The sequence below is a fragment of the Chinchilla lanigera genome, unplaced genomic scaffold, assembly GCF_000276665.1.
Source record: "Chinchilla lanigera isolate Chin_1 unplaced genomic scaffold, ChiLan1.0 scaffold00056, whole genome shotgun sequence".
NCBI lineage: Eukaryota > Metazoa > Chordata > Mammalia > Rodentia > Chinchillidae > Chinchilla > Chinchilla lanigera.
The window spans coordinates 13,234,274-13,306,362 of record NW_004955457.1 but is presented as its reverse complement, the minus strand read 5'-3'; the positions used below and the strand labels follow the sequence as shown (position 1 = coordinate 13,306,362).

General features: G+C 39.2%; 3 protein-coding genes across 6 annotated transcripts in view; all 3 read right to left on the bottom strand.

The window, feature by feature from the left end:
- The window catches only part of Pomk (protein-O-mannose kinase), a 19,360-nt gene extending 12,173 nt beyond the window's left edge, over positions 1-7,187 (bottom strand). For 2 of the 3 annotated variants that reach the window (XM_005397077.2, XM_005397078.2), the window contains exon 1: positions 6,734-7,187. The gene's annotated coding sequence lies outside the window, so the exon portion shown is untranslated. Of the gene's footprint in view, positions 1-5,728; positions 5,811-6,733 lie in introns of those variants that run through there. The other variant, XM_013520675.1, reaches the window with a different exon arrangement.
- Positions 7,188-12,337: 5,150 nt separating this feature from the next.
- Positions 12,338-45,538, bottom strand: Fnta (farnesyltransferase, CAAX box, alpha). Its single transcript, XM_005397076.2, has 9 exons — positions 45,259-45,538; positions 41,900-41,985; positions 38,873-38,987; positions 31,149-31,253; positions 27,647-27,773; positions 17,150-17,298; positions 14,452-14,514; positions 13,170-13,341; positions 12,338-12,925 (listed from the first exon to the last, which is right to left on the bottom strand). The coding sequence occupies exons 1-9, from the start codon at positions 45,456-45,458 to the stop codon at positions 12,806-12,808; spliced, it is 1,137 nt and encodes a 378-aa protein (XP_005397133.1). The 5' UTR covers positions 45,459-45,538; the 3' UTR covers positions 12,338-12,805.
- Positions 45,539-56,838: 11,300 nt separating this feature from the next.
- Positions 56,839-72,089, bottom strand: part of Hook3 (hook microtubule-tethering protein 3) — a gene marked incomplete at its 5' end in the record, with an annotated part of 100,512 nt that continues 85,261 nt past the window's right edge. Inside the window, 2 exon segments of one of the 2 annotated variants that reach the window (XM_005397072.2) lie at positions 56,839-57,045; positions 69,435-69,571. In XM_005397072.2, the coding sequence (XP_005397129.1) occupies positions 57,042-57,045; positions 69,435-69,571 (141 nt within the window). In that variant the 3' untranslated portion in view covers positions 56,839-57,041. 2 annotated transcript variants of the gene reach the window in all.

The window sequence follows — 72,089 nt, the reverse complement described above, 5'->3', positions numbered from 1 at the left end:
CTTTTTTTGTAACTTTCTTTCCCTTTGTGACACCCAAGTCTCACTGACATACAGTCTCCCTCATTGCAATGGGTTTATAACCCTGAAAGATTTGTCCCCAGAGGTCTTAGGTCCGTAAGACTAGGTCACCCCCTCCTTAAATTTCTTTCACTTCTTCCCCCACCTTTGCTCTCACTTCATGATCTTGTTTCCTGTTTTCCGAACCACCACAGAAGCAATCAGGGAGTCCATCCCCAAGTTCCCCGGGCCCTGGCCCAAATTCTTCAATCCTCTTTCTTCTGTCAGGCTACCGGTTAAGAAACCCCCTCACTGTGGCTCCTGCTGAGGAAACCAGCCCAGCATGCATAAGGCCCTGCCCTTCGCACCTGCTCCTGGCCTGGTCTCTCCTTACGAATCATGACTGCGTCAACTTCTCCCACTGCCCAGAACACTGTCTCCATCCTACTTGCCCTTTAGCTGAAGCCCTGCACTTTTCTTCCCTTTCCTACCAACTCTGCCTGAGTGCCCACACTGTGCTCTCCACTGCTGTCCTCTTCCTCCCAAACCCAGCCAACCAAGGTCAGCACGGTGACCTCTGCTGCACACGGTCGCAGTCACACGGAAGCCCTTGGCAGCAGTCCATGAGGCTGCCACTTCCTCCAATCAGGAAATTTTAGAAATAACTGACTCTTTTATAATATAGTGTAGCTTCTAATCATCAAAAGAACATGCTTCTTGCCTGTCTGTGCTGTCATGAGGAGGGGACCAGGAGGCCCTGGCAATGGGAGACAGGACTACTTCGGCTCGGCTACACGTCCTCCCTGGCCTCCCATGGGCCCCTGCTAGCCACCCACTGTCAGCTGCAGATGCGCAGGGCTCAGAATGGCCACGGCCTCTGCTGGTGTCTCTCGTACGGATCCAGGCCCACACCTTCTCTGCAGCCCATTTGCTCAGGTCACCTTCAAGGACTGCAAACGAGGCTATCACAACTTTCACCGCTGACCCCTCAGAGTTTCTCCCAGCTGCCCCTTATTCTTAGAACATTCCTCTGTTTTTGCTATCCCAGACACAGAGCCTTTGCACTGAGCTATGAGTCCAGACCCTCTTCTACTTTTTATTTCGAGACAGGGTCTGAACTAAGTTGCCCAGGCTGGGCTCAAATTTGATAACCTCCAGCTTCCTCCCAGAGTGCTGGGATGACAGGCTGCGCCACCCTGACCAGCTAGAAAATATTCTTAAAGAAACAGAATGACAGCCTTCTCTCTTTTCCAACATGCAAAGGAACCAAGGGTGTCTCAAGCTAAACCCCCAGGGAGCAGGGAAGTATTTTGTACAAAGTTTAAAATGGTAAACATTTAGGTTCAGGGGCTAGAAGTCAAAATTGCATGGTAACTAGACCACTATGATTTGTGGCACCCAAAGCTATGACAGGCCTCACACCATCGCTGTGTGAGACACTGAGCTCTGTCACCAGGGTGGCAGCAGCCCAGTGTGTACACTGAATACGAGCTGTGTTCCAATGAAGACTCACTTATGGACACTGGAATTGAATTCATGCAATTTTCATGTATCACAAATATTGTCCTTTGTTAGCCTCTTCCTCCTCAAAAACCTACATTTAAAAAATCAAAAAACATCCTTAGCTGTCAGGCTATATAGCCAGTCAGTGAGCCACAGCTGACCAAGCCTGGTGTTAAGTGATGGCATTCTTTTGATCTATCACACGCCGAGGTAATCACATCCACACAGGCGGCCATCTAAGTGCTCATTTCTAAATCTACCCTGTATCCCAGATCTCCTAAATGTTCGGCTCAGCAGGCCCTTCAAGATCTGAGGTGTCTGCAGCTGAACTCACGGTACCTCCGTTGCAGCATGCCCCATCTCTGGGGCTCCTACTCCCTAACTGGTATACAACCTCCTACTCACCAAAGCCACAAACCAGAGGACTTGGGTCCCTACCACCACCAACAACCGATTACCACATATAGCCAATAGTTTTTGTTTTTTTCCAGTACTAAGGGTTGAATCCAGGGTCTCCATCCCACTGTTACCTTCTCAGGTTTTTTACATTTACTTTATTTTCAGACATGGTCTCACTAAATTGCCCAGGCAGGACTTGAACTTGTGATCCTCCTGCCTCAGCCTCCCAGAGTACTGGGATTATAGGCATGCCCAGCTACTTACAGCCAATTCTGTCAGCCAAGTCTCTCTCATCTGTCCTTCCCTTCTGCCTCCATCCTGGCACCAACATATCACTTACTCTGTCTCTCTCCCGCCTTCTCTCCACCCCTTTTATTTGGCTTTTTGAGACAGGGTCTCAGTATGTATTCCAGGCTGGCTTTAAATTCACTATGTAGCCCAGGATGGCCTTGAACTCAAAATCCCACTGGGTGCTGAGATTACAAGTATGCACCACTACCCCCAGCAACCAGCAACTCTGACCTGGGTTCTGTAATAGTTTCCTATGTGGGCTCCCCATTTTTTCTCTTTTCCAATTCATGCTCCACACAGTAAATAGGATCTTTCTCCTTTAATGAAATGTTTTAAGAGAAACATAAAAAATCACGCACATCCATTTGGCTTTGTCAATGAACACTGCCTATTTCCAGTCTTGTTGTTTGCTGCACTGAGGATTGAAGCCAGGGCCTCACACAGGCTAAGTGTACACTAGCAAGGGGCTGTACCTGAGCCCAGTCTGTATAAAAGAAATATTATACATAGATAGTAGTTCAAACTCTTTGGATCACTCTCAGCTCAAGTCTTCTCTGCTTAAGGAGCTGTCACTACCCCAACACTGGTACGCGTCAGTTGTTTCCAAACTACAGGCCGTGGCCCTGTAGTGTGGCCTCCCAAGGGAGCCCAGACAAATTCTTGGGTACTCACCTAGATCTACTAATCAGAAACAATCTGTTTTAATAAGTTCTCCAGGCACTCTGGATGCATGCTAAAATTCGAGAACCACTGGCATATACAATTTTCCTACATGTTACTTTCACAAGCACGTGCCCATTAGTAACAGCACATTTTCAAACTTTATATAAGTGATGATGTACTGCTATTCTTTTGCAACTAGATTTTTTTTTAAAGCTCAACATTAGTGTTTTTGTTGTTTTTTACAGAATTGGGCATTAAATCTAGGGTCCCACGCATGCTAGCAAGTGATCTCTCACTGAGCTACACCCCCCAGGCTTTTAAAGTTTTTGGTTTTAGGGTATGTTTTGCTTTGTTTGTTTGCAATATAAGGGATTGAACCCAGCACCTTCACACTGAGCTACATCCCCAGCTTTTTTTTTTAAATCTTGAGTGTCACTCTCACTAAACTGCTAAGTTGTCCAGGGTGGCCTTGAACTTGCTGCCTTCCCTCCTTAGCTCCCGAGTAGCTGGCATTGCAGAGCTGTACCACGGCTCTCGACTCCACATAATGTTTCTCAGTTTTACCCATGGAGATACATGAAAGTTTAGGTCACCATTTTCAACTGTTTGACCTTACCACATTTGGCAAACCAAGTTTGTGCCCACCTCTCTCTGGGTATGTGGAAGAGTAGCTCTGATACACACAAGTGACCCTTCTAAACCAGAGATCTAATCTCCCCTGGAGTAGAAACATTCAACAGCCCCCTCACGAACTTGAGAAAAAAGTCCAAGCTGTTAGCGCCCCTCCAAGCGGGAGTGGTGGAGTTGAGCTCAGCAAGCCCTGCGAAGCACCAGCACTGACAGAGGGGTGTCTGACATCTACCCTGGCTGCCTCTTCGGCCCTGTAGCCCACACTCCAGCCTCTGAGCTTTCCTCAGCGCTCTGAGCACCCTCAGGGGCTGCCCAGGTTCCAGCTCCTTCTTCCTCTAGAACGTGTACTCCGAGAGGTCTGCCTTCCGGTTGTCCCCCACTGGTCCACACTAGCAGGAGTGCAGAGTGCCGATCATACACCTTCTCAGCGCACTCCTGCTCTCATGTTCACGGTCCTCGGCTCTGCGTGCTACTTTCTCTCCCGGGCTCTCACACCACTGAATCTGCTGTCTCCGCCCTCTCATCCACCACCTCCTTCTCCCACTGGAGTTCATCAGCCCAAGTTCACTGTTAATTCTTCCAGCCCTCAAACTCTCTTTACTCCCAATCTTTCACTGACCTTATCTTGCCAACAGGAGTAGATTCGTTTTATGGGGCCTGAAGCTTATACAATTTGGAGAGGAAAACAGTGCTTTTTATGAAATGAACACACACAAATGTGACTCACAGGACCTTGCCAGGGTTTGACAAGAGTCTGGAAGCTACGTTATAAACCCACACCTGTTTGCCTTCTCAAGCTCAGCACACGGGCACTCTATACTGCCTTCATTTTCCCTCTGCTAGGGTTGGGAGCATGTGCTCCCCAAAGCTCACATGCTCGAGGCTTGGTCTCCAGCCCCTTGCAATATGGGGGAGGTGGTAGGCTCTTTAAGGGGTGAGGCCTAGCCTGGCCCAGGCTTGTAATCCTATACCCCACAGGCAGGAGGTACAATCCTCTACAGTACTCTGGGAGACCAAGGCAGGTAGTTCTCTAGCTTGGCCCTGTCACACACACACAAAAAAAACATAGGATGGGAATGTGGCTCACTGTGGTGGTGGGTTCAAGTCCCAATACCACCAAAAAATAACTTTTTGCAAAGAGGCTGGGGCTAACAGAAGGAAGGCAGGTCATGAAGAGTGTGCCCAGGAAAAGATATTGGGACTCTAGCCCCTTCTCATGTCTCTGTTTCCAGCATGCCATGCAGTGAGTAGCTTCTTCTGCCCCTGCTTGCCTCCATGCTAGACTGCTTCCCCACATCAGAGTAAATGGCCAGGGACTAAACCCTTCAAAACAGCTAACCAAAACAAACCTTCTCCTCCTTTTGTTGTCTTTTTTTTTTTTTTTTTTTTCAAATACAGTCTCACAATATAGTCCAGGCTGGACTCGAACTCAGGACAACCCTCCTGCCTCAGCCTCCCCAGTACTGGGATTCCAAGCATTCATCACCACACCCAGCACCTTTCCTCTTTTTATTGATCTCAGGCATTTGTCACAGTGATGAAAAATTATCACACTCAAAAGCTACCTGTCTTGGTTACTTTTCTGTCGTTGCTGAGACAAAATACCCAACGCCCAAAATTAAGGAAGGAAAGGTTTATTTAGCTTCCACTGTTTGTGGAAGCTTCAGTCCATACTTGGCTGGCTCCGAGGCAGAAGATAGCAAAGCAACAAGAGCAAAGCGGGGAATGGCAACGGAACAGCAAACAGCCAGAGCAAAAGGGAGGAATGGCGGCCAGCATCTTCTTTCCCTCCCTTACTTTGTAAACAGGCTACCCCCACCTGAGGGGCGTGTCGCTCTCACATAATCTCCATGCTCCTCTTCCACAGGCTCAGGATGTGTACAAAGTAAGCACCCTGGCTTCCTGCTGAGTCACTTAGCCAAACCTCTAGACTCCCCAAGTTGACACAATGTATCAACCATAACACTACCATCAAGTACAAAATTCTGTAAGACTTCAGAAACTGGTATTTTCCAACCTATGCTGGAACCTCAGCATTACTCAGCAATCCATTTTTTGTAGACTGTACACTTAATGCCTTGACAGCCTAAATTATCCCTAAGTCCTGAAATTCTGATTCTCTTTTCAGCAAAGAATATCCAAACATTCACCTTTTACAGAGTCAACTTCATACCACTTCTTTGAGATAGAGATAACTGTCATTACTCTCATTTAAAAGAACTGAGTCAAACATAAACTGACTTACTCAAGGACAGTAAACTATATATGGAAGAGCCAAGTTTCCCGGCCTCAAACTCATTCTCCTCAGGCGTTGGACGGAATTGAACCCTGATGAGGGATGACACAGGACTCTAGCATTCTTAAAAATTGCATTTGCCCACCTCAATAATGGGTTGATTTTTTTTTTTTTTTTTTATGAGGCATATTTCTGGAGCAGGATGCCCTGAGGTCAGGATAAGCCTGTGTGGCTGAAGAATTTTCTGGCCCAGAAATAACAAAAAGAAAAACACTAGTTCTGAAAAATAGCCAGCTGAGAAAGTCAGGCACTGTTTAAACACAGGATTTCTGACATAAATAGGAAAAGCGTCCATAATTAGGAAAAACAATGAGGTGCACGGCTCTATACTCGTAGATGGTTTTAAAAAAAGTGGAACAAAATGAGTTACTAATTTACAGAATAGTTTACGAGAATAGAGATTAGCGTCACTAAATACAATCTACAAAATACAATCTACATTACAACCCCACTTTTTCCAATAAAGTGTACGTTAGACAACTACTCTGCGTGCTTACTCAGCTTTTAGGGTCTATAGTAAGGGCAAAGGGTGGGGACAAAACACTAAATAAACGGCTACATCTCTGGGTTCCTTCGGGTTGTTGTTTTTAAAGGGGGGAAGGTTTCCTTGGCTCCCAGTTCGTGGAGGTTTCATCCATACTCGGCTGGCTCCAGGCAGGGTGGCACATGGCACAGGGCAGCAGTTCAAGGCCGCAGAAGACAGCAAAGGCCGAAGAGGACTCAAACAGCTGCGTTTTGCTTTGTAAATAAGAGCAGCACAGGTCTCGCTGCACGCTGCCGGCCAGCAGCCCGAGAGAGCGGAACGAGGCCCGCCAGGAACCCGCGGTGACGGCCGCGCAGGGTCGTCGGTCCCGCGGGTGCGGGAAGCCACGGGGCAGGCGGATGGGATCCTCCGCGTCCCCCGGCGCCCCGCCGCGTCCCTCCCTCACCCCGCCCAGGTCAAATACACCTCACCTGCCGGCCAGCCCGCGCATGCGCCACGCAGCCGGAAGGGGCCGGGGCGAGAGGGGGCGAGTGCAGCGCGCGGCGCGTGCGCCGTGGCGTCCTAGCCTTTGCGTGCCCTCGCGTGGCGACCCGGTATTGTGGCTGATGCCGGGCACCTGGAGAGCAGCACTGAGAGCTCCGTTCCTTGTGGAGCGGAGGCTTCCTGAGCTTTGCGCGTGGGCCTGGCCCGCCCCGCCCAGCCTCGCCCGGCAGCCGAGCTCGAGGCGGCACTGAGGGAGGCGTGGGCGCGAAGCAGCTTCTACGCTGACACGTTTCCAAACTTGAATTGGAGAATAGTGGCACACAGCTTGGAGCTGACTCTACTAAACACCCAAACAACAGGATGTATGTGCATCCGTGTTTATAGCGGCACAATTTGTAATAGCTAGGTCTTGGAAACCTCCCAAACGCCCATCAACCGAGGAATAGATAAAAAAAGATGTGGTCTTTTTATACAATGGAGTACTACTCAGCTCTAAAGGATAAACTGGTCACTTTTATAGGTAAGTGGATGCAACTTGAGATCATACTCATAAGTGAAGTAAATCAGACTCACGTGTGTAAACACTGTATTGTCTCCCTTGTGCGAGAAACTGAAAGAGTAAATAAGATCCAAAATGTACAAAAGATATTGTGAACGGGGAACTGTTCAAAAGATAAGAGAAACTGTGATGGGGGAAGGAAGAAAGGGGGAAAAATATATTTATGCCAAGTTTCTCACAGTTCACTGAAAAAGTTCGTGCTAATACTGTTTGAACAAGATATCATGCCTAAATCCTGCACTCTCAGTTACTATGAAGACAATATACAATGTATGAATTATTGTAACTCTCCTACTAACCTGTTCTGAAACTTTCATTTGGGTGTTTTCCCCTCTTTAAAATAAAAATAAAATAAAAAACAGTAAAACAAGGGCAAGCATGTGCCAGGCTCGAGGTTTCATTCCAGGGCCACACAAGGGAAACAAAACCTAGGAGCCCCGAGAGCTGTCAGACCGGCAGGCACGAGGACTGGAGACCCGACACGGATATCCGGAACCTTTCTCACCGCACCTGGTTAAACTCCAAGAATTTATAGGAACTCCTCCTCTGGGCCCAAGCTAATCCCATTTCTAAGAACTGTGCAGAGATAATACATGCGGTATAAAGAGTATGTATAGTAGAAACCCAAAGAATCCTAATGTGCTGTAACAGGGATGGCCTAAGATAGGAAGCCAAATACAAAGAAAACAGTACACATGCCAGTGAAAAGCGAACTCAAGGTGTAATAGTTCAGTTTAGAAATACAATGGTACCATACTATAGAAATGTGAAATGACAGGAAACCACTGAAGAGTAAAGGACAACTGGGATGTGGGAAAAGAGAAGGGAAAGGAGGAGAAATTTTGTATGTATGTATATACAGGATAGTTAACATGGTTGTTCTTCTGTCTTCTATTTCTGTGCAGAAAGAAACTGTCAATGAGTCTTTGGTTGATCAGCATTGCATGTCTCTGTTTTCATGAGAAGCCACTTTGAAGATATCAATATGTAATACAAGCATTGTTAATTCCCTACCACTTTGTTTGTAACTCCGAATTGTCTGTACTGTACTTTTGCTATGTTGTAAAATGTTGTCTGTTGGTTAATGTTTTCCTCCTTTTATTTTTAAAATTAAAAAAAAAAAATACAATGGTACAAGCTGGGCATGGTGGCGCACGCCTGTAATCCCAGCACTAAGGAGGCTGAGGCAGGTGGATCACTGTGAGTTCAAGACCAGCCTGAGCTACAAAGTGAGCTCACAGATGGCCTGAACTGCACGGTGAGACCCTGTCTCAAAAAGACAAGAAAGAAAAGAAAAGAAAAGAAAAGAAAAGAAAAGAAAGAAAGAAAGAAAGAAAGAAAGAAAGAAAGAAAAGAAAGAAAAGAAAGAAAGAAAAGAAAGAAAAGAAAGAAAGAAAGAAAAGAAAGAAAGAAAGAAAGAAAGAAAAGAAAGAAAAGAAAGAAAAAGAAAGGAAAGAAAGAAAAGAAAGAAAAGAAAGAAAGAAAGAAAAGAAAGAAAAAGAAAGGAAAGAAAGAAAAAGAAAGAAAGAAAGAAAGAAAGAAAAAGAAAGAAATACAATGGTAAATACTTGGGAAAACTTGGAAATTCAAAGTAACCTTGCTGTCTTTCCTTTGAACCAGCTAATTTTCTTCCGAGCAAAACTACAAAGCCTCTCACAGCTGCTTATCTACACATGAGGCCGGAACACAGAAGACGGCTGGGCATTCCCATTTGCACGAACCCCTCACGGTGGGCCTCCATGAACAGGCTTCTCCTCGTTTCCAATAAACACTCTCCTCTTTTTGTCTGCGACTTTATTCAGTTTCATGAGTCAAAGAACTCTGGTTTATAAAACATTAACTTTTCATGTGACAAGAGATTTCTCAAAAGAAATCCTATTACAACACCACCATCATTAAAAAATGATGCTATTTATTGAGTACAGAATCTCAGTCTGAGAAGTTAGAAAGCTGTGGAAACGGATGGCAGTGATTGCACATGACTAGCTAATGCTACTAACCTGTACACTCAAAAATGGCTTAAAAAGTTGTTTTGCCTGTTTTACAATTAAAAATGGTGTAGACTTTTATGTATTGACATGAAAGGATACTTGTAATATATCTTAGAGGAACCAATCCCATTTTTAAAATGTATGTATAACCACACATATATAAAGTGTTTAATAAACAGAATTGGAACAATTTCAATTTTTTGTTTGTATGTATTTAATCTATGTAATTAACATAGATGGGCCTGATAGCAGTATGAGACATATATAGCAAAAACTCTATTAAAACATATCTACTCCAATTTATTAAATACTTTTTAAAAACAAAAGGAAAATGGGTCAGATGTGAAAACTTTGAATATCAGAACTTTGAAGAAAACAAGAGTTGAAAATTTACTAGATACAGGAGATTGAAGAAATGAATAGGTGCTGTCAGGTCTGTGACACATTTCAAAGATGCAAATTTAGGGCTCCCGGAGGGAGGGCCCCCAGCACACGGGGAGCCTCGGGCGGGGACCGCCGGTCTTTGGACCAGCGGCTCACTCCCGGCCTTGTAGGCTCCCGGAAGGAGGGCTTCCAGCGCACAGGGAGCCACGGGTGGGGAGCACCGGTCTTCCGGCTGGCTAGCTTCCTGCCTCATAGGCCCCTGGAGGGAGGGCCTCCAGCGCATGGGGAGCCATGTGGCAGCGAGCGCTATTGCGCGCCAGCCCTTAGGCCGGCTGCCACTGCTCAGCTGAGATCTATCATGACACAGAAACAGTGACACAATTGGCCCACCATGCACCAACTGCAGTTGCCCACCCACGGGTATGTGTGAATCATTCAAACTTTGAACAACCCCGGGGAATACATGCCATACAACGGGCCACTCTTGCTCCTGCCATTGGGAACCAGAAGGGTCCAGAGCCAGCGGAGGAGCAGCTGCTGAACAAGGACTCAGAGAACATGAGAATGCAGACTAAGCCCGGGGAGTCAGAGGTCCTGTGGACTGGGGTCACAAGAGCCGCTCCAAAGCTGTAAACTAGGAGGACCTTGCACAATACCTGCAGAGACTCATTGGAAGCCATTCTTCCCCTGACAGTACAGGCTGTGGTGGAGCTCCGGAGAAGACTGCAGCAGGATTCCTGCTGCCTGTGCTGACAGTTGGGGAGAGGACACTAAGTGGTTGTGGGGTCCCAATGCAATGGGAGGCTGGAGAGAAAACACTACAAAAAATGGCTTTCGCCTCAGACGACTCACTTGATTTTTGACAACCCTTAGGCTGTAACTACTTGTTAGATCCTTGTGTATCTCTGTCTTCCTAAGAAACCACTTTGAAGATATCACCATGTATTACAGCAACCATTGATATTTTCCTACTAATCTATCCATAACTCTGCAATGTTTGTATTGTTCCTATCCTATTTCGTAAATGATGCATGTCTATCATTATGTTTCCTACAACTACCACTGAGAAAAGTTAATGATTATTCAATAGGTCACTCATGTATAGCTCTATTTATTTTCTTTAGAAGCCACTTTGAAGATATCAAAGTACAGTACAACACTTATTTGATAAATCTTCTACCTCTTTTGTCTGTAACTCACTATTATGTCTATTTGTGTTCCTGAGAAACTATCTTGTAGATAACAATATGTAAAACAATAACCATTGATAATTTCCTACCACTTTGTAATTTGGTAAGCCCCTCCTATTATGATGTTATCCTTCTTTTACTCTTTAAAATAAAAAAACTGATTGAAACCCTCTCATTTGACAGAACAATGAATGCGTTACAAGTCTGTCTGAAAAACATGAATTTTTTAAAAATAACATGACTTCCAAAAGAAAATATTGTGAACTTCACCGCTAGTTCAAATATTTGCGATACTACCAATTATAGAACTGAGTTTAAGGCCCCACTAAGGACTAAAACTAGTCGTACTCGTCCTCCTTTGTGAACTCCACTCATCAAGCAGATCAGAGCTACTTCTGTGTTTTCAAATGTGCCTTTAAACAGCCGAAACACCGAGTTATCCTGAGGCAGTGGGCAAAAGTGCAAAGTGTTCTGTTAGTTTCAAGTGAGTTGTCGGAGGGTAAAGAGGCAGTGAAGCAATAAACCCACTATGTGTGATCAAAAATAATCTTTTATGAAAGTTACATTTTAAAAAATGGCATTGTTGCCAGGTGTGGCAGTACACACCTGCAATCCCAGCAACTCCGGAAGCTAAGGCAAGAGGATCTCAAGTGTGAAGCCAGCCTGGGCAATTTAGTAAGATATTGCCTCAAAATAAGGGCTAGAATATAACTCAGTGGTCGAGTGCTTGCATAGTATGCTCAAGGCCCTGAGTCAATCCCCCCATACCACCAAAACGAAACAAGCAGGTGAGATGCCACACACCTGAAATCCCAGCATTTGGGAGGCTGAAGCAGAAGGATCGATCACTCTTGAGTTTGAGGCCAGCCTGAGCTACACAAGACCTTGCCTCAAAAAAACAAAAACAAAAAATGCTTTAGTGTGATTTAACAGAAAAGGATAAAAAGCTGCATGTCACAGGTTTCTCTGCAGCTAAGTTGTATACACCTCATAAGTTCTTTACTATCAGGTACACTATATTGAGTCTTTCTTTCCTTTGAACCATATCACATAGGAGGGACAAGGGTGCTTGTGGGAAGGTGGCAGAGGTGGCACAGCCCCGGAGCTGGCAGCCAGACTGTGGCTTCCTCACTCTTTATCCAGTTTTCTGACTCTGGCATAGCACCGGCCATGTAACAGCCCAGTTCTATACCATGGTTTAGGGGAGCACTTCTAGAAGGTGAAACAAGTTATTCTGTGAGCTATCTACAGACCTGAATAAATGCATTGAGCTTACAAGATCTTGAGTGGATTCTTTTGCTTGCAGCCAAGAACAACTCACATTTTCATAGTTAACATTTCTTTTAATTATGTTTGTGGTTTTTCAGTTTTACAGAAGTATTTTCTTCTTCAACTGTTTTCCTACACTGAGGCAGTGTCCCTCATATATAACTAAATGCTACTAAAAAAATCAAACTACCACGGCAGTTGCTTTTAGATATACCTGTGATTTTATTACAAAACCATTCTTTTGGCATTAGTTGGTTACAGTGATAGCTACATACTGTGAGTGTGGCACGGGACAACCAGTCTCCCAACTTACTGAGGCCAACTTCAGTTACCCCAACTCTACTACAGCCAAGGACCCTGCACTCATTACAGATGCAAAGCGAGTAGATTAAATGTTGGTAAGACTACAAAAGTAGTGGTTCCTTTATGGGACTTTTTAATTCCCCCTCCCTCCTATTACTTCGCTTTAGAAGAATCGAATTTCTCAGAGCGAGTCTGAATAGCAGCAGCACCCAAGGAACATCACACTTAGTTCTTGTTAAAAAGCAACACCTGTGTGATTCATCTTTTACACCACAGGTAAGGGAATGCTCACTTTAGCTTTAAACTCCTGTTCAGAGTCCCTTGAAAAAATAAAAGCATTCCATCAAGTTCTTCCAGATGGCGTTATTGCTGTGCATTTGTTGGTAGGTCACTTTCTCTGTGTTTGCTTTGAAGAGATCTTCCAATATATCTCCAATATTCCTTTCTTATGGTGTCCTTTTCTTTAGCTAGGATCTCACATAACTGAAAACAGAACAAATTTATTGAAGTAAATGTGTGATTCAATCTCAAGGGCACAGGCCTTTGCAACAACATAGTTTAGCTCAGATCATGTTCATAGGGACACACTGGTAGCTAACCACTGTGTTCTCCAGATGATGGGAAGAGCCCACAGCAAGCAAACTGAAAGGGGGTGTGAACCCCAGTGGCACTGGGCAGACCAACTCTGAGGTGCTCAAAAGCAAAGCTCTAAGTCCTACCAGCTTACCTCTAATGCTTTATTAAGAATGTCTTCCTTGTTGTCACACTGGTTTTCTAGCATGTCTTCATAGACATCCACAAGAAAGGCAATTAGGTAGGGAGAACTATGACTTGGTTGTAAATCAAGTAATTGACTTAGTAAGTTGGGGTATTTGGAAAGACCACGATCCTGCAAAATCCTAAAAATAAAATTCAATTTTGAGAGAAAGAACAGTAAAAAGAACAAGAGAAGTACACCTTGAAACACAAAGCAGAAAAGACTAATTTTGAATGAATGAGTATGAAACAAAATGAAACTTAAATTATGTGCGCTTTATCATGGATCATTAAAAAATGAGTAAAATTAGTTTAAAAAAATCATGAAGGTTAAAAGTAATAATTTGTAACAAACTGTGTAACACAAAATTACAGCAGAAAATAAATCAGATTCTCTCTCCCTCTCTCTCTCTCTGCCCCCTCCCTCTTCCTTTCTGAACCCAGGTTTTTTGCATTGAGCTACATCCCCAAGCCTTTTATAACTTTTTTTTTTTTTTTAATTTGAGACGAAGTCTTGCCAAATTGCCTGGGCTGGGCTCAAACTTGTGATCACTGGTGCCCCTGCCTCTCAGAGTGCTGGGATTGTGGGCAGGCACCACCAGGATCAGCGTAAATCATCTTCTTTTTATTTATTTTTTTTTTTGAGACAGGGTCTTGCTATGCAGTTCAGGCTGGCCTTGAACTCACTTTGTAGCCCAGACTGGTCTTGAACTCACAACCATCCTCCTGCCTCAGCCTCCCAAGTGCTGCGATTACAGGCGTGTGCCACCATGCCCAGCAAATCATCCTCTTTTTAAACCTGTTTCTTTAAAGGCCTAAGTTCAACAAGGGGAGCCTGACTATGTCAGTGGCCAGGCAATCACAACTTTGTGTTTAAGCTCTAAGACTTGTAACTAAAGTCTCTCTCGACAGCCTGCTTCATTGTATTGCTGAGCTGGGCAGAACCTGAATGTGTATATTCCATTCTCTGGCATACACACCAGAGGGTTCACAAATACAATTAAGAATGTATTATTGTTCACTCATATGCTGTTCTAAAAACTGTGCTGGTATGTGCTTGGCAAGTGGAAAGTGGTAGACACAGGGCACAGTTCTTGGGAACTATCATAATAACCCTGTTACGGCCTTGCTTAGATCCGGAAACATGAAAATTCTTTAGTATCCTTTTAAATCTGACTATGGAACACATTCCATGATGCATGTATTAGCAGCTTATTTGTTTTTTGTTATAAAACCACAAAACAACCTCTTACCCTTTCAAGTAATTCCATGCACTTTCATTATGTGGTACAAGTTTTATCATTTCCAGAGTGTACCTGTAAGAAAAAAATCCCCAGATAAGTATGTGTATAATCTTCAAGGTCCAATGCAATGACTAGATATAGTTTTAAAAAGACTGTAGCACAGCCTGGACACCTGTTTCCCCTTTTATCTGTCTCCACGTTCTCTTCTCAGCAGATTACGGTACCTCTCCAGCTCATATCCAAACTAGAGAACCCTTAAGTCTGCAGCTGGTCGTGCCTTATTTACATACTTCTGCGCTCTTCTACTTCTTGGGTGAATTCTCGGGAAGGATACTTAACTAACCTAATGCTTCAATGCACCCAAGTGTGGTGGCCCACGCCTGTAATCCCAGGACTCAGGAGGCTGAGGCAGAAGGATCATTGTAATTTCTAGGCCAGCCTGAGCTACATACTGAGTTCAAGGCCAGCTTGAGACACACAGTAAGACCCTGCTTAAAAAAATAAAGTAACGTAAAATAAAATAAAATAAAATAAAAAACAAGCTCTAATTCACAATAAGAAGTGAGTATGGAATATTTTTCCTTCTGTAGAAATGTCAGCTAAAACAGGGAGCCTTTCCTTTTTCTGTAAAGGAAACTTGGAGAACAAGTCAACCATGCATGATAAAGCCTTAGTCACTGAAAAAAAGCCGTAATAAAAATCAGACTGGAAATCATACAAAAATAAAAATAAAAAAAACACTAGTATATATTAAAAAAACCACTAGTGTGTATTTCTTATATTCTAAAACAACATTACTAGTAAACTATAATGTGATTCCCAGTCAAAGTGGACCCTCCTCTGTATTTTCTCTTTTCCTTCACCCAATTAGTAAATATAATTGAGAGCCCATTGCAATAAATTCTAAGTAAATTACAGAACTCTGCTCCACTCTATACTTGCCTAGCTGAGTAAACTGCTGACTAAAGTTAACAGTCCTGGTCTCATAGGACTGTTAAAATCAGATTTTTTTTCATACAGAGTAATAATAAGCTCATCAATATTATGAAGAGATTTTGCCAACTTGTTTCACATGACTGAATGTTTTGAGTTCTTCATAAAACTACATTTAGTTGCTGGTCTAGCTAGCCTCTGTAGATTATTAACTCCTTTTTGCCAGTACCTAAAACTGTATTTACATTCATGTGCACTGAAGTATCAACCATTTTCATGGATAAAACATAGACTTCAATGTCAGACTACCTGGTTGCAAATCCTAAATGCACCAATTATCTAAGTGCTCTGAAACCAACTACAGAATTACCTGAAATCTCAAGTTCTTTGAGTATCTCTGAGCGTTACAAGAATTAAATTGGAATTCCTGGTATATAGTAAATATTATTAATCCAGATTGAGTATCTTTTATCTGAAAATGTAAAATGCTCCAAAATCTGAAACTTTTACTCTGACACGATGCCCCAAATGGAAAACTCCACACTTGACCCATCATGGGACAAAAACTATCACCAGAGCCACACATGCAAGACAGGTGCCTCGACACTAGCAAAGTTACAGCAGGGTGACGACAACAATGCACCCTAAAATCAGCTCTTCCAACAGCAGTAAAACAACTGTACCTAATCAGGCCTCTAAAACAATATACATATTTAAATTCTGAAACAGACATTGAGACAAAATAGCTAAGGTCAGAAAAAAAATGAATATTGCTAAGCATGGTGGGACATGCCTGTAATCCTAGCACTCTAGGAGGCTGAGGCAGAAAACTCAGAAGTTAAACCCCAGCCTGGGCAACTTAGTGAGACCCTGTCTCAAAGAAAAACCAAAAAACAATTTTTAATATTATGCATACCATACAGAAATTCACACCAGTTCAAAAATTTCTAGTTCCTAGAACAGCTTTTGTTGGTGTCTCTCAACCAGGGGTGATTCTGTTCCAAAAGGGACATTTAGCAAGGTATAGAAAATTTTTAGCAGTACTGGGAACCTAGCCCTTTTCTTTTTTCCACTTCTGTTCTCTTCTATTTTGTTCTATTTTGAGACAGGATCTCATTAAATTGTTGCCAAGGGCAGTGCTTGAAATTGTGATCCTCCTGCCTCAGCCTCCCAGGGTCCTAGAAGTAGAGGTGTGTGCCACCATGCTGGCTTTCTAAGATTTCTTTTTAAACGCACAAATGCTGTTAAACACTCTACAGGACACACAACAGTTCCCACAACAACTTCCCCAACCCAATTCTACACTACAGACACTGGCACTTGGGAACTATTACCTAAAATGCAACAGGATTTAATGAGACAAATTTAAAATAAGACTTCCTAGACACTAAGAAATCTGTTTTGTTTTTAATTTTGTTTTTTGAAAAAGGGTCTCCCTTTGTAGTTCAGGCTGGCCTTGAACTCATGGTGATGCTCCTACCTCAGCCTCACGAGTGTTGAGATTACAGGGGTGCACCACCACACCCAGCATGAAATCTACTTTCTTTTGAACCCCTGGTAGCAACAATATTTTAAGAAACTTTGACAGCACAATGTAAGGGTATGCCCTATTATTTGTAAATTTATCATTCTATGTTTCATCTCTGTAATCTGTCCTATTTTAGTTCAACTGGGAGGATCTGGGTTAGTCTTGATCTCTGCTATAGCCCCAATGCCCGAGGGATGGTAGGCATGAAAATTTTTAATGAGTGGGCAACAGAAGGACAATACTAACTGGACTTCTCTCTCTAATACAGCATGACCATTGTAGCCAGTAGTGTTAGAAATGACGAAGTATCTTTGGTTCCACGCAGAGTTATTTCTCACATCCTCTTTGAGAAGTTGGTCTACATACTGCAATTCATTATCCCAAAGTCTAAATTCCTAAAAGAAAGTTTAAAAGAAAAATTCAGTCAGAAATGTCTTATTTAAGAGCAATAATAATAAATAAAACATCAGCAAAGCTAAGAAGGTTCAACTGAAGACAAAAGAATTATCACTTATTTGGAAAGAAGAGATAGCTGTAGGTTAGGAAAAAAAGAGGATAAGACACACACAGAAGATATATATGGAAAGCAGGAACGTCATCAAAGAAAATTTAAAGTAAATGCAATTCAAAAAATACAACAGATATTATAAAATGGGAAGAAACTTCAAAAGAAAAGAGAAACTGGTTTAGGGGAACCGGAAAAAAGAAGGAAGCAAAGAGCAAAAGAAAAATATATATATAAGTGATATTTAAGGTAGTTATACTACTAATTTCTCTCAGTTCATTGAAAAGATAGATCTATGCTAATATTGTTTGGACAATTAAATGCTGATATCTCATACTAACTAATTAAAAATAACAATATGCAATGTATTAACCATTGTTACTCTATCATATTGTTTTGGAATTTGTTTTTTGTTTCTTTTTCTTTAAAATAAAATAAAATGTTCTGTGTACCCTTCACTTAGTTTTCCCCAATGGAATTATCTTACTAATGGAAGCCCAACCCCCAAATGGAAAATTACACTGGTATATTATTCTTAACAAAACACAGACCTCATTCAGATTTTATGTGTATTCATTTGAGTGATGTGGTGGGAGGCTGAGGTGGTGGTATGGGTGAATTCAGTTCCAGGAATTCTCCCCCATACATAGTATAAGCACCACTACAATCAAGATATAGAACTGTTGCCTTGCACACAGAAGCTGCCCCATGCTATCCTTTTGTAGTTATCCCTCCCCATTCCCTAATTCTATTAGTCACTGTTCCCCGTATAATTTTAATACTTCTAAAATATTTAAATGAACGACACAAGGGTGAGACACTTGTAGATGATCTTTTCTCATTATTATGTATAATGAATGACCTTGAGATCCACTCAAGCGACCGAAGCAGAAATCCTGACCTTGCTGCAGCCATTCTGTTCTCTGCCACTGAACTCAGCTAAGCCATATGATCTGTTATTAAACTGAGACTTCTGTGAATGTGCTAAAAACAACCTGCTGCACATACAACTGTGCACATCACTATGCTCATCACACATACCCACTGTACCCTGGCCTTGAGCAAAAGCTTATCTCGTTCTTGTAACTTCTGTTCACCACCCAATAAATAAGACAAGCTCTCTGTAATCACCACCTCAGACTTCGGAGATTACTCCTTTGGCATCTGCCTAGCATCATTAAAATTACCTTTCTTCTTCTGGGGTTCCTGGCTACTGTTGACTCAATTTTTCCTCACAACAGTTTCCGGTGTGTTGGCCAGGAAACGAGAAAAGACAGCTATGGCCCTGCACGGCCCTAGCCCTGGGTCATGGAGACAGGTCTTCCCCGCTCCTCCCCAGCAGCACTTAGATGGGAGGAGTGGCCCACTGACTGACTTCTAAGGTCCCCTCCGCAGCCTCCGGGACACAGACTGGGACAAACCTCCTTCCATCACCAGCTCTAAAGGAGAACGAACCAAAACCATCCGGACTTCTGAGTCACAGTAAGGCCATCCTGGGTTTTTATGTTTTCCTGGTGGTCAGCCCACCTGACCCAAGGGTGGAAGAGGAGCCTGATCACCTCCCAGTCAGTTTGTTTTCTGGGTGGAGATGGAATGTTTTAACCTCTCAATGAATATGTGAGTGAATGTACGAGGTCCCTGGTGAATCTGGCTGCTTCAGATGGTTGTTTATATAGCTCTACAGCTGGTTCAGCTATGCAGTTGGAGCGGGCTTGTCTTGCGCTTCCTTGGTCTGTCGTATGGCTCAGTGGTGTCGTATGGCTCAAACCTCTGTAATGGGGGTCACTGACCTGGCCTGGAAAAATACAGGTGAGCCTATTGCTAAGACAGACCTTTGTTCCTGAAAAAGGAGCCGCCAGGCAAGCATCAGACTAGTTCTCTATCAAAAAGGGCACCCCACCTTTGTCTCTCTCACATCACGGAACAAGGGAAAACCACATACATGTAGGGAGTCAGAATGGGGTCTAATCAGTCAAAACTTACAAACCTGGAATGTATCCTAAAGCTTTTTTTTTTTTTAAAAGGCTTTTCTGATGACTACGGAGTGAAAAAGAAACTGGCGCTGTGCCTGAACAAGACTTCCTATGCCTGAACAAAGGCCCACGCTTCCTGAGAATTCCTTATCGACTGCCACAGCTGCTGCCAGTACCTACAGTCCCAGTTCCACTGGGCCAGCCTTCTTCCTCCCGCTCCCAGCTCGTCTACTTCCAGCCAACTGAACTGGTCCCGGCCACCAGTCCTTCTGCTGCCAGCCCTCCCCCAGTTCATCTGAAACAATGCCTGGGCTGCCTCTCTACCCCCAACTCTGGAGAATCCAGTCAGTCACTGCCTGTGTTCGGGCACCAAAGCCCTCCACCCAGAGCTTTCTGCTTTACAACTGCCTTTACATGCTTATCCTGCCTATCCTGGTCAGATAGCTTCATCTAATGCCCACTTGGAACGACTGTCAGCAACTCCTTCAACACTGAGAAGCGCCACCAAATTTTAACAGAAGCTGAGAACTGGTTGGAGGGAGAAGTCCCTGCTCTTACTGTCAACCCTGATAGATGGATAGCTTCAGCATTTCCAAAGGACTGCCCCTACCTGGGATTACAACACCCTAGAGGGAAACAAAGCAATCCACAGGTACCACCAAGTGCTTCTCAAAGGCATCATAGGGGCGGGGGGGCAAAAAGCCCATCAACATGTCAAAAGTTACTACTGTTACCCAGAAGCCTGATAAAAATCCCTTCAGAGTTTTATGAGAGACTTTGTAAAGCCTACAGGGTCTACACACAATTTGACCCCGAGGCCTCAGAAAATCTACAGATGGCAAGTGCACCCTAGATTGCACAAGAAGCAACTGGTTTCTGCAAGAAAATCCAGTCTAGTAGATGACCATGTCCTCTGGCCAAAGACCAATGTGCACGATGTAAGGACTATGGAGCTAGAAAAATGCCCTCCAAGACTAAAAAATAAGGATTCTCAGAAGCTTCAACCTGGATCTAATAACAACCTTTTCATCAGTCTGACTGGCTCTGAGTAGGCCAGATTGGGTTGAGTAGTACTCCATTGGTGTGTTCTGGTGTATTTCCTGGGTTACCAAGAGCCCACAGTCCACCGTCCATGTTGAGGGCCAACCTATAACTTTCCTGGCAGACAGTAGAACAGAATACTCTACAGTTACCCAACCTGTTGCTCCTCATTCAAAATGGTTACCATCACCAGGGGAAACTGGGCCTCTTGCCTCTCACCTGTTCTGCAGGCCACGAACTCGAAGCCTGGGAGGACATCAAATCACACACGAGTTCCTCTGCTTGCCAGAGTGCCCAATCCCACTCCTGGGGAAAGACATCCTATCTAAGTTAGGGGCCAACATGACCTCCTCTCTGGGGCAGTCTGCTTCTCTGTCCCTTCCAGCTCCACAACCACATTTCCTGCTTGCCATCATGGTCCCCCAAGAAGGAGAATGGTGACTGATGGACACATACACAAATGAAATCAATGGAGAAATTCTCAAAACTCTGCTTCCCAGAGTTTAGGCCATCAACCACCTGCCTCCGATTGTGAAACACCATCCCAAGACAATCCCCACCTGCATCAAACAGTACCCCATGCCAAGAGGAGCTCAACTAGGAATCCAACCACACATCCAGAGGCTTCAGAACTGCAAAATACTCATAGACTGTCAATCACCCTGGAAGACACCTCTCCTGCCTGTGAAGAAACCTAGTGGAAAATACTATCCAGTTCAGCATCTCCAAGCTGTTAATGTCACCATGGTTGCCCTCCATCCTGCAGTCCCAAAGCCATATACTCTCTGCAGTCTTCTGCCACGCACAGCCTGCTGGTGCACCTGCCTGGACCTAAAGGATGCCTTATTCTACCTTTGGCTGGCTCCTGTTAGCCAGACCCCCTTCACCTTTGAATGGAAAGACCCCTATTCTGGCCTCAAAAGTCAACTGATCTGGACTCACCTCCCTAAGGATTTAAAACTCACTTACCCTCTTTGGAGAAGCCCTTGAAGCTGGCCTCGCTCGTTTCCCAGCACACAGTATCACTGCACCCTCCTCCAATATGCTGATCTTCTGGTTAGTGACACCCAAGCTGCCTACTGAGAGGACACCAAAGCTCTGCTCCAACACCTAACAGAAACTGGCTACAAGATATCTTGGAAAAGACATGTATAAACAGACAGTGAGACACCTGGGATTTGACTTAAATCAGGGAAACTGGGCCCTTGGACTGGAAAGAAACGAGGTCATCTGCCCAATACCAGACCCAACCACAAAAAAGAAACTCTACAAATTCCTTGGAACTGCTCGTTTCTATAGAACATGGAATTGACATGTGGCTTCAAAAATGCTTTCCCAGGGGCTGGGGATTTAGCTCAGCGGCAAAAGCGCCTGCCTGGCAAGCGCAAGGTCGTGAGTTCGGTTCCCGGTACCGGAGAAAAACCAAAAAAAAAAAAAAAAAAATAAAAAAAAAATGCTTTCCCAGACTGTAGGCCCCTGGGAGTGTCCAGTAGCCTACCTGTGAAAACACTTGGATCCAGTTACTAGGGCCTGCCCCCAGCCCCACAGCCTTCACATTCAGGCAGCCACTGTCCTTCTGATCAAGAAAGATAACAACAAGGCGATATATGTGCACCTATGTGTATCGCAGCACCATTTGTCATAGATCTTCGAAACAACCCAAATGCCCATCAACTGAGGAATGGATAAAAAAGATGTGGTATTTTTATACAATGGAGTACTATTCATCTATAAAGGGTAAACTTGAGACTTTTATAGGGAAATGGACACAACTTGAGACCACAGTCATAAATGAAATAAACACTCACATGTGTAAACATCATTATTGTCTCCCTACTGTAAGAAGCTAAAAGAGTAAATAAGATCCAAAATGTACAACAGATATTATGAATTGGGAAGAAACTGCTCAAAAGGAAAGAGAAACTGGAATGAGGGAAAGGAGAAAGGAATGAAAGGAAAAAATATATAAATAAATAAATACATATATACACACACAGAAAATAGTTAAGATAGTTATACTAATAACTGCTATTAGTTCATGGAAAAGAAAGGTATATGCCTATACTGTTTGATCAATTTTTCATGCCTATATCTTGTAATATAAGCAACTACTCTGAAGATAATACACAACATACTAACCATTGTTACTGTTACAATCTTTTTTTTTTTTTTTTGGTTTTTCTCCGGTACCGGGAACCGAACTCACGACCTTGCGCTTGCCAGGCAGGCGCTTTGCCGCTGAGCTAAATCCCCAGCCCCTACTCTTACAATCTTGTTTTGGAATTTTATACCATTTTTTTCTTTAAAATAAAATTAAATTTAAAAATAAAAAGTAAATTAAAAAAGGAAGCTGACACAAGCTCATCTTAGGCCGAGACCTAATTGTCCAGGTGCTACATGTATACTGGACCTCCTGAATAACCATGGATATTGCTGGCTCTCCAGTGCCACCTCACCCAGTACCAAGAACTTGTGAGTGAAAATCCTCGCCCGCCTCTTGTGATGGTAAAACCACCCAATTCTGTTACGTACCTGCTCACTGAGCTGGGCCCGCCAGACCACAACTGCCTGGCACTAACCAATGAGCTGTTTTCGAGCTGACCAGACTTAAAGAGACCCTCCCCCAACACAGATGCTGAGCACACCCTATTTACAGATGAAAGAAGTTCTGTTAGGAATGAAGTTGGATGGGCTAAATATGCTATGGTCACTCTGGACGAAGTTATTTTGGCCAAAGCTCTCCCACAAAGATGGTCTGCACAGCAAGCTAAACTATGGGCCCTCATACAAGCCCTCAATTGGTCCGAAACATCTACATGGATTCTAGGTATGCCTTTCCACAAAAAGGAAAATCATTAAAAACAAAAAAGAAATTCTACTGCTTCTTGCTGCTGTCCGGAAATCCAGCGAAGTGATAATCATCCACTGCCAGGAACATCAAAAAGTCAAGTCTCATCTCCTTAAAAAACAATAAAGCAGATAAAATTACAAAAGCAGCTGTTAAAGGAACATCCTTGGACGAACACATCATACAAGAAAATCTGAAACTCCTAGCGGACATTCCTCCTGACACCCTGATGGCAATCAAAAATCAATTCCTTGCATATACAAAATCAGAAGATGACTGCAAAACAAGAGCAAGCAACTTTGGGACCCAGCCCCTGGCGGACACTCCCAGATGGACAAACTGTCATCCCACAAAGATGGCTTATGCCTGAGTCCAAAAACACCACAATCTAACCATGGAGGAAAAACAGCCATGAAAGAGCTCCTAGGCTGCTCTTCCCGTTACATTCCATGCCTGGCCAGCATCTGTTCCACTGTCTGCCTATGATGCCAAATCTGCACTCAAAATCATCTTAATTAGAGGCCCAAGCCTCCTCAGGGGATCCAACTGACCAGAATATCACCTTTTGAGGAAATGTCTGTACCCGACCCTTCCCAATGGCTGGACTGGAACCTGGGTCCTAGTCCAATTGGTTGTTCCCTTTACAACTGCTCAGAAGTCAATCCCTCTTCCTAATCCTTCCCATGCATCCAGGAAATGCTGCTCATTAAATCAGCCCCAGGTTCCTTTGACCCTACTATCTACCTGGATGCAATCAGGGTCCCATGAAGGGTCCCTAATAAATTTAAAACTCGAAACCAAGTAGCTACAGTGTTTGAAAGCTCACTGTTTTGGTGGGTCACTATCAACAAAAATGTAAATTGGATAAACTATGCTTACTATAATCAACAAAGGTTTATAAATTACACCTGGGATGCTATTTAAAAAGCTAAGCAAAAAACAAACAAAACAAAACAAAACAAAAAATAAATAAAAAGCTAAACAACTCCAGCCTGCCAGGCAGATGGCCTGGTAAAAAAAAGACTCACTCTGGATAAGATTCGGCAGAAAAAGGCGGTGTCTACGTTATGATAGGAACCCAATGCTGTACTTTATTGCAAACAACACTGCCCCTAATGACACTAAACAAAGCCTACAAAGACTTAAAAGCTTTGTCAGAAGAACTAAGAACTGGCCTGAAATGCTGGAATTAATGACCCCTTTACAAGTGTGCTGGAGCAGTGGTTTAGCAAATGGAAGGGTTTAATAGCCTCCATACTTACTTCCACGATCATTACTATTAAAATCTTCATTCTTTTGGATTGATGTATAATGCCGTATACATGTCATTTAACCCAGAGGTTAACTGAGACAGCTCTCCAGAAGAAGAGATCCCCAGGTTTTCCAAGTTTGATGTACTTACACCCTGCCTACACTCAACCGTCCCTAACAGACTCAAATGGTGATGCACCTCAGAGTTCCCGAGAGGCATCAAGAGGGAGGAATGAAGCAGAAATCCTGACCTCACTGAAGCCATTCTGTTCTCTGCCACTGAACTCAGCTAAACCATGTGATCTATCATCAAACTGAGACTTCTGTGAATGTGCTAAAAACAACCTGCTACACATACAACTGTGCACATCACTATGCTCATCACACATACCCACTGTACCCTGGCCTTGAGGCTTATCTCGTTCTTGTAACTTCTGTTCACGACCCAATAAATAAGACAAGCTCTCTGTAATCACCACCTCAGACTCTGGAGATTACTCCTCTGGGGTCTGCTACCATCAATAAAACTTCCTTTCTTCTCCTGAGCTCCTGGCTACTGTTGACTCAATTTTTCCTACAACACTATTATACTCCTTTTATTTCTGAGTCTTACTTTGCATGTGTTTATTTCACTGTTAATTAGTTTTTATGTATGTTACACAAATGGAATACATGTAAAATGCATCTACTCTGTTTTGGGCTTGCAAGAATGAAGAGCTCTCAGCTCCTTTACTTTAGAAGCATTAGTACAGTTAACTTCAAGTATTACTATCAAACAACATACAGGTCAGGAATTGAAGGCCTGGGCTCAATCCCCAGTGTCACAAAAAACACAAAGCAAAACAAAAGCCCTAAAATTTGCCAGGTGTGGTGGTACACGCCTGTAATCCCTGCACGCCAGGAGGTTGAGCCAGGAGAACTGCCATGAGTTCAAGGCTAACCTGCACTACATTGTGACTTCAAGGCCAGCCTGAACTACATAGTGAGACTGTCTCCAAAAAAAAAAAAGCCCTAAAACCTAAGCTGGGCCTGTAAATCCAGCACTTTGGGGAATGAGACAGAAAAATCAAAGGTAGGCAACTTAGTAAGACTCTCATCTCAAAATAAAAAATTAAAATGGGGGGTGGTCAGTGCAAAGGCCCTGGATTCAATCTGCAGTACTGAAAAAAAAATGACAAGATTCATCACAATTTAAAAAAAATTTTAAAGAGCTGTTCCATTTTTAGTCCTATTTTAAATGACCGAAGAATATAATAAATTCATGAGATTCTCACTGAAAGTAACTGAAATATTTAAAAATGGCTTTCCATGTAGAAAGAACTCAACAGTTTCTCAGCATCAGGGCTGCTGATAGTCTGGACAGATGATTCTTTGTTATGGGGGTGTCATGTGCATTCTGGAATGTCTATTTAGCAGTATCCCCATCCTCTATTACTAGATTCCAGGAGCAACATCCCCCTACAATGTGACAATCAAAACTGCCACCAGACTTTGCCAAATGTCACCAAGCAGCACAGCCACCACTGCTTGAGAACCACTGGCTTGCATGGGTTCAAAAATCTGTATGTATCTCACTTTTCCCATCCTGTGACAAGTTATTTTTTTCCTTTTTATTTAGCATATAAATGCATACAGATTTTCTGCAGTTTTAGTTTTCACAATTTACTCGCACCTAATGGTAGCTGAAATCAGCACCCCTCCATCCTACAGGACAGGGTTTAAACCAAGGGCCTCACGCTAAGGGACAGCCCCAGTTTTCTAGGGTTTTGTTTTGTTTGAATCTCACTGTGTGGTCCAGATTGGCCTCCAACCCTCGGTGATCCTCTTGCCTCAGTCTTTTTTTTTTTTTTTTTTGAGACAGCATCTTGCTAAGCTGCTAAATTGCCCAGGCTGGGCTCAAGCTTTTGATGAATGACAGGTGTATACCACCACATCTAGATGTTACTAATCTTATATTTTAAAATGTATGCTGGAAACATGAAACTACAAAAGTGAAATCAAGGGAGAAATTATGTATACTTTCTTTATAGGAACTTTAAGCTGCAACATAATTGAAGGATATTTTGGAATCTTGTCTCATGGGAATCTTTTATAATTTCAGTAAGAAACACTGAGTAAGGTAGCTCTTCAAAGATATGGGTAATACTCTATTTTCAAGTTGTGGCAGGTAGACAGACATGTATATATGTGTAACATATATATGAGCATATATATGTAAGCATGTGTGTGGTGAGAGACACTGTTTATGACTAAAATTTTAAATAAAAAATAAAAATGCTGAATACTATACTTATAGAAAATATATCATTTTAGCTGGGTGTGGTGGTGCATGCCTGTAATCCTAGCACTATGAGAGACTGAGGCAGAAGGACTGAAAGTTCAAGCCAAGCCTGGACAATTTAGTCATGTAGTAATTTATTTTGAGATCTAGTCTCAAAATAAAAAACTTAAAATGGGCTGGAGATACACCTCAATGCAACAGCCCTGGTGCAATCCCTAGTACTGCAAAAAAGGAGAGGAAAAAAAGGAGAAGGAGGAGGAAGAGGAAAGAAAGTTTAAATTTTTAAGTGAAAACTATTTGGCAAAATGTATACTGCAGAAAGTAGCAATCCCTGAAAAAAATTTCACAGAAAACAATACTAGAACTGTTTGCTGGAATAAATAAAATGTCTGGAATGGGAGTTTTAACTATTCTATTCAGGATTTAGCATAAAGTTTTAATCATGGGTAGAAACGAAATACAAAGCAGTTGCTGTAAAATCACATTCCAAGGCTTATAAATCTTTTAAAAAATATGTAATATGCCCTCAATTAAAATAGCTATATTAAAGATTTACTACTTTTGGCACTCGATGTGCTATCAAACATTAAGTTGTAATGTAAACTGAATTTAAAATTGACTATTATTCTCTAATATGAAGCTACTCATCAGCATATTCAAAGACATTATAATAGTTAACACAAAGGATACAGGTTTTAATTAAGTATCTTAATTCTTTACTATGTTGTCTATGATAATCTATATGCATGTTTTGCTTCAGAAGTATACTTCAACAGTAATTTTAATTATTTAAAGAAGTTTAGAAATAAAAATCAGAAAAACACTGCAACAAGAAGGCCAATACCTGAATGACCCACTGTCGGTGCTGCCAGGCATGGTAATTCTTTGCATCCTGATTAAGAATATCAGCAATAAACTCAAGCTCCTGGGATGGGTCCTTCAGCCATTCCACTAATACACGCCTATGGTGCCTAAAGTGTGGAGAAGGGAAAGAAGTTCTATGTTAATTTACCAAAGAATTAACATGTAAGTTACATGGGGTGTTCCATGTGATGTGGAAGGGCACGTAAGAAACAAAAATTCATCTCTACTTCTCAAGAGTCTACTGGAGAGAAAAGTTAACACAAAAAGAAACAATAAGAGAAAAGTTTCAGAACACTAATACTTGAGAAACAGCCCAAATGGCCATCAACCAATGAATGGATACAGAAGATGTGGGGGGTTTTCCTACCATAGAGTACTACTCTGCCATAGAGAAGGATAAGTTTGAGAAATCTATCTAAATGGACGCACCTTGAGACCATACTGTTAAGTGAAATAAATTGGACACATGTTTAAATACCACATGCTTCTTTGGTGTGAGAAACCAAAAGTTAAATAAGGACCAAAAAGTATAACAGGTATTGGGAAATGGGAAGAAAATGTTCAAATGAGAAGGGGAACAAAGGAGGGAGGAGGAGGAAAGGAAAGAAGGAACAAGAGAAAAAGAAAATAAGGGAAAAATGGAGACAAAGCTTTTGTAAATAAGGGGAAAAGGGACTGAGGGGTGTAAGACAAGTCATGGACAGGTACAAGTTCCCTATGATGAATGTTATCAGTATGTGTATCTAATGTACCAATAAAAAATAAGGAAACCTGTAAAATCATAGACTGAGGGCTTAGAGACCTGTTACCTCAAGCTCAACCTCCAACTACAGTTATCTTTTGATAATCATAATCCTCTGCCTCAAAATTCTGAACCATTACACAATGAGAAACTAGAAAAACACGGTACTGCTTTCTCAAGCATAGAAGTTCCTATACTTAAACAGTCTGTCAGATTTCCCTATGTTCAAAATCTTCCCAGCAGTTAGCCGGCAGAACTCCACTCATTTTGACTTTAGAAAGGTCAAATAGCTATGAAAGATTCCAAGTTTGTCAAAAGAGGAGTTTCTGTAATAGGCAGACACTAAGAGATTTATTTTGGGTTCCGTTTTTATAACTTTCTTTAGCTAAAATAATTACAAAAATATTTAAGTAAAAATGTGAAATTCACTTTGGGGTTGAGGGTGCAGCTCTGCAGCAGAGCACTTGACAGAGTTCCTGACAGGCCCCAGATTCCCTCCCTAGCACTGCACTGCAAAGCATGCAAAATAAAACAGAACTAAAACTCTGGGACAGCTGCACATATCTGTAAATATACTAAAACCTCTGGAGTTATGCACTTTAAATGGATGAACCATATATAAATAGTATCCCAGGGGCTGGGGATTTAGCTCAGCGGCAAAAGCAGCCTGCCTGGCATGCGCAAGGTAGTGAGTTCGGTTCCTGGTACCGGAGAAAAACAACAACAAAAAAAAACAAAAAAAATAAATAAATAAAATAAATAGTATCCCAGTGAAGATGGTGTTTTAACAATCTATTATAATATTCACTATATTAATGTGAGCAGTAATTTCAGGAAAAAGGCAAAAATTCAATGCTTAATGAGTGACCTTTTCTACAGGCACAGAAAATGTAAAAATTCTTATAGAATATTAAGAAAAAAAACTTCCAAGAAGAAAATGTAGAAAAACAATTTCTAAATTTATTTTAGCATATCTTTCAAGTCAGTGAACATTTACAGCATTTTATTTTACCACATTCCTGGTAAATTCTATAATTTAGGAAAATGTCAAGAATTAATTCCTAGCTGGGTGTGGTGGCGCACAGCTGTAATCTCAGCACTCGGGAGGCTGAGGCAGGAGGATCACCGTGAGTTCAAGGCCAAGCAGGGCTACAGAGTAAGTTCAAGGCCAGCCTGAACTACATACATAATTTAAAAATCAGTTCCTCTAGTATATCAAACTAATTTCTTGGAACAAAATACCGAGATGTTCTCTCTGATTCCTATGATTTAAAACCTATTAAGTGCAGAAGATTAGAGCATACATTTTCATAGCATGAATTTAATAAAAATGATTAACTAGGATACAGGATTTGCATTAGTTGTACTCTACTGGTCATAAGGGACTCCAGCAGGGGGTTAACTGAAAATGTGTTGCAAATAAAACACTGCTTAGTTTTCAATAACGCTTTCATAGGTAAGTGATGGGTCTGTGCCCTGTTTTCTGTAACAGTGGGTGAATCAGTGTTAATGATGGTATCTGCAGTATCCAGAAAAGAAAAGCTATTTCTCTTTAGCAAAAACAAGCATGCCTGTGTTGTCTAAATTTTAAAGCTACAGGTTTTTATATAAAAGCACCTTAATCACAAGGTAAATGACTTTTCTCACTAAAAGTATTTTTTTCAGCCCTGGAGACTGAACCCAGAGATTTTGCACTAAACTACATTCCTATGCCCTTTTTTTCTTTTAGAAGGCAGGGCTCTCACTAACTCACTGAATTCCTACCTCAGTCTCTCAAGAGTAATGGGATGAGAAGCAGGTAGGACCATGCCTGGCTCTCTAAGTTATTTCATAATGTAATTTTGTGGGAATGTGATAATCAAGTTAAAAAAGAAATTACGGTGATAAAGTTGTTTACGCAAGTTGTTCTACAAATGAAAATCTGTACAATAGCTACTATGTCAATCATTTGCCAAGTAATGTTGAGTTATTCACTGCTGGGTCAATTATGTTCTAATTCTCTGAGGCAGAAGGATCACTGTAAATTCGACACTAGTCTGGGCTACGAAGTGAGCTCAAGGCCAGCCTGAACTGAATGGTGAGACCCTGTCTCAAAAAGACAAAACAACAACAACAACAAAAACTGTTGCTTTTCAAGCCTAGCATGGTGGTACATCCTTGTTATCCCACCTACTCGGGAGGCTGAGGACGGGGGTCACGAGTTCAAAGCCAGCCTGGGCAACACAGTGAAACCCCATCTCAAAAACAGTAATAAAAATAAAACAGATAAAAACCCTTCAAATACAAGAAACAAACACAAAAAACTACTACTTTTCTCTCCAAATTTTCTTCCAAACTTGTTATCTCTCTTATACCTGTACCACATTTTAAGCTTCATCTCTTCTAACCTACACCACTGCAGTGGCCTGAGCCTCCAGGACTGTGAGCCTATTTTATTCCACCCTTCACTCTCTTGTCAGCGAAAACCCTATTATAGTTACAACCTGTTATAGAAGCTTAAATGTGCCCCAACAACCATGTGTTAAAGGTCTGGTCCCCACTCCGTGACGCTACTGGGAGTGGTAGAATCTTCAGGGTGTGGGGCTTGGAAGAAGTCAGGACTAAACAGACAGTTACTTCATGTAATCCTCCTAACAACCCTATGATGGATAACATGAGCTCCAATGTACAGTACTAAAGAAATAAGCAAATAATTCCTTATCATCTCATTACAAACACTATTAGCATATATCCAACTTACCAAACTTGATAGTTTTTGGGCTGTTCCTCAATTATCGTAGTGATGTAGTTCATTTCTTCATGAAGATCCTTTTGAAGGGACCGTAAGAGAACTCTCCGGAAATGCCTACAGCAAACAGTAAACATCCGAGGTTTCAGTATTCTACGCAAGCTGTCTAATAATAGTGTCAAATACAGCTATGAGACGTTAGATAAATTTGGTGGTTATTCTATATAACCAACAATTAAGTAAGTGCTTGTAATTGTCCCAATTCATACAAGTATCTGATAACTGGAAGAATTAAGCACTAAAGTGAAACTAATAAAAGGCAACAAATATGAGAAGGAAGAGAAGTAAATTTTTGAAACTTAAAAGACAAATAGTTCAAGGTAATACTCTGGTTACTGGTGTCTATAACATAAAAATCAAACATGTCCCTTTCTCAATATAGTATAGTTTACTCAAGTATTAATCTATTACAAACATTATCAAGATATTTTATTTTTAAAACCACCACCAAAATACTACTTACACAATGAAACATGTTGCTGGGCATGGTGGTGCACACCTGTAACTTGCAGTACTGAGACAAGAGGACTGCACAAGTTTGAGGCCAACCTAGGCTACAGTTGAGTTCACGGCCAACCTGAACTACATAGCAAGACCCTCTCTAAAAAAAACCTAAATAAATAACTAAATAATAAATAAAACGTTTCTCTTTCACTTCTGAAATTAAGGAAAAAGTGGACTGAAAGCACAGCTAAGGACACAGTTTTGATTTAGTCTACTTCAAAATGTTAAAGATTTCCAATTCAATATATAGTAATTTATAAAACCTGTAAGGCAGAGATACCAGGCACAATGGAAGGCAGAGTGGAAATAAAGCAAAAATGCTGATCCAGACAGTTGAACAAAAGAAAATAAAGCACTTTTTATTTGAAAAAAATTCAAACTGGATAAAAATTTTTTAAAAAGGCTGTTAAGTAATAGTGAGACCCATAATCCCCCATCACTCCTAGAATTTTGGCAGCCAAACATACACCCTTCAGGCAATAAATAAGATGAAATGTTCTTCGGAGAAATATTCTGCACAGACAAAAGACTTAAAATATTCATATGTGAGCATTCTCCAACACAAGTCACAACTCCACTCAGTATCTTCACAGTGAAACCCTACAACTGATAAACTCCACCATACACAGGACTTCCCATCAAGTATCTCCCTCTCTCCACGATAACTATGAAAAAAAGCAGGGCACAGTGGCACACACCTGTAATCCCTGCATTGGGAAGGCTGAGGCAGGAGCATCGCCATAAGTCCAAGGCCAACCTGAACTATGTCATGAGTCCTTCTCAAAACAAAAACAAAAACAAAAACACACAAAAGAAAAAGAAAAGAATCATCAACATTTGAGAAAACTGCAGGAAAAAGACCAAAGAACACATAGACAAAAAGATAGCACATCCATACTAAAAAACAAGATGTTATTTTAAAAATTATAATCAAAGAATAGACAAAATGAAAAGAAAAGGTCTAGGAAATAAAATGAATCCAAAATTTTAAAAATAGAGTTAGAAAATAAAACTGAACAAATGTCTAAAAAGTAACTAAAAGACAAAGATATAAAAATAAGACAAGGTGGTGAACTCCTCCACAAAGGCAAGCAGGCTGGCTGGATGTGAGGGACCCACCTGCCCAAGGGGCAAAGGCGTGGTGTGGGAAGGGGTCGAGCATGTCTCTTGAGCATGAAACAGCAGAGGCAAAGACTAACCAAACAACCTGATGCTGTAGGAGGACAACACCTAGCCAAGAAGGGGCATTCAGACCCCATGACTGTCAAGGTCAGGTCCAGTTCATGTCCAACCACTTGAGGGGCCTCCATCCAGTGAAGACTAGAGACCCATGGGCACAAGGCCAGCCTGGCCGGGACTTCAGCCAACCTGCCGCAAATGGGCAGAGGGGCCTCTCCTATGGGGCAGGTACCCCAAAACTCAGGACCAAATCTAGGCAAAGAAAATCATGACTGGCTGAATCATAACTACTCATTCAAAAACACATGAATGTTTTCTTTGTTCTTTTTTGATTTTTCTAGTTCTAAATTTTTTAATCTTTCCTTCATCATGTATTTCTGGTATTTCTCCTTTTTTATACTTTCTTTTCTCTTTTCCCTGTTCAGTTTTTCTTCTTTATTACCCTTAGTTCTTGTATTTTGCTCTATTTATTTTTTTATTCTCTTTCTTGCGACTATTTGAACAGTTTAATTTCCTTTTACTCAACAGGACACCCAATTGCAATCTTCCCTTCTTTTTACATCCCATTGATTAAGTTCTCAAATTATGCTTCTCTCATTCTGTCCCTCTCCTTAACTAGTGTAATTAGTGTAACTAGTGTAATTACTAAGCTTTATGAATCTCTAGACAGCATTGCACTATCACTGTTGAACACTGTTGCATTGTCAGTGGAGGTAAAGCTGCTCCATTTACTAAATATTTACTGTAGGTCAATAGTTGATCAAATTTCATTTGTCTTAATGTTCATATGGTTATTATAGGTCTCTCTTCTATAGTTACAGATGATACATTATTGGTCTTTAGGGTTTGTCAATACTTGATTTGTACTCTATGCTGTAGCTGATGCTAGTTTTCTTACTATAAACAAGAATGACATAGCTGTTGAGATTAATTAGTTTGGCTAGCGTGCCAGTAACTGAACTGCCTTGGGTCATTAACAACATTGTTAATGTGGCCCATTCCTGGAGAACTCAGTACTGGGCCAAATACCTTGGAAACTCCTATCTCAAGTAAATGGATGTGGCTCGATCCTGGGACAGAGGCAAAGGCTAACAGTTAGCCATGCCCAGAGGACACCAGAGGAAAGTAGACGTTACCTAAACAGACTTCCATACTAGAAACAAAGCTTCCCACTATAATCAATCCACAAGCCTCAACACAAAACCAAAGAAACAAAAAATACAAACATGGGAAAACAAGCCAACCAAATGCCTCCAAAATCTCCTACCTCCCCCAAAGCTGATCCATGGGCACTGAACGGGATGAAACCAAAAGCCACACACCCAAATTATCTCAAATGGTATCAGGGGATACAATAAAACAGATCAATAAGACATTTGGCAAGCTTACAGAAAATACAGGTAAACAGATACTGGGCCAAATAAAATGATCAGGGAGTCTACAGAAGACACTAATAAAAATTCAGCAGAGCTAAACAGTGTCATATAAAAATGAATGACCAGCACAGAAAAGAATTAAAGCACATAAAAAAGCTCCAAATATAAATTCAGGAGATTAAAATGCTATACAAAGTATGGGCAGCAGAAGTAACCACTGTGTCAACAGAGTGTTAGATCTAGAACACAGAGCTGTTTTTAGTAAACAATTAATGACAGGCACCTTAAAAACTACAGATCATGAAAAATGGAGCCAACAGCTCCTGGACCACACTGGGAAGACTAACCTAAGCCTATCTGGAATTAGTGAAAAATCAGAAGACAGCACAAACAGCACAAAAAAAACCTGTTTACTGATATAATAGCTGAAAACTTTCCAAACAGGGAAAAGAATTTAACATACAGAGAAGTGAGGCATATAAAACCCAAATAGCCACCATCAGAAAACAACCTCTCCATGATACATCACAGTCAAAATCCCAGAAGCCCAACACAAGAAAAGAATCTGAAAACTAGAGAAAAACAATGAATCACTTATAAAGAGAAATCAATGAAAATTACAGCAGACTTCTCAACACAAACCTTAAAGCCCAGAAGAGTCTGAGGTAAAGTGTTTTAAGCCCTAGAAGAAAATAATCTCCAACCCAGGCTGACATATCCTGCAAAACTATCTTTTAAAATTGATGGAGAAATAATATATATTCATGATAGAGCACCTAAAAAAATTCATCACCACCCAACCAGCACTCCAAAAATTCTGAAGGATCTCCTAGAAAGAGCAATGAAGCTACCAATGGCAAAACATCTAACAGAATGAATACACCAGGCAGGGTGAACAGTTACGTAGAAAGGGAATATAGGGAATGAACAACAGGAAAATAAAGCAAGGCCAGGAATATATCAATACACACAGTAATAACTACCAGTGTGAATGGTCTCAAACCCCCAATGAAAACACACAGATTGTCAGAATGGATCAAGAAACAAAATGCAGTAGTATGTGGTATACAAGAAATACATTTTAAAAGAAACTCATGCATTAAAAATCAAAGGATCAAAAACAATATTCCACGCAATGGGAACATGAAAAAAAGGAGATGTAGCTATCCTATATGGAGATAAAGTGGAGCTCAAGCCAAATCTGATCAAAATAGGCACACAAGGTCACTACATATTGGTTAAGGGAACAATCCAACAGGAAGAGGTAACAATTACCAACATGCATGCACCAAGCAATGGCACACCCAACTTTATAAAACAAGTATTACTGGACTTAAAAGACCAGATAAACACAAACACAATTACAGTGTTTGGGCCTTAACACCCACTATCACAAATAGATCAACTAGACAAAAAAAACAACAAAGAAATACCAAAGCTGAATAAAACCTTGGAACAAATGGACTGAATAGGTATCTACAGAGTACTTTACCCAAGAACAACAGAATACACATTCTTCTCAGCAGCACATAGAACATTCTCCAAAATACAGGGGACGGGGATATACCTTAGCAGCATAGCACCACAGTGAATTTAAGTGCCTACCTTAGAGCAGTTAATAATAGTTTACATCCCATCTTTGTTCAGGTAATAGGGCTGCTTTCTTACTCAGAGAAGATTTCTTGCTGCTGCTTATCTTTGTTTAGTTGGCGTGTATTTAGGACTGTAGCTGGTTGTTATTCATGAAGTGAGGGGACAGTTAGAAGAGAGTTGAAAAATTCCAAGCTGTTATCTTTATTCCGAGCCTCCTTATCCTAATTCCCATTGGAAAAGTTCAGGAAAAACCAGCTGAAATGCTTATAAACATTTCTTTACCAACCCTGGATAATTTCAAGTATTTTTCTTTTCAGCTGTATTGTAGTTCTCTGGTCTGTGTTTCTTAAGCAATAAATACTTTCTTTTAAGTGGAAAAAAAAATAGGCAACTGAAATGAACAGATGCTTCAAAGAAGTAGAAATAGCCACAAAATACATTAAGAAACCCTCAACATCACTTACTATTGGAAAAATTTAAATTAAAACAACACTGAGATTCCATCCTACTCCAGACAGAATGGCCATTCACATGGCTTATGCCTACATGCCCTCCCCCACAGCCTTGTGCAGTCATATGTGGGGCTTTTCAGAGGTGGCTAGATCTGCAGTGTGTGATGCTGGGATTGATTCATGGTGTGTAATCCTAGGATCAAGGGTGTTAAGATTAAGGATGCTACCTTAGGGCAGTAGCCTGGCTAAGTTATAAGGGAGAGAAAGAGGCTTGTCGGGTTGCTTTTGCTTTTTGCCATCTTTTGCTGCTACGAACCGTTTCTCTTCTGCAATTCCCCTCTGCCATGCCACCCTGCCTTGGAGCCAGGTGACTACGGCCTGAATCTACCATGAACTCTAAATCGAATAAACTTTTCAGCTTTTGACTTTGAAAGTCAAGTATTTTGTCTCAGAAATGTGAAAAGTGACCAAGACAGCCATCATCAAGAAATCAAGTAACAAATGCTGGAGAAGCTATGGGGAAAAACAAACCCTTCTACAATGTCGGTGGAAATGTAAATTAGTACAACCACTATAGAAATCAGTATGGAGCTGGGGATTTAGCTCAGTGGCACAGCGCCTGCCTGGCAAGCGTGAGGTCATGAGTTTGATTCCTGGTACCGGAAAAAAACCAGAAAACCAAAAAAAAAAAAAGAAACCAAGAAATCAGTATGGAGATTCCTCACAAAACTAAATTTAGAAATTCCATTTGACCCAGCTATTCCCCTACAAGGTATCTTCCTGAAAGAGTTAAAAACATCGTATTACAGCGATCCACGCATACCCATGTTTATAGCAGCACAATTCATGATAGTTAAATTTTCATTGGGGTATTTACACACAATGGAGCACTACTCTGCCATAAAGATGAACTTGAGTCATTTGTAGGTAAATGGATGCACCCTGAGACAATAATGTGAAGTGAAATGAGTCAGACACTCAAGTTTAAATAATTCATGGTTTCCTTTATATGAGATACTGAAATTACAAATAAAGAGCAAAACAACAGACAGATGATAGATCTTTCTCAAATGGGAAGGACATCATGAGTTTAAGGCAATGAAGGGGATTGAGATGTGTTATGTGCATGTACCAATGCCATACAAGGGATGTAAACTTTATGTACTATTTTAAAAAAGAGAGAAAAATTTTAAAAAGTAAAAGGCATTCCAGAAAGAGAAAATAGAAGAAAGGGAAAAAAAAATAAAAATAGCAAAAGAACACAGAAAAGTTCCTAAGACTTAAAGAAAAATGTTTAAATAAAGACTGGGAAGCTAGGTGTAGTGACACACGCCTGTAATCCCAACATTCGGGAGGCTGAGGCAGGAGGATTATTGCAAGTTCAAGACCAACCTGGGCTACAAAGTGAGCCAGCCTGAAATGCATAGTCAGACGCTGTCTCAAAAAGACAAAAAAAAAAAAAGCTGGGTATGGCGGCGTACACCTGTAATCCCAGCACTTGAGAAGCTGAGACAGGAGGATCATTATGAGTTCGAGGCCAGCATGGGCTACAAAGTGAGTTCAAGACCAGCATGAACTGCATAGTGAGACCCTGTCTCTAAAAGAAAAAAAAAAAAAAAATGAGTGGGAATCTTCACCTGAATAACAGAGGCTAAAAGAAGTGGACAATTAGTTGTAAAATTCTAAAAGATAATTATTTACACTGTAGAATTCTATTAGTAAAACTGAAGGCAGACTAAGGACTTTTTAATGCATAAATCTCAAATATTGTTCCTGTATCCTCTTATATAAGTTTTCTACTACTCAAGGATGTGCTCTATAAAATGATAAAGTAGGGGCTGGGGATTTAGCTCACCGGCAAAAGCGCCTGCCTGGCAAGCGCAAGGTCGTGAGTTCGGTTCCTGGTACCGGAGAAAAACCAAAAAAAAAAAAAAACCAAAAAAATAAAATGATAAAGTAAATCAAGACACAGAAAGATGTGACATCTAGAAAACAGGGTAACATATGGAAGAGGTGAAGAACAAATGTATGACACCTACTGAAGAAAAGAATTAAAGATTACCTGTCATGTTCAATAGCAATGAAACATTCACATTTACAAGTCTGGGAGATGAATTTCTTATTGGTACAAAGAAAACTAAACCAAACAAAAAAGACAGTCTGCTAAGCAGTGTAATTATACTATAAACGTGCATCAGCATAAACCACAAAGTGATTACTCATGTAAATGGAGGGGGGGAAATAAAGAGTGAATTCTCTATCATTCATAGAAGGAACTAAAGTCTAAAATGAAAAAGAAATTAAATAATTTCTAGTATGTTACCTAGTATACATCTAGAATATGCAGAAGTTAATTACAGAAAAAACAGCTAAGAGTTGTTGATTGCAGTGAATGGGACTCGGGTGGCAGGAAGGAATGGGGCAGAGATCATTATTTTTCATTCAGCTTCTGACTTTTAACCCCATAAGTAAATTATTATTTTGGTAAAAATTACATTTCATTAAAGATAGGTCATTCTGACAAAAACAAGAAAAAAGCAAGCAGGAAACGTCAGTGATGTATGTTACTTACCACACTGTGTAATTGGCTGCATTTAACTCAATGGCATCCCGAGTGAGCTGCAAGGCTCGCTCACTTCTTTCATCACGCTGCAGAACAGCTCGGAAATAATCATAAACATCTCGGACTGGAGAAGGAGCACATAACATGTCAAGATCACCTTTCTTATTTAAAACTAGCACTGTAATCTGCTATGGGATATACCTATGTGGAAATGCATTTTACTTTCATGTGTATCATTTATGCCAATAAGCAAAACAGAGTCAAATGACTGTGACTGCCATCCTGACAATACTCAGAGTCAGAGCTACAAGCATGGTCAGCGTAAGTCTGACCGTGTGTGTGTAACTGGGTTAATGCTAGACTGCAAATCTCCCAAAGACCTTATATACTCAAATATATTCCCATTGCTGTTTTTCTCACTTTTTATTTTGATCAGATTTTCAAATGAAAAAAATCTACGCAATGGTCTGGACACGGTGGCCCGTGCCTGTAATCCCTGCACTGGGGAGGCTGAGGCAGGAGGACTACTTAGAGTTTGAGGCTAGCTAAGGCTACAAACTGAATTTAAGACCAACCTGAAATGTACAGCCAGACCCTGTCTCAAAAAAACAAAAGAAAAAAAACAGCAGAATTGCAGAAAACTAAACAGTACAAAAAGGCTCATAGTACACTTCCACCCTACTAAATTCCATGTTCTCTCCCAAAGCAACCACTATTTTAATTGATTTTAGTGTATCCTTCAAATATGGTCTATGCACATGCACATGATTATTGACTAACTCCACCTCTCAGTTTTTGTACAAATGAAATTACCACATTCAATGCTTGCCCCATGCCTTTTTCACTTACATATTTTTAAAGATAAAACACATCAGTAAAAAAATTCTATGGTCATAATTGATAAAAAATTATTTGGTCTTACCTATTAAAAATTAAAATTTATATATACATTAAAAATTCTAGTTCCAGTAACTTTTCTTACAAATATATCCCATATGCATGCTAAGCATCAAAGGATATTTATTGGAGCATTTGCTTACATAAAAAAGATTTGAGGAAACCACAGGAAGCTCTGATTTACTGCCAACTAGGAGAGGAGTGGGTTACCAGCGACTTACTACTGGCAGCTTACCACTGGCAGCTGGCTTGTAGGACTGACTGCGCCCCTGACCTGGGGTTGGCGGTGCTACCTCTGGGTAGCTAATGTCAGAACTGAATTAAATTGTAAGACACCTAGTTGGTGTCCACAGAGAACTGGAGAATTGTTTGGCATGGAAAACTCACACATTTAGTGTCAGAAATACGAGATATGATGGAAAAATACAGTGCATGTTTAAATATTTTAAAAATTACAGTAAAAGATACATTGCCACTAATCTCCTCACTTGAAATGTTTATCCTGAAGCAGTTCTGGAAGCTCACTTTCCTGACTGTCTTTAGTTGTACTGTCATGGCTGCTTCAGTGTCCTGAACCAATTTAAAATGATTATCTTGCATGGTCATTTTGACTTTGGGGAAGAGCCAGATCTGGGAATAAAGTAGATGAGGACACAATGTAATGTTTTTTGTTGTTGCTGTTGTTGTTTTGTTGCCTTTTTTTTTGTTTGTTTTTTAATTTTTTTAGAGTTTTCTTTGTCTTTTTGAGACAAGGTTTCACTATGCAGTTCAGGCTGGCCTTCTACTCACTTTGTAGTATAGGCTGGCCTCAAACTCACAGTGATTCTCCTGCCTCAGCCTCCCCAGTACTGGGATTACAAGGTGTGCACCACCATGCCCAGCCTGTAATGTTTCATGAGCCTGTAATGTTTCATGAGCCTGTGTTTCCACTGGATGAGACTACAACCCTCCAAGTCAAGGTGTCAGACAAGATCATTAATAATTATAGCTCTTTACAAATTCTGAGGGTATGTTGGCGCACTGCTATAATCCCAGCAGTATGGGAGGCTGAGGCAGTAGGATCACAAGTTCAAGCCCAGCCTGGGGAATTTAGCAAGACCCTATCTCAAAATAAAAAATAAAGGAAAAGGTGAGGATGTAGCTCAATATGAAGGCACTGGGCTCAATAACCAGTACTGCAATACAAATTCTGAGACACAGGATGGTCAACTTTTAAACACAACCTTCAAAAAGTTGCCTGTAACTTATTCTAAGGTAAAATTTAGAAACAGCATAAATATCAAACAACTACAGACTATTAAGTAACTAAACACCAAGTTTCCAAATCTTGAATTTGTAAAAAAATTCTTGCAACAGCATGTTAACACTACACCAAATGCTTATATACATTATACATACACGAATTTCTCCATGTATATAACATAAACGTATATGCACACTGGTAAAATGATCAACTGGGAAGTAATGAGGCTGCCACAGCTCCAGTACATTTGGTTCTAAGTAAACCCAATCCAATGCAAACAGCAAAACAAAGCAAATGTATTAGCCAGAAACAGTCAACTCACCACTTACTAAACAGATTAGACTACAACCCTCCAAGTCAAGGTGTCAGACAAGATCATTAATAATTATAGCTCTTTACAAATTCTTACAAATTCTTTACAAATTCTTTACAAATTTATACATTAGTTTTTTTCTGCAGAATTCCTGGTTTTGGTTCTATTTTAGTGGTTCTGTTTTTTTTTTTTTTTTTTTTGAGACAGGGTCTCACTATCCAGTCCAGGTTGCCTTGAACTCACTACCTAGCCTCGACTGGCCTTAAATTTGTAGTGATCCACTTGCCTCAGCCTCTTGAGCACTAGGGTTACAGGCACGCACCACCAAAACTGGACTCTAGAATTTCCTTTACATTGAAATATTCTTTTAAATTAAAAATTATAAACTTCAACTGGGCATGGCAGTGCATGCTTGTAACCCCAGTACTCTGGGAGGCTAAGGCAGGAGTATCACAAGTTTGGGGCCAGCCTAGGCAACTTAGTGACCCCTATTAAATGAAAATCTACCTTGCTACATAGTTGTGAATTTCAACTCTGTTACTAAGTTTGAATAACAAAACTTTTGTAATAAAGATAAACTTACATTTTTCACTATAGATGATCTGCACCACTGGGTTTGGACCATCATTCTGTGGCACTGGATCTATATCAGCCCATTCTGCTCTGTCCCTGAAAAATGTATATTTTTTTCAATGATTATATTCAAACACATTAAAAGAAAAAAGAACTCTAGCATTTTTTAAAATGGCAATAATTACACTTGCATTAATATTAGTAACCTGAAGATCCTAAAAGCTATCAACATTGAATTCTTCATGACCAAGCTTGGCCATTTTGCCTCACTTATTAAACTTTTAAAGTAAAATTAAAATAAAACAATCTTTAGCTTTTAAAAGAAGTTCATAAAATAGACAATAGGAAGCAGGGAGATAGCGCTTTCTCAACTGGAAAGGGTATTAAGAGCTGGAAGGAGGAAGAGGTAAGAGACAGGAATGAAAAAAGGAACTGTGATGTGTTATACACCCGCGCCAACTCCACACCGGAATGTAAACCTGGACTACACACATGCTAAGAAACTAAAATTTAAAAAAAGTTTTAAGGGGGCTGGGGATTTAGCTCAGCAGCACAGCGCCTGCCTGGCAAGCACAAGGTCGTGAGTTTGATTCCTGGTACCAGGAAAACAAAACAAAACAAACAAACAAAAAAAGTTTTAAAATTTGAAAAGCCTGTAAGTCAACCATTTTTGAATTTTAGGTTTTGTGAGTGGCAAAACCTGTTTCTGCAGCAAGAATACAGCAGTGTAACTTAGAAATCAATCTTACTCATTGGTCTAATTATTCTTTAGTCTGTCAGTATTTTTTTTAAAAATCTGAATAGTTTACTAGAAATTGACATTTTAAAGTGAAATTAAACACTATTACCATATTTTACTGCATACTAGAGAAGTGGCCTTGGTGGTCATTTATATATCAGGCTCTAATGCACTGATGGCAAACCTTTCAGAGCTTTCAATGATAACAAATAGCCCGCTACAGCATGCATCCCATAGGTTCATCACCACTGCTGAAAAGGCAGCTTTGTGGCAGAATCCTTGTCTGGGCCTACTCAAGATGTGAAAGCAGATTTTGGAACCTGACAAAGGCCTAAGTCAGGTTATTAGCCCTCCCACTGACTATCTGTGTGACGTTCAGCAAGTTACTTAACCTCTCTAGGCCTCAGTTTCTTCTTTTAAAACAAGCATAGAATGACAAAAGCATCATCCAATGAATACTATTCATTATCATGCTAAAATAATAGTACAGCCGGAACAATAGATGCTTGTTCAATGTGAATTGCCCAGTGTGAACAAATTTTAGCTACTGTTTTATTTATACAAGGGGTGACCAAAACAGTGAATGTCTGTTATACACTCATAGGTGGGCATTTGGAAGGTAACTGGATCATGGGTGTGGGATACTCATTACTGGATTAGTCCACCACATTTTTCACTATAAATGATCTGCACAGCTAGACTGGTTGATGGATATGAGATGAAGACTGGTGGGATGAGGTGGCATGGCCTGGAATGGTCTATATCCCTCCCTGCTTCCTGTCTTCCATGCCATGAGCTCTTTCTGCTCTGCCATGCCACCCTACCTTGGAGCTAGTTGATTATGGACTGAAACTTCCACAAAATAAAAATCTCCTCCATTAAATTGTAAGTTTCTGATATTTTGTCCAAGCAATGAAAAAGTAACTAAGACAATGGTTAAATTTTTTTAAAAACTTATTATTATATAAGACATATTAAGCCGGGAATGGTGGCACACACCTGTAATCCCAGCACTCAGGAGGCTGAGGCAAGAGGATCATTGGGAGTTCGAGACCAGCCTGGGCTACAAAGTGAGCTCAAGGCCAGCCTGAACTACACAGCGAGACCCTGTCCCAAAAAAAGGCAAAAAACAAAAACAAACCAACAAAAAAAAACCCATATTGCCATTAATCCCCCTCAAATTATTTCCCCTCACTTTAAACACATTCATCCTAATATTCTTCCCAATTTCTGAAACCGTCCTGCAAGTCCTCTTTCCTGAGGGTCATTGTGAGGTCCCCACTACCATCCAACTGAAAGGACACTCAAAAAGAAGACTTCCAGAATGGCTTCAGAAAGTGGCAAGGGACAGCAAGATAAGTGTGTGTGAACATATGGAGAGCATCCTGATGGGGGCTCAACACAAATGTGTCTTTCACACTAATAATATTTTAAAAATTTAAACATTCATCATATTTATCTTTTTGGGGGGATATGACACATCTTTACTGGTGGTCATATTTTTCTGTCACACCATGTATTCTTTTCCTTTCACCCACTCTTTACATCTCTATACTGATCAGTTTTCAACAGCCAATATCTGTGTCATACACTCTTAAAACTGTATTCATCATACGTACACACATACAAGAAATACAGGGAATCAGTGACTTGAGATGTGAAACCTAAAGCCTCAGGGAGTGGCATGGAAAGCCCTCACTGGGAAATCAGACAGTCATATGAAGAAACTAAGTGTTTCACAATGCAGAGGGTTATGGGCCAACAAAAGGAATTTAAATTAGCAAAACAATAACTCTAACAACAGTAAACCCTCTGGATTGTGGCTCTCACTCATTCATAAAATCAAGCAAACAACGAATTTAAATCAGTAAAACAGTAACTCCAACAACAATAAACCCTCTGGACTGTGACTTTTACTCATTCATAAAATCAAACAAATAAGCCATCTAATGGGGTTTAGGTAGAATTACAAAACAAAAGAATTTTGGATCGCTCACAAGGAGCTAGTGAATCCTATAACTATCTGAAAGCAAAAGTCAGCCGGCAATGGGACTGGGTGTTGCGAAGGTAGGGGACAGAGGCAAGAAAGTTACAGCAGGACTTTCACACCATTTGTATTGCAGCCGAGGTTGTGCAGCGTTGCATAATTGACTTTAGGCCACAAACCTCTGCATGTTTATTCATGCTGTCGGACTACGGAGGTATCCGTGCCTGGCTAACTGAGGCGCTAATGACAATGTCTCAGTCCTTCAGATCTTACCTTAGCTCTGTCTGTTATTCCAGTTGAACCACGGAAAGCAATCCCAGCTCCGTTTTAAAAAGAGCAAACGTGGCCCTGGCATGCTATCAAAACTGCACCCTAACGCTTCTGTACTCGGCATGGTTACTATCTAGGTAGCGTTCTGGAAGAGAGCAGTAAGAGAGCCGGAAGTTTCTTAGAGGTGTGGATCGCGACAGCCGAACCGCCGGGAGAAAGTGCCATCCGGCGCTCCGTACTTTGCTACAGCGGGCGGGAAGCACAGGGACGCCCGGCGCCAAGCTCGGCCGCGCCTCAAAGCGCGGACAGGGGCCGCCGCCCGCTGCCGTGAAGCCCCCGCCCCAAGCCCCGCCGCGCCGGCCTCGGGCGTTACCTGTACAGGACGTAGGTGGGCGAGTCCAGGCTCAGGAACCCGTCGTCCATAGGGGACGGCACGGCTTCCCCGGCCTCAGCTGCCATCTCGTCCTCCTGTGGCTGCTGGGGCGGTGGGGGGTGAGGCTGTGGCGGAGGCTGCTCCGGCTGACCGGGCTCGCCGCCCTGCGCAGGCTCCCCGACCCCCTCGGTGGCCGCCATCTCGCCTAGTCCGCAGCGCAGGCAGCGCGGAGGCCACGCCCCCGCGGCCTCGCCCGCGCCCCCTGGCCCGCGGCGCCCGACTTCCGGTTCCTGGCCGGGCGGGCATTTAAGCGTGGAAGTGCGGGCCAGAAGGGCCGGTGGGAGGAGCTGCGCTGCGGCTGGGCTTCCGCACTTCCCGAGAGTCCTCGGGGCGGTGGGCCTTCTCTCGGGCCGGAAGTGCTCCTGCAGAGTCGGGTGGGCGCTTTGCAGGACAGGGTGGGGCTCCCATACCTTTGTGGAGTCTCTGAAGCCCTGGTCTTGCTCTTCCGTCTGGGCGGAACTGGTCTTCGGGACCCTTACAAGGCCTTCATTTTTTTTTCGGTGCTGAGACTTTCTAAGCCAAATTTCGTTTTGGTATAACTCTTAACCCGCTAAATGTCAGATATGCTGATTTTGTGTACCTCAAAATGGAAGAATGAATTCCAAAAGACAATGGAAGTTTAGAATAGGAAAGATTTATTAAGAGATACTCCCGAGAGACAGGCAGAGTCCTGAAAATGGGTTGCCACCGAGGCCCATTGTCGGGGGTAGTTTATACAGCAAACGTGGGTACAAAGTAGGTCAAATATAATCAATAAGATTACAAGTATTGTTGCAGAAAACAGACCAAACACAGGAAGAAATGGCACTAAGAAGGCTTAAGAGGCAGTTTGTTACACCAGTGGGCTTCTCATAGGACTTCTCTAAAAGAGTCAGAGCCCCTCCCAGCGGGATATCTGGGCTTCTAACAGGAAAGTGAGTGGGGTGGTAGAAAAGCAGATTTGGCGCATTAAGATTGGTGGGTTAGGTGACTTCTTGAGTTGCTAAGGGAGTTTAAACACTTCAGGTTATATCACCAGGCCATCAGTTATACAAAGCATGGGTTATAAAGAGGAAGAAATATTTCGTTACATTTTGAGTTACATTGCAAGGCCATTAGATATACAAAGACACTAAAGACGAGTTTACAGAAAGGAAGAAGTGTCCAGTTATTGGTCCTGCTGGACATGTCTGCTTGGTCTTGGCAGGCATACTGGGTAGACTTTTATTTAAAATTTTAATTTTCCCCTTCAGTATAGCCACTTAGCTAACATTAATCCATTAGGTAAGTGGGGCACATGGCAAGGGTACATGGCTGACATTAACCATGGCTTATCTATGACTTCTAAAACAAAAACATTTTTGGGAAGGGATGGGTCTAGGTGTCCTGGTCATCCACCCAGGTGACTGATGCATAGCTGAATGTCATGGGCTGGGTGGTACTAATTACATTATACAGTAAGTCCCTGACTTACAAATGTTCCCGTTGTGAACTTTCACAGATACAAACATACTTCACATTACTACATTTGTATTTTGGGACAAGAAGTAACTTGTGTCTATCTTACCATTTTGAGGTAACTGTAAAAGTGAAAATAATTTATTAACATTGTGCATCTCTTTTTTTATGATTTACATTGTATAGTTGTGTTAAAGATGTATAAGACTCTGCTTGATTTATGAATGATCTGATTTATGAACGTTTCCTGGAATGGAAGTCATTTGTAAGTCAGGGACTTACTATGGTCTCAAATTCTGCTTATCCCTTAAGGAAGTATATAAATCTGGCCATTGTGACTTTATCTTGAGGACTTTTTCAGATCCACTTCCAGCCACAATTCTGATGTCTTTATTTTTCACTCACTTCCTTGGGTGCCCAGTCCCTCTCAGAAAGTATATTAATTTCTATCAAACTTAGCTTCCTATACTATTCGACCCTCCAAAAGAACTATCCATAACTGTGGTTGTAGGAGAATGGGCATAGTTTCATTCTAGCTACTTTGAGCTAAAAAGGGACAGAGTAGGGGAGACCAAAGGCAGAGACCTGCTCCACAGAGTTAATCTAAGGGGCCTTGTATGGAAGTCATGTTGGGGTTTAGCAGTTACACACTTCCTTTAGAAGGTTGATCTAGTGGCTCTCAATATAAGGAATCTGTTACATGTATTGTTGGTTCCATCTGCACGATCACTTGGAGTTTGGCAGCTTCTAGGTGAGAATAAACAAATTTTCCAAGAGATAAAAGCACACACAACCAAAGAAGAAGCACTAGAATGGAAGGGCAGATTGGGGAAAGAGCCACATCTAGACACTGCCCTTAGGGACTGGAATAGTGATTATAACTAGCTGACTCCTAGATCTATTGAGGGAGGTTATCTGTAACTCTGATATTTCTTTGTCACAAGTCCCTCCAATTTAAATGTAAGCAGATTGAGAGTTCAGCAGTTTTGAAGGATAATTTTAGTGAAGGAATTTAAAGACTTGTTGAGCTTTTATAACTTCCATTGTGGTTTTTTAGCTTCATTGAATCATAACAGTGGTAAGCTACAGGTGTAGCTGAAAAATGCAAGCAGAAATCAGTGATTGGATCCCCCTTTCTATATCTACCCTTTATTACTGCGGTATTATTTTTATACATCTTTTGGTTGTATTTTTCTGCTGAATGTTGAAGACCAAGTTAAAGTGAGACCTATGTTAATCAAACTTAACCTCAAAAAATTAACCTTTCACCACACATCAAGATCAGTTAAAGCTCTTTAGGGGTTACTTTTGGAACCTTGTACAGAGCATGTTAGCTCTAATGCAGTGTCAGCCACAAGAATGGGTCACAGTCTTGCTTGACCATCTGGCTTCCCATGAAAGCATGGAAGACATTTCTCTGTCTCTCTGACCCTTCTTTTTGGCACACTGTACACTGGATGACTCTTGTCCTCTAAGTGTACAACAATACAATAATTAGTATGACAACAATCTCCTTGCTCTCCAGGTAGGGTGACTCACCAAAGTTGTAGGATCCTGTAGAAAAGGTTCCTGCAAGCCCTTAGGAGACCTTGTTGATGTGGGAGGGCCAGAGCCAAAATATTGGCTGTACCCTTACCCAGTTATCTTTTCTAGCTTTGGTCTCCAAACCTTAGCTGTTGAATACCCAGAAGAATAGTTGAAACTATTATTTTTAGCAAACATGGTCATCTTAGAAATCAAATTCTTATAGAATTATAGCAGATAAAGTTTCATGGAAGTTTGAGATCAAGGGCAACATAGCATTTTAGTATGACAATCTTGATGATATTATTGTCTCTGAAACACTTTTTTTTTTAGACAGAGTCTTGTTATGTAGTCCAAGATGACCTTGAATTCACTATGCCAGGTGGCCTCAAACCCATGGCAATCCTCCTGCTTCCGCCTCCCCAGTGCTGGGATTATAGGCATGCACCATGACACCCAGCTTTGAAACATATTAAAATCTCCATTTTAATCTAAAATAACTTTTTAGTCCATTATCTTTATAACATACACTTTTTGCCCAACTTTGTCAGCCTTTCATAGGCTAGCATCAAAGGGGAATGCACCTATCCATAGATGTACTCCATAGACTATTAATGTCCAACTTCTAATCTTCAGAGTGAAATTACCTGGACCATATAGTGTTTGGGCATTGTTAACTGTTATAATACAATTACATAACAATCACACAAACACAAGCCTGAAAATGTATCAGCATCATCTGGCTAGCTGTTTCATATTGAATTGGCATACACATTTCATCACAAGCAGTTGGAACAGATGTATGGGAATGACAGATGTTTGAGGGTAAAAGGTTTTCCAACATGAACAGCTTTAGTTGGGAGCCACAAGTGTGAGAAGATTATTTTAGTTTGCTTCTTTGACGGTTTGTAAACTTGGGAAACACAAATATACCATTTAATATAGCAATAATTAGTGTTACAACTATATAGAAATCTTGGTACATATTTATTTAGTTTTTATACTTAAAGCAAAACTTAGATTCTTGTAACAGGTTTTATAGTGTGTAACTCCACTGACAAGAATTAGACATTTTAAAGTTCTACCAAGTTTAGGAAACAATGTCAATGACCACAAATAGACTTATTACCCAATATACTAGTGTATCTTATTTATACAATAACAAAATGCTTGTTTAATCAAAGCAAGAAGATGTAGATCAAGTTTAACTCTCAGGACTATATTTGAAGAGATGTTAAATTTTGAGCATTTTGTATGTTTAAGGCCTAAATATATATTGTAGAAAAGAGAGCACTTATTTGTTACTTTTTATGTATTGAACTTATACAGTCATAACTCTAAAGTTTAAAGATGAGACTCACAGAATAGGTTTTTAGATGTATACAAACATATATGCCTAAATATATGTTATGTTATAAACTTAAATAATAATTATTTATTTAACCAGTCATGAACTCATTATTAAAAGGATTTTATAGGTTAACATTCAAATACTCTTTAAATCTTAAAGGTTACTTTTTAGTAATCAAAAGCCTAACAATGAGAAAGACCATAAGGCAATATTTTAGTAAAATATAGAGTTTTGTTTTTAATCTAGTTTTGTATGTTTAGCCAAGAGAATTTCAATATTTTAGAAAACTGTATTGTTTTAGACATAGAAAGCTTGCTAGACATGGTGGTACATGCCTACAGCCCCAGTACTCAGGAGGCTGAAGCATGAGGATCACGGTGAGTTCCAGGCCAGTCTAAGCTACATAGTGATTTCAAGGCCAGCCTGGACTACACAGTAAAACCTTGTCTCAAAAGAAAATAAAACTTGCCTTTAAATTACTGCCAAAATTAATTAATTTAGATAAACCACCATAAGATAACATATATATATATATATATATATATATATATATATATATAAAATCTTTGACCAAGAATATACAGCACATAGACAATAATAGACATTACATTTGTAAGACTGATTTTCATAATATCATAGCTATTTAACAACATGGATGGAGATATGTTGCCAACTTTAAAGACCCCCTTAACTCACCAAGTGACTTAAATTAGCCTATTGTTAAGCTGTATGAACCACAAGCATTTGAGATAATGTCTCTGTTTATTTATCTATAAGCCAATTTAGGTAGAACTTTTGGAGGATAATGTATACTTAAAATATAACACACAGAAACACATTTATTAACCTAAATCATATGTAATCAATAGGCTTTTAACTTTAAGGCTTTTATTCCTATGTAAGCCGCAAGCCTGTCAGTTCATATCTGGTAATATTTTTCTTTCCTTTCTTTTTTTTCGGTGTTTTTCATTGTTCTTATTTGGTTTTTTAAGATAGACTTTTGCTGAGTAGTTCAGGCTGGCTTTGAACTCACTACTGAACCTAGGCTGGCCTCAAACTCAAAGCAGTCCTCCTGCCTCAGCCTCTCATGTGCTGGGATTACAGGCATGCAGCACCACACCTGGCTTATCTGGTAATGTTTTAAATGAGTTTGGCTACGCTGAAAACTTATGCAAATGATTTTTCATTATAAATCTCAAAAGAATTTTTTAAAAACCACCAAAAAAATTGTTGAGCTCCAAGTTTTTTTCTTAAATGAAGTAGCTGCGGGTGCATTAACCAGTTATTAACAAACATTAAACATATGAACACATAAAACAATTGCTTTAAATTGGAGTGCACTCTCAGATGTACTAAAAATGTTGAACCTTTTTTTCATATATTTATTTGCCATTTCTGCTTCTTCATTTGAGAACTGACTCTTCATTTCAGATGCCCGTTTTTGAACTGGGTTTTTTAATTTGGGTGGGTTTTTTTTTTTTTTTCTAGTTCTTTATATATTTTAGATAGTAGGCCTTTGTCTAAGGAACAGTTGGCAAAAATTTTTTCCCACATTATCAGTTGTCTCTACACTCTGTTGGTAGTTTCTCTTGGTGTGCAACAGCTTTATAAAAAGGTAAGATCCCAGTTGTTGATTCTTTGTTATAGCTCCCGTGCATTTGGGGGTTTATTCATAAAATCTTTGCCTACACCAATGTCTTCAAGAGTTCTACTTATTCTATCTTCCAGCACATTTAATGTTTCTGTTTTAATATTTAGATCTTTGATATATTTAGATTTTAGTTTAGTGCATGCTTAAAGATATGGGTCTAGTTTTAATTTTCAGCACATGGGAAGCTAGTTTTCCCAGAATCATTTAGTAAAGAGGCTATCTTTTGTTCACTGAAAGATGGCTCCTTTGTCAAATATAAGGAGGTTGAGTATGTGTGGAGTTGTTTCTACATTTCTCATCTATTCCACTGATCCTTGGGTTAGGTTTTTCTTCTCCTTCTTCTTTCTCCTTCTTCTCCTCCTCCTCCCCCTCCCCCACCCCCTCCTCCTCCTCCTCCTCCTTTTCTTCTTCCTCCTTCTCCGGTACCATGATGTTTTTATCGTAGTAGCTCTATAGTACAATTTCAAGTCTTGGATTGTGATGCCCCTGCCTTGCCTTTGTTTCCCAAAATTACCTTTGCTATTCTAGATCTCTTCTGATTCTAAATGACTTTTTGGATTCTCTTCCCTAATTCTGTGAGATATGCTATTGGAATTTTGATTGGAATTGCATTAACTCTGTATAACAATTTTGGGAGCATGACCATTTTCATTATTTTGGTTCTTCTTACCCAAGAAGGAATATCTTTCCATTTTCTGATATCCTTTTTGATTTCCATTTTAAGAGTACTTTATTTTTAAACTTTTTTAAAGAGTACTTTAGATTTCAATGTAGATGTCTTTTACTTCCTTCATTAGATAGGTTTCTAGGTACTTCATTTATTGGATGCTATTGTGAAAGGTGTTCTTTCCCTAATTTTTCTCTTAAAGAGTTTGTTACTAATGTACAAGAAGGCTATTAATTTTTGAGTGCTCACCTGTTATCCATCTATGTGATTGAATTTGGTTACTAAACCTAGAAGATTTTGGTGGAGTTTTTGGGGTCTTCAAAGTAGAGTATCATGTCATCTGAGAATAATGACATTCTTGTTTTTATTCTCATACTTTTTTATTTTTTTCTAATCTAATCTGGCTAATGTTTACAGAACTATAGAGAATAAGAGCAGTGATAGTGGACATCCTTGTTTTGTTCAAACTTTTCAATTTTTTGATTATTTGTATTGTTTTCTTAGTCTCCATTGCATTAATTTCTCCTCTAATCTTCATGATTTCCTCCCTCATATGAGCTCTTTGCTCCTCTCTTTTTAGAATTTTGAGGTTCACCATTAAATTGTTTATGTGAGCTTGCTGTTTTCCTAATATGGGTATTCACAGCTATAAATTTCCCTTGTAGGACTGCTTTCAATGTGTCCCATAATTTTTGGTATGCTGTATTGTTATTATTATTTCATTGTAGAAACTAATTTATTCTTTAATTTCATGTTGCCCATTAGTGTTCAGGAAGGTTTTATTTAATTTCCATGCATTTATGAAGTTCTTGTGGTTTCTTTAGCCACTGATTTGCAATTTCATTGCCCTATGGTCTGATAATATGCATGGGATAATTTTATTTGCTTTAAATTTACTTAAGCATGTTCTATGAACTACTGTGTGTCCTATTTTGGAGAATGTCCCGTATGCTGCTGAGAGGATGTGTATTCTGATGTTCAGGGGCAGAAATAACATAAATAACACTAAGTCCATTTGTTGAAAAGTTTGGTTCAGTTCCAATATTTCATTGTTGATATTTTTGTCTAGTTGATCTATTTCTGACAGTGGGGTATTGAGGTCCCCCAATACAATTGTTTTAATGCTTGATTTTTCATATCTGTTAACATTTGTTTTATATAGTGGGGTGCACTGGTACTTGTTGCATATATATTTATGATTATCTCTTCTGCTTAGATTGTCCCCTTTACAAGGATGTAGTGACCATCTTTGTCTCTCAGTCTTGGCTTAAAATCCACATTGTCTGTAAATAGAATAGCTACTCCTGCTTTTTTCTGGGTTCCTGTTGCATGGAATATTATTTTCCATCCTTTGACTTTCAGTCTATGAATTTATTTGGAATTAAATGTGTTTCTTGAATCCATCATATTTTTGCATCTTGTTTCTGGATCCATTCTGCCAGTCTTTTTCTTTTGATTGGTGAATTGAGACCATTAACCTTGATGGTGGGGCTAGGGATTTAGCTCAGCGGCAAAGCGCCTGCCTGGCAAGCGCAAGGTCGTGAGTTCGGTTCCCGGTACTGGAGAAAAACCAAAAAAAAAAAAAAAAAAAAAAACCAAAAAAACCCAACCTTGATGGTTATAACTGACATGTATTGACTTACCCTTGTCAGGTTATTTTCCTGTTGTTAATCCCCTTTTCTTTTCTCTCTCTGTTTAATTGTTTGCCTTGCCTGGTGGATTCATTCTGTTGGGGTTCATGGAGTTTCAGTCCTTGTTACCTCTTTCTAGAATGTCCTTCAGAAATTCTGGAGTGCCAGTTTGGTGATTGGAGGTTATTTTCTCTTAGGGCTTCACGTACTTCACACCATACCCTCTTTGACTTGAGGGTTTATATTGAGAAGTCAGCTGTGATTCTGATTGGCTCCCCTTTATAGGTGATATATTTCTTTTCTCTAACAGCTTTTAATATTCTGTTCTTGTGGCAAATTTGTAGAATCATATATGCCTTGCTGTAGATTTTCTTTGATCATAGCTAACTGGAGTTCTATATGCCTCACTCAACTGTATGTCAAATTCTTTTCCCCTGCTTGGAAAATTTTCTGCCATGACATCTGTGACCATGTTTTTATGTCATTTATGCTATCTCTTGAGTTTTCATTAATTCTGATCAATCTTGTTATTTTTCTTCGTTCCCTCTAGAAGCTGCTGAATTGATTTCTCATATTTCTTTTCATGACTGCTAACAGCAATCCTGCCTTCTAAATTTGATATTCTGTCCTCACATTGGCTCATTCTGCTGTGTGTACTTTCAATGGAATTTTCAATCTCCTGGATATCTGTTTGAATCTGTTTGATGGATTGCATTTCTTCCTTATGTCAGACATTCTTGGTTTCCATTATTTTCCTCAGCTTCTCTATTTTTTAAAAAAGTTCTGCTTTATATCACTAACCATGTCTTTCAATATGGCCACCATCTTTGTAGTTATCCTAGAAATTATTTCAGATTTTATTCTAGAGCCTCCTTTATCTGCTTTGTTACTTTTGCTATTACCATTTCAGAGAGTTCAAGTGAGTGGCTTTCAGATGGGTCCACTTCATTGCCCACTGGGTTTGTGTTTGATGTGCTGAAGTCTGGAGTTCATCTTATTCAAGTGTCTCATTTTCTGGTTTGTTTTTTAAAAATTCAATTCCTGAGATGATGCTCATAAATTGCCAATGGTGAGTAGCTTTATTGCTAGTATTTAGAACCATCAGGAAATTACTACTTCTCAGAAGTGTCTTCCAGGTTTAAGTGGCTTCTGGGTTTTGAGTCTTCACTGCAAGATCCTACCTCTTCAATTTATTGGGGTTGAGAAGTTGCTGCCTATTTGGCCTAGTCGCTGGTTCTTTTGGCAATGACCTATAGTATTTTTTATGACCGTTAGGCAAACTCAGTCTTGGTATACCAAGAAAAACATCTGGTTAGAACAATTATGTCACTTTGTCTAAAGCAGTACAATGGGCAACAACAATAACATCAAACACAGCCTAGAAAATCACAAACTATCCAGGCATGGTGGCACACACCTGTAATCCCAGCATGCAAGAGGCTGAGGCAAGAGGATTGTTGTAAGTTTGAGGCCAGCCTGGGCTACATGGTGAGTTCAAGGCCAGCCTAAACTGCATAGCAAGATCTTGTCTCAAAAAAAAGAAAAATCATAAACTGAAGTAACTATTAACTTTCCAGCTTTAACTGTATGAACTAGATTTGTTGTTATAGACCTGTTTTGGTTTGTGTCTGCATGTCCCTCAAAGCCTCAGGCAGTCATGGGGCAGGCTTTTAGAGTTTATGATTAATCCATGATCCAGTGCTTGGATTATGGGTGTGAGTGCTACACCCACCCTGGAGAGGATAGTTTGCATATGTAAGGGAAGGAAAGAGGCTGCTTCCCACTGCTCCTCCCTTTGGCTCTTGTTGCCTTTGCTGTTTTCTGCCGCCATGAACTGTTGCCCTCTGTCATGTGCCACTCTGCCTTGGAGCCAGCTGAGTATGGACTAAAACCTCCACAACCTGTGAGCTAAATAAACCTTTCCTTTCGTAATTTTCAGTGTCAGGTATTTTGTCTTGGCAATGACAGAAAAGTAACCAGGACTATATCAAAATCTAAAGTGAACTGTATGCAGTAAGCAAGCCCCCCATATGGCAATTTTACCCTCAGTGAGAAAGTTTAAAAGGAGCAAGGGGAAAAATAGAGAAATAGAAGAAAAGAGATTAGCAGTAAAGCTATAGGACAAAGGTACATCAGGCAATCTTGGGAAACTTGTGAAGACAGGAGGGAATGACAGAAGGAACCTATAAAAACAAGAACAAAACAGAGCAGCAATAACAAAAAATAAAAACCATGTTCATACTCATACAAAAAAAGAACAAGTAATCAAGAAAATGAAGACCAAATTGAAAAAGTAAAAAAGAGGAGGAGAAAAAAAATCCACTTAAATTGAGCCTCCGCTGTCACTAGTAGAGAACACAGGCAAACTGAGACCAGACCCAAGTTAATTTCAGCAAGCCAGTTGTGGCTTTATGGTGGGTTCTTGAATAATCCTGGTGAGCCTTCACCTTTAGTTCCATTAAGGTTCAGGCTGGTTTCTGGCTGTGAGGGTGGAACTAGACCCATGCAGCCTGCAGAAGGTTGTGTGCCTCCTGCCAGCTTGCATGCGGCTCCCTGCCAACTCAAACTCAGCTCCCTGACCATAATACTGCCAGCCAGTAGGTGGAATCAGCAACTGCTTTGAGTTCAGAGTTCAGTTGATTCCTCTTCAAGATGGCTCCTGGGCAACTGCTCTCTCCTCGGGGATGTCTGAACTGCAATAACTCACCAGCCACTAGTCTGCTATATTCACTGCTCCCTTCCACTGCTGTTCCTCCATGGAGGCCTCTCAGGTTGCCAGCAGTCATCATTCATCTGCAGGTTTGAGCCACTCCTCTCATGTAGTGAGTCCATGCTGAGGAAGGAAGCACTCCCTGTCATCTCCTTCTCCTTCACTGAATTCTCAGTTCTCCCTGTGGGCTTCAATTCTTGCTTCAGATCCTTCCTGGGTCCCAATGTTACAACTAGGCATAAAAATATAATGAGAATCACTGGGCGTGGTGGTGCACATCTGGAATCCCAGCACTCAGGAGGCTGAGGCAGGAGGATCATTGCAAGTTCAAGACCAGCCTGGGCTACAAAATGTGCCCAAGGCCCGCCTGATCCTGTCTCAAAAAGCCTATCTATCTATCTATGGTGAGAATTTTGCCAGGGGTGAAACCTGTTGGATGCAATGTCAGCACTGGCAATGAATGTTGGAAATTGTAACAGTGAAATGCTTTAACATGTAAAATACTCAGATGATGAAATATAAGTAAAACATTCTATATGTGCCAACAGCCATATTAAAAATGTATTTATTCTCACTAGCTGAACTGAAAGCATTCACAGGTTTGCTACACCTGACAGGACTTTCTCAAGGTCACTGCAGGAATGTAAAAGATTTATGGAAATGCAATCGCTGTGAACTTCAGGTCTGTAGAATAACGACGACTCTGAGGACATTTGGTTTTCTTCAGAATTGCCTGAGGTTTGATGACAAAATCACCTGCCAAGAAAGAAAAAGAACTGATAATCTGCCTGCTATCCACTTGTGGTTGAAGAGATTTGTGGATTATGTCAAGCAATTTTCACATCTGAATACACGACTATTGTGAACATCTTGCAGCATTTCATGCTCACTGTAGCTTCAGACAGTATGTTCCCAAAATTGTTTAAAATATGGCATACAAATTATGCCCTTCTAGATGTGAAAGCTTTTATGCTTTCAATTTAGAAATTTATCCTGAAACTCAGCCCTTATTCATACAGTAATAAACCAAATGATGTTGTGAACAGTTGTTCTACCTATCACCCAAACTAATCAGAATGTGGTATTTGACAACTGGTTTACTGGTTTCCAACGATGTTACATCTGCTAACAGGGCACAAGTTGAACAGCACAGGAACTGTATGCAGGAACAATCAGAAATTACAAATGAAATGTTGCAATTTCAAAACAAAGAACTGTATAGTACTATCACTGGATTTCAGAAGGATACATTGGCCTTGTACATGGCAAAGAAAGACAAACTGCAACTGCTCATGTCAACATTGTACCACGATGCAAATACTGAAAGGGAAACTGACAAAACGGAAGCCTGGGATGCAAACTTTCCACAACAAAACCAAAAGAGTAGATGTTGTTGAGCAACTATGATGTCACTCAAAACACAAAGCACTGGCCAATGCTGTTTTACTCAATCCTAGACATGTGTAGCACAGCTTGATAGTTTACAAAGAAAATAAGTACAAAATATCATGGGTAAATTTTCTTAGAAAATTGGGACTGGAACTCATAAGAGATCATTTACAGCAGGGGAAAAACAAAAGGTTTCTGCCCAAGGAACAATGCAAAAAAAAAAAAATTATGGACCATATTGGTGAGCTGACAGGTGAACAGGGAGACCTACTATGACAATAGAAAAAAAAGATATCAACTGTGCCCTACAGAAAAGGACAGGAGAATGAAAAGTGGTATCAGTGTAAGCAATACTTGTACATAGAACATGCAGTTGTCATGTATGAAGACTGCCTTGGGTGTGACAGTTGAAGCAAAGCTTATTTCTCTGGTAGACTTTGTTTCTATCTACTCTGTAGCTCACATAGGTTTATTTGCTATCTTTTAGGTTTTTTAAGCAAGCAAACAGCTGACGTGAAAGTGCTGACATCTATTCTAAGCACTCATCACACATTTGATATTTTATTTTATTGATATCTTATTTCCCTACTAAGCCTATGCTGTACAATATAGTAGGAAGCTCCTGACAAATCAGAAAGATGAGAGGTGACAAGACTGCCACATAGGAAAGAAAAGCGAAGCACATGTGCTATCAGTGTAAAAGACATGTGCATGGAACATACAGTTGCCATGTGTAAAGACTCCTTGGGTGTGACAGCTCAAGCAAAGCTTATTTTTATGGTAGAGTTCCACTGGCATTTTCACTGTAATTCATAAGGATTTATTTCTGATGTTATCTTTTACATTTTGTAAGCAATAGCTGATGAGAAAATGTTGATATTTATTTTAAATGCACAATACATACTAAGAATTTAGTATTCTGGTATGTTATGTTCTCGTTAACCACACACTGTATAAGAACCTTCTGACAAAACAGCAAGACAACTGAGATGTGAAGTACATCCTACAAAAAGGCCAGGAAAGCAATACATGTACTGGCAGTGTAAGTGATACATGTGTATGGAATGTGCTGTTGTCACATGTGCAGACTGCCTCAGGTGTGACAACTGAAGTAGATTTTTTTTGTAAAGCATTATTGTTACTTGTAGTTCATATAAGAATTTGTGGTTATTATTTTTTTTAAAGACTTTGGTTTGTTAGAGCTAGTACACCAAAACACAGTCAATGTTAAAAATTTTGAGGCTTCCTTACAAGAATTCACTATTAAAACACTCAATACTTCTTGAGATTTTTTCCTATTAAAAAGTCATTATTTATTAAAACGTCATTATTTATTAAAACTCATAAAATTAAAATAATTCAATAGAAATATACTAAAGAATAAATGTGGGTCTGATAGGCCTATGTTTACATGCCTTGATGACAAAATTAGTCATATGTCCCAATTTTTTTTTGTTTTTTTTCCGGTACCAGGAATTGAACTCATGACCTCGAGCTTGCCAGGCAGGCGCTGTGCCACTGAGCTAAATCCCCAGCCCCATACACCCCAGCTTAATATAATTCTAAGCGAGAAAAAGTCATGTTTAACTTCTCTTCCTAAGAACTCTGGCTAAATCAATTTATACACATTAAGTAGTGGCTTAAATCAATTAAAAACCTGCCACAGGTACTGGGGGAAGAACTCTTAAGAAGATTCCTGACTTATAATTAATCAGTGACATAAATTTTTAAATTGATAGGACACTACGGTAAGTATCAAAGGGAGGAGGCAGAATATAATCAATTATTTAGTGTGTTTATTACAGTTTAAGAGCAGAAGGAAACAAAACTCAAAGTGAAATTTTTATACAAGTCTTTATTTACAACTTGTTTAACAACTGTACACTTTTTGCAGCCTTGAAAACATTTTTTTGTACTTGAATGGGAAAATATAGTTTGACCAAATCTTAACTTTATTCTTCATATACATATACATATATTATATGCATACATATAAACACATACATATAGTACCATAACAAATTGACAATCATCAAATTAAAATGAAAAAATACCAAAAGTAAATCCAATATTTAAAAAAAAAACACTAAAAAATCCATCTTTTGATGGCTTCTTGGACTTTATGTATTTGTGATTTTAGTTATAATTTTTTTGCTGACACTCTCTAACAGGTCATTCATCTCAGAAAAATGGTTGAGAAATACACCAATTTCAATACATAGTAAGTTGTTGGTGAACAGTTGGAAAAATGCTTGGGCTCTATTACGTACAATGTTGCTAGATCCATACTGTATTTTCATTTGTGAAGTGAGGAATTCAGAGTCCTGAGTGGACATCATTTTTGGATTATAATAACATAGAATAAATTTGTAGAATTATAAATTCAATAGTCAATAGAAAATAAGAATGTACTTAGCAATAACTTCTGCAAAGGCTAAAATGAAAAGTGGAGAATGAAATTAAAAATTCACAGAACAATCAGTAATACTCAAGACATGAGTATAGTAAGGCTTTAGAGCTGGGACTGTAATCAACACAACTCCAACTCCATTGTACCAAGGTGCTTTCCAGCTCATCTGAAAAGTTACATAAATACTACAGGGAAATAATTCCACTATATATGCCTAAATTTTTGATATTTTAAATTCAGAAATCAAAATAAGGTAAATTATTAAATATTTGAATTTCACCATTTATTATATAATAAAAAACTGGGTGTTATAAATGGGGGGCAACTGTTGATACATGGAAAATTGCAAAATAAGATAAACCTAGAAATTATTTTCTAGAGTCCAAAGCATTATCAATTATACAGAATCTGTAAACAGCAAAATCTGTGACAGCAATGACATTTTAGTGCATTTGAATCATAAGTAAGGCTAATAAAAACCAAAAGACTATTGTTAAAAAATTAAAAGGTCCCAAATCATTGGGGTGTACAGTCATCTCCTGTATCTATATTAAAAGGTTTTTTAAAATTTCAAGCATAAAGAAAGTTTTCCTTAACTAGAATGAGTCTTTGCAGAACACTTATTAAATCAGGCCACCAGGGAAATAATAAAATGAACTAACATATTCATTCACTTATATTTGGAATACAGTAATAATTTCAACATATTTGGAGTTTGACACTACTGGATCAATTCTGTTGTCCGATTACAGAACTTTAAAAAGGAAGAGGAAAGTCTCATGACTTCCTAACAGGATATTTTTAACCAAGTAGCAAGCTTACTCCAAAGAATTATGATTAGTAGAATGCCTGCCTAGCATGTGTGAGGTGCTGGATTAGATCCTTATACGTACATGTGAATACACACACACAATCACTTGATTTCACCAAAAATTTTTCAAAGATATATTAGTATACTGTAGATCATTTTAGCTACATTCAACATTTTAGGAACAGGCCAAGTAAATTTATAATAGGTATTTTTAAATGTTTTCAACTAGTTAAATCATAGTCTGTTAGTAAATGTTTGGTTTATAGATAAAACTTAATTTGATTCATGATCCAAGTTATTAAGAGCAGGAGGCTATGACCAAAAATTATTTGGCTGGGCATCACAGGGGTCATCTGTTATCCCAGCACGTGGGATAACAGATTGAGGCAGGAGGCAGGAGGCTCACTGTAAGTTCAAGGCCAGAGTAGCTTGCCTGTGAGTTCAAGTTCCAGGTCCTTTAAAAGGGCTGGTATTTGTTTTTGTAAGAAAAAAGCCTTCTTCAACTAGGTGCTAAACTATGGCTTGTCACAAATTGACTGACTGCCTTTGTTTGCATCCTCTCCTGTGTATCACAGTGCTGTCAAACAGCGCTTTCTGCAATGGTGGGAATGTCCTGTATCTGTGCTGCTCCCCCATGGTATGTACTGTTCGTGAGTGACTACAGAACACTCAAAAGCGGGTGTGTGATGAGGACTAAAGTTTTAACATGATTTAATGCATTTTAACTGTCACATGTTGCTAGTGGTACCGAATTGGTTTATAATTTATTCTTATCTAGATTAACAAGAAGCCAGTGAAAGTTAAAAGACTTTTTGACATTGATTCATTCAACAATTAATTAGAAAGTATTTAAAACTATTTTGTTCTTATGTGTCTGTGTGTGCAACTTTTAATTTTATACTTTGGGAAGTAAAACAATAGGAGCTCTTCCCTAAATGTCAGACTCTGACATTTCTCTATTTCACTGATGCTGTCTTCTAGGTGGACTGGCTTAAGCAAAACTCACCAGTACAACAGTGGCCGGAATCATGGTAACATGGGAGGAAGGAAATAGCATGGCGTGTGCGTGTGTGTGTGTGCGCGCGCGCGCATGTTGCTGGGAATGGAAGCCAGGGTCTCACACATGCTAAGCAAGTGTTCTACCATTGATCTATTCCCCCAATCCCAATTCAAAAACTTTTTATACAATTAAAAACATACATATCTCATCTAAAAACAAGATGAAACAAGACAATTATCTTCATAAGCAAAACTCTCTGTTTTTTGGAATTAACTATATGCCTGTGTTTATGTAACAAATATTTCAGTACTTTTGGACTACAACTTGAATTCTAATACATTCCTGTTACAAACAGAAAAGTTCTGGCTCTTAAAAAATCTCTCAATAGAACTGAAAATTTTGTCCAGTATGAATTTAGGAAAATAGCCAAATCCAAAAGATGTATCAGCTATAAAACTAAGAATGTTTCTGTCTTTTCCCATCACCTCCTCCACCACTTTTCAGATTCTCTGATTTGACAGTGGCTTTCTTTCTCCTGCTTTGGGTATTTGCAATGATGGAGAAACTGATAAAGTCAGGGACAGTCTGTAAGTTCATATTTTTGGAGACAGTACAAAGAAAGTTGAGCTAATCTTCTAACTGAAAGACAGCTTAATTATCCAACTCCAAAAGACAAGTTTCCAGTGTCAGCATCTCACAGGGCCTGGTTTCACGGTGTAACATTGTAACAGAAGTGCAGCGGGGCAGGTCAGGAGTAATTCATGCCCAGCAGCACAGCCCAGCCACAGAACTCTAGATTTAGAACTTCAAATTCCTGGCTTTAATATATTAATAGAAAATAACACAGAAAAGTAGAAAGGGAAAATAATTACCTAATATTAGTAAAGTGCTGTAAATTTTGCAAAGTATAAATAACACATAAATGACTAAAATAACAGTAAATATTAAGACACTTATTTCTAATACTGATACATAAACACTATAGAATGTGTATATAGTATTCACTGTCCATAGGTTGACAAATACATCAAGAACATTTTTTAAAAATTAATTTTGTAACACAAATGCCATACTAATTATCATATTTTGCCAGTTTAGAGCTCTCACATGGTAAAGATTGTTCAGAGGTGTTCCATTCATATACAGAACATTAAAGCCTCAGCATATTTTCCATTCTTGGAGGTTGCTGTTTTTGTGATATTTAATTTTCCCTTTAAACTTAAAGTAGATATAATTGTAGATTTGACAGCCTCCTGCTTATAAAATTTTGAGGCTGTGAATACTTCTGTTTTAATCTTGATTCTGAGCCTAGTGGTATGTATCATGCACATTAAGGCTCATTTTGAAAAAAAATACATATATATATGGTTTTGGTTTTTTTTTGTCTTTTTGAGACAGGATCTCACTATGCAGTTCGGGCTGGCCTTGAGCTCACTTTGTAGCCCAAGCTGGCCTTGAACTCCCAAGGATCCTCCTGTTTCAGCCTTCCAAGTGCTGGGATTACAGGTGTGCACTACCATGCCTGGCTGAGTATACTTTAAAAATTTTATTTTTGTCTTCATTTTAAATAATTCTTTTTGTGGGGTTACTACATGTAATGAAGGAGGACACACAATTTAACTAATGGCGTGTAAATTGGACAAAGAGGCAGATCCAGATAGTCATGATTTTCAGCCATGACAGTTTTTTTTTTCTCATCTCATCATAGTATCTTGAATGGCCTGAAATAAGCCTCACAGATACAGTAATAACTTCAGTCTCACAGTGAAAATAATATTCCTAAAAAAATAATTTTCAGGGCACTAATAAACATATACAGTTATATTATGTGGTTAGTTAATACTCATTTAAGGAAAGGACAGCTAGAAGTTGGATGTCTCAATATTCTTACCAAATGAATGTATATTAAGTCAAGATTTTATGTAAACTATTATTTTGGAACCATTTGTTACGACAGGTTAAGTTTTCACTGTATTAGTATTTTTAACTGCCTAGATATTTAATAGGCCACTTCTTATTCCAGTGTCCCCATTCCTCTCTCTAGAATGGATTTGTCCTAACAGTTTTGTTACTTTAATTTCAATTTTCATTTATATACTATATGTAAACTTAATCTTATAGAATATAAAACAGAAAAACACTGGAGACAGCAAAAATGTCAAATATATAAATACATGTACATAAATATATGTGTGTATACACATAGACACAGATACACACGCCTGTTGCTAGGGAAGCATTTCTGGAACCCCACAAAGTTTTAATGAGCCAAAACTCATTAACTTGCTCAAATGTGGCTCAAGTCTCTTGGTGAAAAAAAAATATTAATGGCCCATCTCTATTATTTTGCTTCAATGGGAAGAATCTATGATTTAAAGATATTAAGTATATATTTTGATTTTATATTCATAAACATAAGGCATGTGAATTGGATTATCAGTGTGTACTTCCCACGAACACAGCAGTGACTTAAAAGAGACGGATGCAATTATATTTGTGTTGTCCTTCATTTTATAAAAAGGGTGCTAACTACTCTTCTTTCATAATTCAGAGGAATAGGGAAGAACAGACACTCGCCACATCAGCAGCAAATTATTCTACATTTTTTAGGCTTCTGAGAATGGTTTCTATCTTGTAAAACTCTAGAACTTTATTGTGCTAATATTGGACAATAAAAACATTTTCAAAAATTTCAATGGAAACATATACCAAAAATAAAAAAGAAAGAAAGAAACATATACCAATCTTTTAAACATTCTTTATAAGCCAGCCACATGGTGGCACATGTCTGTAATCCCAGCACTCAGGAGGTAGAGGCAAGAGGATCGTCATGAGTTCCAAGGCCAGCCTAAACCACAAAGAGATCTCATCTCAAAGAAACAAAAACAAAATCCCCCAAAATTGGAATAAAAACAACAACAAAACAACTCAGAAGCCACTTCTAAACAGGGTTGAATAAACTATCCAGAGAAGTTGCCATTTTGACTGAGCTACAGTAAAAAAGTTTACTTTTATTGAAACCCCTTTTAATTTATAAAAAAGAAAAATAAAATCCATGATAAAATAATTTTCATGGATTTTGCTATCTCATTTTATTGTGTTCAGGATATTCTTTCACCCTACTTTAGAATACCACATAGCCTTCACTGTTAAGTATAAAGCTGCATCAGTTAAATGGCCTTTTCTGAGCAAAAACATCCCCTCATGATACAATGATAAAAAGTCAGATGGGCATGGTGGCGCATGCCTGTAATCCCAGCACTTGGGAGGCCAAGGCAGGAGTTATCATTCTAAATTTGACACCAGCTTGGGCTATGTAGTGAATTCAAGGCCAGGCTGAACTCACTACATAGCAAGACCTTATCTCAAAAAAAAAGGGCCAAAATACTCTATAATAATATTTTATTTTCTTATTTTGCCCTCAGCAAGAATCAAGAGGCCAAACAGTTTAGGATCAAAGGAACTCTTACCCACATGGGTATAAATTAACTAATTTCTACTAGCTGTGTGCTGTGCATATGTTTTCAGATCAATTAATCTCATATTTCCCAACCCTGCATAACTGTAACATTCCTGGAAAACAAGGTCTGAGCAGCTATGTGAGATTAAATGTAAAAAGTTAAGGAATTTTTTTTAAAATTTAGATTTTTAATAAGATAATTTTTACACGGTGTAAATATTTTAAAGTTTAAAACATGGTATTATCATTAAAATAACAAATGCTTGAATGGGAGCTGTGCTGCTCAAAAATATTTCAAATCTTAAGACTAAACCAAACTACTACTAAAAAGACATGAGTAAAGTGGCTCAAATAAACCCTGTCTTTTCTTCAGGTTAACTCATCCTTTAATTACCAGTTCTCTACTTTGCACAGCATGGATTTTCATTTCTGAGAATTAATAAAACAATGTTTCTAACATTTAACTTAATTTTGTACAACTGAGGTTTTATTAGATTAATAAAATAATAGAACTTCAAGAAAATTTAAGACTATAATATTATCCTTATTATAATCTAATCATCCCATTAAACAAATTTTGCCAGGCTAAGGTTATCTAATAGAAATAATTCTTTACTGATAAAATTTTGAAGCGTGGTTCTTTTATTTGCAGACTTCTTTTTCTTTGTTGCTGTATTACCAAGTAACTGGACAAATGGTAAAAAGATGTGATTCAATTTATTTTTTTAATTTTCAATTCCTGTTTTTTTGGTAATAGGAATTGAACCCAGGACCTTGTGCTTGCCAGGCAGGTGCTGTGCTGCTGAGCTATATCCCCAGTCCTGTGATTCAATTTTTAAAAGTTCTTTTAAAATATGTACAATTGAATTATTTTCATTTCAGATATGAAAAACTGTATTTACTAGATTCTTTTCCTATTATTAACTTCTGAAACACACATTGTGAAACATAAATATTAATGTTCTTCTTTATTAACTTTGACTTTCCTGTCCTGGTTAGAAGGAAAACAGAATGGAGGCTTTTCAGAATGAGAATCCAGGGGCTGTGTGACGCTTATACCACCTGACACGGTTACGGTGTCCTTACTCCACTGCTGACCCAGGACTAGCTCCATTGTACAAGCTCACTGTGGCTTCAGGAAGCTGCTCAATGCCAGGAGTGTATGAAAATATATGAAGTATGGTTCACATCTAGACCAAGCTCCTGATATCTGAGAACTTCTAGACAGAGCACGCACCACCACAAACTCCTTGACAAATTATTTATCATTACTAGAAAAACAAATGTCATAAATCCCATTCAAAGCTGGACAGGGAAAAGTGTTGCCACTGTCACAGTTAAGTTTTATTTTGTGTTTCCTTTCTTTTGGTGCCAGGGATCAAACCTAGCACCTTGCACACAGCAGGAAGTGCTCTACCAGTAAGCTATGTCCCTAGCCCAGCTTGTTCTTGGGTTCCTGACACCTAAAATATATTCAAATAGTATTCCTTAAACAAGCCTGTTTTGTTTTTATTTTATGTCTTTTTTCTTTCTGTCTTTTTGAGACAGGGTTTTCCTATGCAGTTCAGGCTAGCCTTGAACTTATTTTGTAGCCCAGGCCGGCCTCGAACTTCTAGCAACCCTCCTGCCTTAGCCTGCTGAGCGCTGGGATTACAGGCATGTGCCACCATGCCCAGCCTGTCTTCAGATATCATAAAATGTTTACAAATATAATTTATTCAATGTAAGGAAAATAATAAACCAAACTTTAAGGGCACAGTAAAGACAGTAAAAGTTATAAATGTAAACACTATAATTACAGAAGACCACAGAAGATGAAGAAAATCCAAAGCAAAACTTCCTTCTAAAAAGCTTGACACCTTTCCAACCTCTTAGAAAATATCTGGGTAGGTGTATGGCAGGAGTTCAGGAATGGGCAGTAGTGCAGAATGAAAATTAAAGCCTCTCACTTTATAGACAATTCATTTAATGAGTAGTTTGGAGTCTCTTGTTTTCATCTACCTTATTCTGTAGGTATAATTTCCCAATAATATAAGTTTTATCAAGATTAGTGTTCACATCTCAATCTGCTTTAAAAATAATTGAATCTTTATGTTATCTGTGAAATAAAGGTGGGCTCAGAACCCTATTACATTAAAAAAAAATCTTTTATTGTGAAAACCTGCTGCATTAGCCAGGCAAGGTGATACATGCCTGTAATTCCAGACACTCTGGAAACTGAGGCAGGAGGATAGTTTGAGGCTGGCCTGAGAAACATAGGGAGACTGTCAGACAGACAGACGGACAGACAATGCTGACTGCATCTGCTTAGCCTAAAACCCCACAATCATTCTACTCACTTGGGTCTCTCCATTGTTACTAATTCTTGCTGCTTTAATGGTCTTGGTGGGCAAAAATACTCATACTGTCTTCAGATTCTCACACTTAATGTAAAAAACTGCACAGTACATGGCATCATTTCTGTGTATGTTCTAATACCTTTCTTCAAGAATGATTTCTGAGAATAAATAAAAACACTATACTTTTAAGTCAACTTTGTTATAAAAGAGGAAATAGGATTTAAAATTCAAACACATACAGTTTCTGAAAATTCTTAGTTACACTGAGCTTGGTTTAAATTACTTATTTGTAATTTAATACACAGAACTAAATGAAACCTGAATTTCCAAACAGCCAGTGCATGAAATATCGTATTAGGTGACCTATGTAAAAACAAAAAACTGACCTAACTTCAGGATTGTTTTGCTTTTAAGAAATGTGGTATGGTATAAGGAAAAGGCCAGACGGGCACTTAAATATAATTTGGGACCAAATACTTATACAAGTCAATATGGAAAAAGTTAGACCAAAGGCATTTCATCTTAAAGCGAGTGAGATCTCACATTTACATAGCACCTTATACAGAGAAAGTGCTTTACAATGATTTCTTGACAGTCATTCGTCAATGTAAATAAGTGGTCTCTAAGCACTTCGAGGCAAGCAAATACCCAAAAAAATCTATTCAGTAACAAATACTTGGACTAGTAGATATAACCAAGAAAAAGTATTAAGAGACCTGTCATAATATCACATATAGAATTCATTTATGATCTTAATGGCTGATAGGAAAATGTTTAGTAGGAACTACTGAGAAATGGAAAGGTTTAAATGAAGGAATAAAAGTAAAACAAATGAGGCACAAGTGAACAACGGTTTCCTATAACCGTAAGTATATGAAAAATAAATCTTTTAGCTGTGGAGAAAAGTTGTAAGTATAAATGTAAGCACATGGCTAGAATCTGATTCTGTTAGTAAGCTACTCCAAAGCAAGAAAAAATTAATGTACTACCTGATTTCTTTCTTCTATAATTTCTCCCCATATAACATCACCAATGTATTCACTTTTGCTAGCAAACAGAATAGCACAAAATAATAAAATTTCACATATTTATGTTTTAAAAATGTTCTCCAAATCTTAGGACAATTTAGTTTCCTATAAACTCATTTTTTTCCAGCTAAGTAATTCTGCCAGGTGCTTAAGCTAAGATTTAATCAGCACCTCTGCCAATGTATTTAAGTCTTCGCAAAAAGTGCACTTGTCCACCATTCTGTGTAGTAAATATGTAAGTTATCCGAAGTGCATTTGAAAAACAAATGAAAACAGATTAATACATCATAAAAAGATTAATTCCCTTTAAACAAAGACATTCTTATAAAGCACAGTAACACAGAAGCACAATAAAGAATATAAATCGTGTATCAATTATTGGCAGAAAATCTAATTCAATACAAAGCCTACACCATTGGGGAAGAGGACATTTCCATACAAAGAAAAGTATTACACTATTATACAACACTTTTAATCAGACACTTACAAATTTTTGGCACATTAAAAGAAACTAAAAAGTCTACAAATAAAGAACAAAGAAACTAAAACAAAGATACAAGAGACAGAAGTCCTCAAATGTGAAACGCTAAATATTGACATAGAAGAGAAACAAAAAATAAGCTGGCTGAGTTTCCTGAAATGTTGTTCTATGTAACAGAAGTATGCTTCAAAGCAGGTTGTTTATTTCTAATGGCAAGACTTCTCTACCTTGCTGTGGCTGGCTGGACGTGCCCCGGATAAGATCTTCTTGTGCTGGTTGCTTGTCTTTGCCGAGCTAGAAATGACTGCCCTGAACCAGTGCTAGCTAGTCTATCTTCAGCTGCTTTTTTATGCAGAGTCATTCCCTGAAACATTAAAAAAAAAGGGTAAGCAATGAAAAAAATAGTGGAATACATTCTTACAGAATAAAATTTCACTATGCAGAATTTGCTACATTAAATAATAAAGCACTTTAGGAATATTAATTCTATTTATTATAGATTAAGATCTTATAGTGGCATTTAGTTCCAACAATTAACAGCCAATCTTTTGGAGAAATTAAGGCTACTTTTCTGAATTTACAATAGGTAATGGAAAGATTTTTGGAATACGTTACCCATACTTCCCATTCAAATTAAATGTATTTTTGGGGATACTGGGAATCGAACTCAGGACCTCACACTTGCAAAACTAAATGCATAAAGTGGTTTTCTAAGAAAAAAAATAAAAATGATTGGTAGTAGTTGATTAACATGGGTTTTGGAAATCATGTATTATTTAGAAAGGAAAAACACTAATATAATTATTTCTTATGATGAAAAGTCATATTGGGTATTACACATACCTCCATGCTGTTTTTCTTTGCTTCAAGGTAGACTTGTGTTCTCAAATAAATAAAGAAAAGTTCCTAACTGCCCACTACAGAGGGCCCAACCAAGCAAGGGGTGTCTTTTGAAGATACAAGGATCACCCACTACCTTTGAGGAAAGAGGAAGCACAACTGCAGGGCCCAAAATACCACCGCAGGAGGGGGAAATGTCAGGGTGTTCCTGGAAGGTGGGGGAATAACAACAATAATAGTACTACTCTATAAAGGCAAAAGTCTAGGAGCAGATCAGGAAAAGAGCAGTTTTGGTACTATTTTAATAAACCAACACAGAACTCCAGCTGGAGAAACTTTAAGAACTGCGAGGTATTGTTTAATCTCACCAACTAGACACAGGTAAGCTGTTAGGAAGAAGTGGCGGCTGACACTCAAGAAGAAACAACAATGCACAAAAGACTGGCAGTGTCCTTTCTTCGTTTCTCCTTCCTCCCTCCCTCCCTCTCTTTTTTTTTTTTTTTTTTTTGGAGACAGGGTCTCACTAGGGTCTCATAGTTCAGGCTGGCCTCGAACTCACTATGTAGCCCAGGCTGGCTTTGAATTTATAGTGATCCTCCTGCCTCAGACTCCCAAGTACTGGGATTACAGGCGTACACCACCACGCCTGGCTAGAGGTAAGTTTTCTTATCACTAGTTAGTTCTAGGAAAACACTGGTTCTGGCTTTGCATTTTTAACAGAATTTCAATCTATCATATATCCCCAGATATAACACAATTTCCTAATGAAAAAAATCCAGAAAAACTTTCTCTAAGTCAATCTGAAATCAAATCATGTAAAGATTTGACTAAAACTGACAAATATTTGTTGATAATCTTTAATTGTCTCAAAGGACACAACCAACAGAGTGAAGAAACAACCTACAGAATAGGAAAACATTTTTGCCAGCTACTCCCCGGACAAAGGACTAATATCTACACTATATAAAATACTAAAAAAATTAGACTCCCCCAAAATAAAAGACCCAATCAAAAAATGGGTAATTTAAATAGATACTTCTCAGAAGAAGCAGTACAACTGGCCAATAAATACTAATAAATACGTGAAAAAATGTTCAACATCAGAGATACCATTTTATGCCAGAAAGAATGACTATCATCAAAAAAATCTAGTAACAACAAAAGCTAGTGAGGATGTGGGGAAAAAGGAACTCCCCTACATTTTGGAGGGAGTGTAAACTAGTATAATCACTTTGGAAATCAGTATGGAGATTCCACACACACAAAACAATTACAAATTACATTTGATCCAGCCCTTCCCCTTCTATGTATCTTTTCAAAAGAGTTAAAAGTTATATTACAGGGATATGTGCACACTCATGCTTACAGCACCACTATTTATAATACGTCTTGCAAATAGCATATACATCCATCAACAAGTGGATGGATAAAGAAAATGTGGTATGTATACACAATGGAGTAGTACTCTGACATAAAGATAAACCTGAGGCACTCATAGGTAAATGAATTTAACTTTTGGTTGGGGGTATTGAGAATTGAACTCAGGACCTCATATTTGCCAGGCAGGTGTGATGCTGCTGAGCTATATTCCTGGCCCCAAATGAATTTAACTTGAGAACAGACTGTTAAGAAAAATAAGTCAGACACAGAAGCTTAAATATTATATGGTTTCTCTTATATGAGAAACTAAAAAAATACAGAAATTAATAAAGAGCAAAATAGTAGACAGAAAGTAGGAAGAAGTTCAAGTAATTACCCAAACTATCTATTCTGTTTCAAAAACATTTTAATATGTATGCTGAACTGTTTCATTTATACTACTAGTTTCTCTTAGTTCACTGAAAAGAAAGTTTTGTGCTATTACCTGTTTGTTTCTTCTTTGTTGTTTACAGAATCTTTTTTGTTTACGACTCATTTTCTAAACATTTTGGCAATTCTTTTAAGATTATGACACAGTGTATTAACTATTGATATCTCTACTTTGTTATAAATTTTGCATTTAATAAAATGCCTTTTGTATTTATTACCCCTTATATTACATT

Bases quoted from the DNA above. Each gene is read 5' to 3' on its own strand.
- Fnta (XM_005397076.2), bottom strand. From the start codon at position 45,458: ATGGCGGCCACCGAGGGGGTCGGGGAGCCTGCGCAGGGCGGCGAGCCC. The intron at 41,986-45,258 runs GTAACGCCCGAG...TACATTTTTCAG, and splicing joins CCCACCTACGTCCTGTACAG to GGACAGAGCAGAATGGGCTG. The intron at 14,515-17,149 runs GTTAGTATTGTC...TTTTTCTTACAG, and splicing joins GTATTAGAGAGAGAAGTCCA to GTACACTCTGGAAATGATAA.